The sequence below is a fragment of the Acinonyx jubatus genome, chromosome B1 (assembly GCF_027475565.1).
Source record: "Acinonyx jubatus isolate Ajub_Pintada_27869175 chromosome B1, VMU_Ajub_asm_v1.0, whole genome shotgun sequence".
NCBI classification, from domain to species: Eukaryota; Metazoa; Chordata; class Mammalia; order Carnivora; family Felidae; genus Acinonyx; species Acinonyx jubatus.
Genome location: NC_069382.1, coordinates 35,091,489 through 35,163,393, shown reverse-complemented (window position 1 = coordinate 35,163,393; position 71,905 = coordinate 35,091,489). Strand labels below are relative to the sequence as shown.

At 46.1% G+C, this 71,905-nt stretch overlaps 1 protein-coding gene across 2 annotated transcripts; it reads right to left on the bottom strand.

The window, feature by feature from the left end:
• Positions 1–42,523: 42,523 nt before the first annotated feature.
• Positions 42,524–47,777, bottom strand: DOK2 (docking protein 2). Of its 2 annotated transcripts, XM_015079258.3 has the most exons (5): positions 46,854–47,777; positions 45,595–45,876; positions 45,260–45,347; positions 44,167–44,351; positions 42,524–43,667 (listed from the first exon to the last, which is right to left on the bottom strand). In XM_015079258.3, exons 1-5 carry the CDS (start codon positions 46,914–46,916, stop codon positions 43,047–43,049), a joined length of 1,239 nt encoding a protein of 412 aa, XP_014934744.2. In that variant the 5' UTR covers positions 46,917–47,777; the 3' UTR covers positions 42,524–43,046. The 2 variants fall into 2 exon arrangements, with proteins under 2 accessions (XP_014934744.2, XP_026933273.1); XM_027077472.2 differs by lacking the exons at positions 45,260–45,347; positions 46,854–47,777 and having other exon boundaries at positions 45,595–45,734.
• Between the last annotated feature and the right edge of the window lie 24,128 nt (positions 47,778–71,905).

The following is a 71,905-nucleotide window of genomic DNA, read 5'->3' as shown; positions in this document are numbered from 1 at the left end:
AACCTGTCCCTGCCTCTCTAGCATCCCCCAAACATTTTACCTGGGTGATGTCACATAAAATTCATATCAAACTCTGTTTTAAAGCCAAAGAGAAGATGCATAAAGATAACCAGAGATGGAAGCAAAAGAACAGAGGGGTCAAAGTGAACGTGTATATCACATGTGTGTGTGTGTGTGTGCACGTGCATGTGCACACACGCACATACACACAGACAAATATACTCTGTGCCTTTTATGTTCACATGGGCAGGTAGAGCCACCCCCTCTTCCTATGCCAGCCCCCTCCCCCTAAAAACATATATACTGGCCCCAGTTCAGGCTTGCCATTTCCCTGGTTGGGCCCTGGAGACTGCTCTGCAGAGGGGAAATCAAGTACCAGGGGAATAGCCTACAGCCAGGATTGCAGAGGCCTATCCAGCCTAAGAGCCCCTCTGGGGCCAGGAGAGCAGAAGAAAGGCTCTACGGGCCAGAAAAGAGATAGAGCTGAAGCTGGCAGGACCAGTCTAGAGGGAAATCACCAAGGATGCACCTGGATAATGAGATGCAAATTGCCAGGACTGGGGGCGGAGGAGATGCTTATATGCAAATGAACAGACCAGACCTCCATTCGGATTAAGCTCAGTTATATTTTTTAACCCTTTTTTGGCAGAATTAGTCCCCAAACTGAGGGGGCAGGGAGAAGCCCTCTCCATTCTGCAGAGGGAAAAACTGAGACCCAGCCATGGAGAGTGTCTGAGTGGGCAGTGCCCCACCTCAGGGAGAGTCCAGAGCCCTGTCCCAGACTCTCTCCCTCACCACCCCCCAGGAATCTGCTCGTAATCTAAGCTGCAGTGTGCGAACCAACCAGCACCTGTCTAAGGGGCCAGGCCTGCATCAGGCGACCGGAGTATGGGGCCTGAAGGATAAAAGGACAGAAAGAAGGACCAGAGGTGCCAGGAATAACTTGGCCATAGATATGGAAGAGGAGGAGGAAGAAAGCAGGCAGGAGGAAGGTAGGGGTCTGGGGCAGTGTTTGCCTGGCACTCCCAGAGAGGGGCAAAGCAGAAGAGGCTAGAGAAGCAGCTGCCAAGCCAGGTTCTCCAGGAGTTTTAAGCGGGGGTTCTAATTCCTCTTCTACAGTACATGTGTGACTTTGGGCACTTTATCCAACCTCTTGAACCTTGGTTTCATTATCTATAGAGTGGCAACCATTAGTGCTAGCCCTGCCCACTTACAGTGTAACACAAGGATCAAATGAGGTAATAGAAGTGAAAGACTTTTTTTTATATAAAGTGCTGTGCAAATGGGAGCATCATCATTATTTCCAACCAGGGCATCAACCAGGCAGTGGGGGTCAGGAGATAAGTGTCTTCCCTGCCATTGAAAGAGATTAGGTGTGCTGGCATGTGCTGGGATTCTTTCCTAATGTTTTCTACCTGTTGAGTTTCCCTACCCAGTGATTTGGGGTGAGGTCAACCCAAATGGCCCCAGAATTGAGGGACTTGGCTTCTGGTCCCAGCTCTGGCACAAGTCACCTGGGTGGCTTTGGGCAAGTCACTTCCCCTCTCTGGGCTTCAGCTTTCCCATGTGCAGAATGAGGATTTTGAACTTGATGATCTCTGAGGCAGCACAGAAGCCCGCTTTTAATGCAGAAGAGAGAATGCTGGGGCACCTGGGTGGTTCAGTTAGTTAAGCAACCAACTTCAGCTCAGGTCATGATCTCACAGTTCATGAGTTCGAGCCCCCTCTGTCAACACAGAGCCCCCGTTGGATCCTCCGTCCCTCTCTCTCTCTCTCTGTCTCTCTCTCAAAAATAAATAAACATTTTTTTAAAGTTAAAAAGAAAAAGAATGGAGAATACTGCTGAACACTTGGTGGTCAGGTAACCCAAGAGAAGTCAATTTGTGTTTGGTTTTAGCTTTTGCTTCTTTAGCAAGAAATTCTTCTCTCATTCCATGGAGAAATGGAAAGCATTTTCACTTTCCCCTCAAAGAGAGGAGGATGGCCTTTATGTTTCTAAGAACTGGGGCTTTCTTAGCCTAAAGAGTGAGTCAACAGCTCTTTTTTAGTGACAAGAGGGCAGGATCCTTTTTGTCTGGCTCTCAAATCCAATTGTGGGAGGAAAAAGGGAGAATCCAGGCCATTGTTGGATGGGCTTAAAAGAAAGGTAGTCAAGACAGTGAGGAGGAAGATGAGGGTAGGTGTTGGGAGAAGGGGCCCTGACCATGGGTTTGGACTATGGATCCCATCCCCATAAGTGTTCCAGAATGGGTCTGTGACCCAGAAAACTGTTAGGCCCAACTGCTGGAGGGACAGCATATAAAGATCTTGGCATAGTGTGATAACAGACCAGAAGCGAGCACACCACCACATGACTCACAAGGGCCAGCCTGGACAGGCAGACCCATAGGGAGCCAGAGCCCATTGGCCTATAACCACACACCTTACCCACTAAGCCTCTGGTTGTTGCTTGAGAACACGTAGGGCACTTATAAGTTCTGAGGATCACTGGAAGCCCGGGACACCAGGAGAGAGAAGGTCCTGCTAACCTGAAGTTAGGGCCAGACTAAGACTAACTAGGAGCTAGAAATGGGGGTATTGGGCAGCTCACGACACACATTCATTTGTATTCCTTTACAATATGGGATGAACTTTGCCTGGCCACCACAAACCAGGTTCAACATCATCTGGAAATGAATGTGGGCACCATCAAAGACAAGGCCAGATGACAGCAGACAGGTAAGTCCACACTGGTGCCAGTAATCACCCAGGAAACAGAGACCCTCTGCCTCAGATGAAGACACTGAGGTATGAAGAAGGTTTTTATGTCTGTCTGACAACTTCCCGGGATCTACAAGTCCGCGGATTCACTTCCTGGATCTGCTGTAACAAATTACCACAAATTGGATGACTTAAGAGAACAGAATTTATTCTGGAAGCCAGAAGTCTGAAATCAAGGCATCAGCAGGGAAGGCATCTCCAAATACTTGAGGGGAGAATCTTCCCATGCCCCTTCCTAGCTTCCAGTGGTTTCAGCCGGCCTTGGCACCCTTGGCTCACAGATTCATCACTCCAATTTCGACACGTGTCTTCACATAGCCGTCTTCTCTGTGTGTGCATCTCCATGTCCAAGTTTCCCTCTTTGTATCAGGGCACAGTCTCTGGGTTTGGGCCTACTCTAATCCAGTATGACCTCATCTTAACCTGATTACACTGCAAAGACCCTATTTCCAACTAAAGTCACAATCACGGGTTCCGGGTGAAGATGAACTGGGGGTGGCGGCACACTGTTCAACCCAGGATAATCAGTAAGCTTTCATTTTATCCTTAAGCAGACAAAATGGAGTATCACTCCCCCAAAGGATAGACCTCCACTAAGGTCTGTTTGACTGTCCAACAAACATATTTACTCTAGGTTAAGGGACAAGGATGAATGAGACATGCCCACACATCCAGGCTGGAAGTGCGTAGTTTGGGTAGAGGCAGTGAGTGAAGGACAAAGGTGGGTTGAAAACAAGGTACCACAAACCAGAACAAGAGGGGACACCTCTGCACACAAATGGCCCAGATTCACACTGGCCCCTGGCCTCAAGCATAGACATTCCACCGACACTGGAAGAAACACCTCTACTTCGGCACTACCAATGTTTTAGATAGGATAACTCTTTGTTTTAAGGCGCTGTCCTGTGCATAGTAGGATGTTTAACAATATCCCTGGCCTCTACCCAGTAGATGCCAATGCAAGTCCCCAGCTGTGATACCAAAAATGTCTCTAGATATTGCTAACTCTCTCCTTGGAAGCAAAATCTCACCCAGTTAAGAACACAGTCTTAAATGTTCAGAAATAACAGTGTCCAGAAAAGATGTAGGCTGTACCCCTGACCACTAGAAAGGCCCAGACATTTGCTGCTTACAGGTTTTCTCTCCCATCGCCCTCCCAGCCCCATCTTACCTAAGACCAGGACATTTAATGAACTTTTGGAGGCATGATTAAAACCATGCTTATCGTGGGTAACATCATTCACTGTGTAGAAGCTTGGACCTTATGATAGAATCAATTGGCAGAATCCATGAGCCTCAGATGCAAGACGTGTTAGGATTTTATCAGTGGGCAGGAAAACAATTATGGATCCAAGGAAAGAGACCCAGTGGTGAGCTGGCCCCACCCTACCCCCTGGGCCCCAATCACAGAGCCCAACTTGAGTCCAGTCAGCTACTATTGATGTCCATGTCTCCAATGGACATGCTTTCCTAGCAGGAGTCCTCACTAATTTCAGAGAGGTCTGTCTAGGTTTAAGCAGAAACGTAACCAGTGCTTGGAGGTGCAGTAAACATCTCCTATCTATAGTCTCAGCTAGAAGAGCTGGTAAAAGTTACCCAGAGAGACAGAGCCCCAGTCAACAAGGCTAGTTTTCAGGTGGGTTCCATCCCACCGAAAAGCTGAACTGCCAGGGCCACACTGCTGGACCAGTTATACCCAGCTGAGCTTGGTGGAAAGCCAGAGCTCATGGGCACCTGGGGACACCCGGGACCCACCCAGGACACACATGCTGGCAGTGGACTTGCCACTGAAGTTGTTGGTTGCCAATGACTCAGCGGCTGGATCCTGTCAGAGGGAAAGTGTCTAGCGCCTGGTTAGGGCTGCAGCACTCGACTCAAAACCAGGCCTTCCTTCACGCTGCAGTCTGGGGGATTTCTCAGTTGATAAGTTTGCCCGACTCCCTGCAATGCAGAATTCACAGTAAAGTCCTCCATTGTCACCTTTTAACTAAGTCAACCTTGACATTTATGGGGTCTAAGGAAAGCCTCCAGTCGCAGACTGCAGGATGTGGCCTGACACGGGCAGCCAAAGGAGCTGGGCTTTGGACTAGCATGAGCCTGCCATCCATCCCAGCTCAGCCATGTGCAGACTGTTTTGTCTACAGTAGCATCTTAACCTCTCTGAGCCTCAAGGTTCTCCTCTATAAAATGGAAGGAAGAAGATGTACCTATATCAGAGGGCTTTAGGATTAAATGAGATGACTTAGCACAGTGCACTTAGCCTTGGCACAGTGCGTGACACACAGAAAGCTCTCAGCAGATGTACCTTCTTGTTATGACAACCCCATCTTGCAGATGTTCCAGGAGTGAGCTGCACTGTAAAAGTGGACCCTGACGCACAGAGCACAGAAACACCTGCTGGCTCAGGGAGTACGCATCCAGATATCTGCCTCTGTGTCCTGAAACAGTAGCCCCAGCACTGTCCTTGCAGCTTCAAGGGCTGGGAGAGCAAAGCCCTACAGAAAACAGAAGACTCTGAAAGTCTCCACTGTTCGGGCCCCAGTAAGGATGTACAGGGTTTGCGTACAGGGTTCCCATTACTTAGCATTCAGGGGTCTTTATTTTCACTTGTCAGGGAGCCACAAGCTGTGCACATGAGAAGCTTGTGCTTGTGCAGCATTTCCAGGTGTGCTTATTAGCGGTGTGGCTCCCAAGTGGCCAGCAGCTAGGCTTAGGGCCCCTCCGGTATCAGCAAGCATGCCCTCCTGGCTTGCCCCACCACCTTTTGGCACAACCATTGAGATCCAGAGTGCTCATTCCACAATGCAATGACGAAAGTGCACCTGTCCAGAAGCCAGGCACTGTCAGTGTGACCCTCTGGGAACAGATGAGTGGGCAGGGCCAAAGCTTCTTAGAAAGGAATCAGAGGCCCCAGTTTGCATTAGAACAGCCCCATCAGAGGCTAGAGCCAACAAACTTCCTCAGATGGCCTCAGAGAAGTGGGCCTTTGTGAGGAAAGTCAGGGCCAAGGCTACTTTGCAACAGATACCCATTGTTTTCCTTCTTCTCCTCTCCTAGCCCTCATCACGCTTTATTGTTAAAATCTGTCTCCACTGTTCAACTACAAGCTCCATGACAGCAGGGGCCATGGCTGATTTGCTGTATCCCTAGCACCTGAATAAATAAAATACCTCTAAAATACAGAACGTTAAAGTCTCTGTGAAAAGACAAAGCATGGGATATCATCAAATCAGTGACCTGGAAACATTTCATGAACCCAATGAGTATTGCTGCTGCTAATGCCCAATGGTTTGCTAAGACTATGGAGACCACAGTGCTCCGTGACTGAGGCCTTTAACACAGTAGGACATGTACAGACTGGCACAGCAGTGACTTGGTTCCTCCCTCTTCCTGGACCCTGCCCAAGCCCATGGAGAGGAAATCCATAGAGACCCGCAAATAATCGTCACTCACTGAATAACACCCAGAGTTAAGTACCTGAAAATGTAGGGCATGAGCTGCCCCTAGAATTTCCCCATGCATCAACAACTCCAGGTGGAGAACCATATTTGGATAGTGCCGTGGTCTTGAAATCAGCAGAAATAAACTCATGAGAGGTTTTCATGAAAGCCCACACTGTCTACACATATCAGTGTCCTAAGTGAAAGCAAGAGAAATGTGACATCGGACCTCACTGTCACCTTCTCAGACTGCACCATCATTGCTGCCACAGATAGCCCCCCCTCCGCCTCCCCCACCACAAAGCAGCGTCTTTCTACGTGATCCGTGACGTGTTTGCTCTCGAAAGGAAATAATAGCTTCCAGCCTTCATGAGGCGACTCCATTTCTAGGCTTTCCTTTCCTTCCTTAAGAAGCAACAATTGCAAAACCAATTTAACTCCTACTACGAAAATGTCCCATGGTACTGGGCTTGCCATCCCAAGGACACTTCCAGGAATGTCAAGCAATTACAGACCTCTAAGTCTGCACTGGGATATTATAATAAACACAATCCACCACTTCTGACCAGTGGCGCTTCACCTAACCCTATCTGGGCTATGCTCAGCCACAAGATGCCAGAGAGACTGATAAGCCAATTGCTTATGACTTGAGAACAACATCATCTGGGTACAAATTGATAAAGAAGCCCTAGAGATTATCACAAAAGTCAAGAAGCCTTAAAACTAATTCTCTGTCCTTGCAATTATAAACCCTTTTTGCAAATCTTTTCCAAGGACGAGCCTTCCCTCTTAATTATGCCACAATGTATGCATCCCTGAAATGAGAGGCTCTGCTCGGCATTTATGACTATATGCTTATCTTTCAGCCTGAAGATGCACTTCCACATGCTGATGTGCTGAACCAGCTACTATGCCAGCTTCCAGAAAACTGCCCCTGACATCAGCCTACTGAGGAGGGAGATGACCGCAAAGATGGAGGCACAGATGAGACGTGGTAAAGAGTGCAGGAACATGACATGCTATGGAGAAGAACCATAACAAAGAACCTGCTCCCCTAACAGAGAATGGACCCCTCCCCCAACCCAAGCAGCAGAACAGATTGGGGGACTTTTAGTTCAGGGACAGGTTGGAAGAACTGAGGCAAAGAAGTGTGAAACACTTCCTATTTTTAAGGGCCTTGCAAGTTAATGGGGGGAGGCAATGCCTACAAAGGTTACAAGTTAAATACCCAAGTCAACAATGCAGGACCAGTGCTGTAGGAACTCAGAGGAGAGTTGACATATGCCTTGGTGGCCAACAGGGGACTTTCGTAGAGCAGGATTTGAACAGAAGGCTGGTCTCCCTATCAGTATATTTTCCCAGTGGGCTATGGAAGAGGTGACGTTAAGGCTCTAAGGTGGCTGGAAAAAGGCCCCAAAGCCCTCTAGGGCAATAGGAAGAGGGGAGGCACAGAGGTGGGTAAAGACTGGCAGAAACCAGCAAAGGGAGACTGAGTGTAAGAACTAGAATGCAAACTCCAGAAAATGGGTGACCTTCCATCCTGTGGCCTGAGACAGTCCCAGTTTACTTCCACTGTCCCACTGTAATTAGTAATAGTGTCCCCTTATAATCACAAAGGTGTCCCAGTTTAAATGAAAAATTATATGGTCATCCTAGTTAGAAGGATCTTCGGGCCATCACCTCCCAAACCCACAGGCCTCCAACAAACCCAGTGGTCTGAGAATCATGCAGCCCCTAACCCCCACCCTGAAGAAGGCTTGCCAGCCCGGACCTACACACATCCTCATTCCTGCCAGGAGCCTCCAGTCCCCACGCACCCAGGTCCCTTCTCTCCCCCATCACTGTCACTGAGAGGTCCTTGCTTCTCCCAGAAAAAGGAAAGGGGTAAATTTAAATTAAGAAAGGGGGCATCTGGGTGGCTCAGTCAGTTAAGCATCCGATTTGGGCCCAGGTCATGATCTCACCATTTGTGGGTTTGAACCCCTGTGCTGACAGCTCAGAGCCTAGAGCCTGCTTCAGATTCTGTATCCCCCTCTGTCTCTGCCCCTCCCCTGCTCATGCTCTCTCTCTCTCTCTCTCTCTCTCTCCCTGTCTCTCTCTTTCAAAAATAAATAAACATTAAAAATTTTTTAATTAAAAAAAGTTAAAGACCTATGCAGAACAGGAAACTCCATGAACAAATGAAGATTCGCCACAGGGTGGGAGCAGATAGCTGTAATGTATGCAATCAAGAATAGATTTGTAGTCAGAATATGCAGGAAATCCCTACATACCAATAAGAAAAATACAAACAACCCAATGAAAAAATGGGCACAGAAAATGGGTAGGCAATTCACAGAAGAAACCCAAATGTGAATAATCGTAAAAAGATGTTAAACCTCACTCGTAATTTTTGAAACATACATTGAAACACAGGGAGATACTTTCATACTCACCAAATTAAAAAAAAAAACATTTTTTCAGTCTGAAATGTCAAGTGGTGGTGGACAAACAGCTACCTTTACACAGTTTGATGGGACATCACTTGGAAGAACAACTTAGTTCTACTTGGTAAAATAGATGTATGCCCTCCACAACCCAGAAATTTAAGTCTTTGGTGTATGTCCTAGAAAAACTCTCTCACCCACAGCATAAGGAGATCATGTTTCCCGGACAAGTGAATACTTAGGTGCTCAAGAGTAGCAATGAAAAAGATTGGAAAGAAATCTAAACATTCCTTGACAGAAGAATGGACAAATCAGTTTGGTATAGTCACATGATGAATATTATACATCACTTAAAATGACTAAACCAGAGTTATAAGAATCACACAGATAAGCCTTAATAATGTTGAGGGGGAAAGCAAATTGCAGATTTACACAGTATAATACTGCCTGTATACACTTTCAGTTATGCAAAACTTTATATGTACGTATGTGTGTGTAGTTTATGGAAACACACATATGTAGCAAAAGTCGAAAATCATGAGTGGGATGACAAACTCCAAATTCTGAACTCTAAATTCTTCCTCTGGGGAAGAAGGTCAGACATGGGATCAGAAGGAGGGTTCAGGGGGCTTCTCTTGAATCTGTAATATTTTATTTAAAAATAATGAAGCAACTATGGCAACTGTTAAAATTTCACAAAACTGAGTGATGGGTAAATGGATGTTCCTTACGTTAACAGCCTCTCTATTGTTTGTATTCTTGAAGTACAAAGAGGGTGGGTGCATGAGGATTGTATGGGCATGCTGAGAGGCCACAGCGGAGACAAGCTAGCGTGTGCCTCCCCAAGTCTCCCTCATGGCCAGCACCTACGCTACCAGCCTGGTGGGGTCGGCTGTGGGGCAAGGATGACACCCAAGCCTCTCTGAATGGCAACAGAGCTAGCAGGTGGAAGTGAGGTTCCCCTCAGTCCCCTTTTCCCTTCTTTGTCTCTGGCTGGCCCTTGTTGATCCTTTGCCCGTTTCTTCAGCCCCACACAATGTCTGCTTGGACAAGCTTCCTCTCTGCTTGGCCATGTCAGAGAAGAACAGTTTTCACACACCAGATTGACAAAAATTACCTTTGATACCCCCCAGCACAACAGGTACAGGTTCATTCCACAACACTCTGCTACAAGAAATGTCACATTACTCCTTTGTCTAAATCCAACTAAACTTGGCCACAAGAACTCACTCTCCAGAATTGACAAAAAATTCAGTCTTAGTCATGATTTGGAAGGTGCCTTCCCTTTTGAAGATCATATTAAAGCCCTTGGGAGGGTTATAAGTTCCAAAAATAACTTTCTTTCTTTGTTCATTTAAACCAGTTGTGGTACTTACGATACCCCTTACAAACTAATACAATGCCTAAGGAGGTGTGCGAACTAAGAGCTGCAACCCTGGAATCCAGGCAAGGGACATCCCTGCAGCCTGTGAAGTGGCTTTCCACAGGCACTCTGCTTGGCTTTTAGGTCAGGTTGACTCTTTTAGTCTGAGCAAACCCCCCAGGGACAGGAGGAGGGGGAGGCCCAGGGCGGAGATACTGGGTTCACTAATGCAGGAGGAAGGTTGACATGAGCACATTTGTTCCCAAGCTGGAATTACCAGTGATTAACTCTAGCCAATGGGATTAGAAAGGAAGTGTACTTTCTTTGATTTGTCTGTGTTTCCTCAATGTTCTAAACGAGCACATACTGCTTTTATAATAATGAAAATAGTAAGTTATTAACTTTTAAAATTTCTACCATCCTCTGGGCCCAAATCCAAAGCTGCTTCTCTACACACTGCTCCCCTAGAGCTGAATGCATGAGCTTTTTCTTCTCTGAAAGCCCATGAGAGTCGGGCTTCCCCCGTGCTTCCTGTCTGGGCTGCAGTTATTTATGTGCGTGATTATGCTCTGCTACTAGCCGCCTGCCTCAAATAGCTCCCTGCCTGTTCAGCCCGGCCCTGTCTCCTACTAACATTAAACACTTTTTCAATCGTGACTCTTTTGACTTTTACAACAGACAATACCTACGATCTTCCTTATTTTGCAGATTTGGAAAGTAAACTCAAAGGCTGACAAGCCATGAGTCTCAGGGCAGAAGGAGACCAGAGGCCAGGCTCCAGGTGGAACCCTGAGCTGGAGAGACCCTGAATCGTCAACTCTCCCTAGGCCTTTATATATTCATCTCGTCTGGGCTGGCTGTTCTGGCTGCCATTTCAGGCAAAGAAGGGTTTCTTGGCAAGGGGAGAGGGTCTGGGTGAGCACAGTGCAGTGGGGTGAGCGCCCTCCTTCTCTCTCTGCCATGCCAGGCCCTGTACAGAGGTCTATGTTGTCAAGCGAGATGAATGAATTCAACTCAGGAGTGTAGAATTATCAATCTCCCTCAGATAACAGACTAAGACACCAGCCTCCGGCAGTCTTCTCGGTGATAAAAGAAGTATTTTGATCTCCTTCTGCCTGGTTCATGGTCCAGAACTGGGACAAGGAAGAGAAGATGTCCTACAATGACCCCCTCAAATGCCACAAGAGTCCAACTGACCCTGCTGTCCTTCCTTCTGTTAAATGTGTTGGGCTAACTGTAGGGCAGCATTTCTCAACCTTGCCATTATTGGTATTTTGGGTGGGATCGTTCTTCATTATAGGGGCTGTCCTGTGCATTGTAAGATGTTCAGCAACATCCCTGGCATGCCACTGGGTACCAGAAGTATCCCCTGGGAGACAAAATTGCCTCCAGTTGAAAAGCATTGCTCTAGACTTTTGTGCTCCCAGACTTGGCCCCCAGCATAGTGTCAGTACACAGGCAGAAGTAACGAACTGGGTCCATCATTCCCAGACACCAGGGAGCACAAGCAATGCAACAGAAAGAGGGACTTCAGCACCAACTCACAGGTACATTCCTATCAGAGAAGGTGGAAAGCAATGAAGGACCCTCATACCATCAGGCAATCAACCAGATTGTATCTATTTATTGGGCGATTATTATACACTGGGTGCTGTGCCAGATGTTAGAGACACAAAAATCAAGAAGATAAGCAGAGTCCCTGCCCTCACATAGCTTTCTGTCTTGCAGGCAAGCAGACATTACACATTCTATTGGAGTCAGGTGTGTTAAGGTGTATGTTGGAGAAGCACGGGGGGCTCTGAATGAATTTACAAAAGATGAACTCAAGGGACTAGAAGAGGATCCTTTGCATCTTCTGGAACTATAAAATATTGGTCTGTCAAGGTGTCCTTTCCCCCCGCCCCACCAGATTCCTAAGTCCCCCCTCAGATCTGGAAGCACAGTCGTGAGGTACTGAGGGTGTGTCAGGATCCAGTTGACTTTGCTCCCAGGTGTAACTTCTGATTCCATTTTGAGCCAGCTGAGGCCGTGGAGTAATCGAATTAGGCAAATATTATGGGGAAGAAAATGGGCCTGTAAGTAGCTTAAAGTGATGGAAATGACCTGAAGGTGGCCATGCAAATGGTCTGTATAATATCCTGTAATAACCCTGTCCAGGCAGCCCGAGGAGGCAGGCTTCCAATAATGAGGTGTCTGATTAGAATAATGTTCAGTGGGAGAATGTGTGAGTGTCCGCATAAATCAGGCCTGGAGAGCCTCCCCAATTAGCCGGGAAGGAGACAGGCAAGGTGGGTGCCAACGCTACACTGGGAGGCCGCTGGGCAGGCTGTAGACGTCGGGGAGGAAAACTAATCATCCTCATAGCAATGCTGACATTTTATAGCACTCTACAGTTTATAAACCTTTTTCCCGAGTGAGTACTCACCTAGTGTTCACACAGCTGTTCTGAAGATTAAATGAGATAATGGCCTCTTGTGAGATAATTAATGGCCAGTTTGGGCTGTGATTTTAGCCCCTGCACCCAGCATGGTGCCTGGCACATAGTAGCTGTTCAATAAACAGAAGCTATTAAGGACCATGTAGCAGAGAGATGACGGTTTTCTCCTTTTTGGCATTGGGGACACTAGCAAGCTCGAGTGCATCCTCGGAGAGCTTCCTTTCCTGTCCTTTGGTTCCCAATGGGGGGAGATGTGCTTTGTCCCCAGTGGTCAGCTACTTGAGAGATGTTAGTTCCCATCTGTATCCCCCCATCTCTGACCCAGCTGACAAGATCCTAGGTAGAATGTTTCAGTGGGCCCACAAGACACCTCATTCATTCAGTAATTGGGCACTGAGTGTCTACAATGTGCCGCTCATTCATTTATATATTCAGAAATAATTGTTGAATACCCAGTACGAGCCAGGCAAAGGCACATGGGGGAGGAATGAAAAATGGAGAATGGCAACAGCCCCGGGACCCTAGGCCCGGCAGGAGACAGCCAGCCTGTGCGCACACCTCCTCTCTGGGGTAAGAGAAGCAACCAGCCACAGGGCGCCAGCAGAGAGCCTCTGGGGAGAAGAGCAGCTCCCTGGCTTGCAGGGGTTTCCTCACTCCTGCGCTTTGGTCCTCGCCCCCTCACCTCTGAGAAACAGTCCCATTCTGTTTCACAGAAGAAGAGACTATCTCGCCTAAGATTGTGAAGCTGATAAGCAAAATTTTAGTTTCAACCCAGATTCCAGACCCCAAATCTAGCCTTTTATATGTAAACAAATATATGTGGGAACCAAACTCATGGGCACACCGCGGCCTTGTTTTGTAGATCTCTATGAGATGGCTTATACATAATTAAAAACTTGGTGTCGTCACAAGCAATTCCACACACGAATGCGGCCGCATGTCCATGTGCACACTCAAGCAACACCACGGAATGGCACCTGAATTCTTGGGCTTTTATGTTTTGGTGCCAAACAGTAGTAACTTGGGGGGAACAGTTAAAGGGCCTGCATCTTGTGCCCTCAAATGCTGGTGTGGATGTGAGGCTTCTGGGAAAGTGTGCACCAAGATGGAAAAAACTTGACCCACAGTGACTTTGTGGTGATCACCTGAAGCTCAAACAAATTTGATTCCTTATAGATAATCCATTATGTATAAATGCACTACCTGCTTGAATGGATGAAGGAATAAGTATTCCTTCACGTCTTAGCTTAGACTACTATCACAAAATACCAGAGACTGGGTGGCTTAAACAACAGGCATTTATTTTGTCCCAGTTCTTGAGGCTAGAATTCTGAGATCAATGCGTCAGCAAGGTCAGTTTCTGGTGAGACCTCCCTTCCTTCGCTTACAGACACCCACATTCTCACTGTGTCCTCATACGGGGGGAGGGAGAGAGGGAGAGAGAGAGAGAGAGAGAGCGAGCATGTGCTCTTTTTATAAGGACACTAGTCCTGTTGGATTAGGGCTCCACCCTTATGATGTCATTTAACCTTAATTACCTCCCTAAAGGCCTTATCTCCAAATACAGTCACATTGAAGGTTAGCGGTTCAATATACACTTGGGGGAGACACAATCAGTCCATAACACTTCCATCCCATGAGCTGAAGGAAAACTCTGGACCACTGGAACGTAGACGCACATAAAGAGCTCCATGTCACATTCACACCAGGAGCAGCCCCTGCAGATCTCGGCTGCCATACGTCTCAGACACAGCTTCTTTCTGCACCAGAGACCTGTAGCATATGCTCCCAGAGTAGAAAGGCTATCAGCGTGCAGAAAGGCTAAGAAGCAGACTCTTCCCTGGTCCTCAGGAGCCTCACCTCTTGGCCCTTCCCCAGCATCTGTAGACAGAATTGCCGATACACCTGGTATAGGAGCAGCAGGAAGTAACCCTCTGAGCCCCTAGGTGGCCAGCTGAAGTCACACAAACCTTCTGACAGGCATGTCTGAGAGGAGAAACAAATCTCCACAACTGGAGAATCCTCCCACCCAATCAGCAGGGACATCAGATTCCAGCTCACAAAGCTGGAAGAGCACCTAGACTCGAGCCCACCCACCCTCATTTTACAGATAGGGAAACTGAGGGAAGTGTTGCCCAAACTCTAATCTCCATACTATGTCCTACTGACTTTCATGAACCTGTTTCTCAAAATGCAGGCTAGGGACCCCCATGCCAGGATCATCTATGGGTACAGATCCCTAAGCCCCAGACCCCGAGAATCTGTTCCATAATGTCTGAGATGGACCTTAGTGTATTAACAAGCTCCCCAGGTGGAAATAGTGTTCTCTGAAACTTCAACTCAGAAGCTGCTGAGTGACACAGGGATGGGGACAGGAAGCATCTAATGGTGACGTTGTTAAGAGAAGGCAGTCCCCCAACCTGTGACCAGCACAGAGTTTGTGCTCAGCCCCGCCTGGAACAGTGAGGGGAAAGGAAACCCCACTCCATCAGCAAGGTCAGCCAAGTCCACCCTAATGATCAAGAGAGTGCCAGTACCACGGTCCAATTGTCCTTACATCAGAAATATAGGCACATTTTTTCCCTTTGGGAACCCAGGATTTGGCTCAGAGAATAGTAATAGCCAACCAAGCATGGAAATCCTGATTCTTAACTTGGAAACCTCATGTACGTTGAAGTATATGGAACGTTGGCACACTGCCTCTCCCTGCCATCAAGTTCCCTCAGACAACAACCTAGCTGTGCTGGGCTGCAAGGCCGCCTGGTGGCCACAGGAGAAACTATCTGACCTGACCTCCCTTCCCCTGCCTTTTTGGCTTTCGGTGATGATGCAAGACTCACCTCCCCTTTTCTCTTTCCATCTTTTCTTACTTCCCTTAGTTGACTCCCTCTCAGAGCATCTCTTCCATGCATAATCACACTTACATTCTTTTTAATCCCTTTCTTCTTTTTAAATTATATCACTTGGGATTTTCTAACTCAAACGCCTACAGGAGCCAACAAGAATATGTCTTCATTAAATGAAGAGGACCTGGTTGGGTAAGTATCAGCCTACCATCACTCTGTGGAAGTTCAGTGCCATGGCCCAGGTTGCCAGGCGTCCCATAGTCAGAAATCTGGATGCTTTTTAATGGCATTTTAACATCCTGGCAGGTAAGTTTTCCTTTAAAATGCTGTGTGGGTACTATATTGTATGCAGATGGTCCTTGACTTACAACACTTGGACTTAATGATTTTTGAACTTTACAATGGAGCAAAAGCAATACTCATTCAGTAGCAACCATACTTCAAACTTTGAATTTGGATCTTTTCCTGGGCCAGCAATAAGCTAGAATACTTTCTTGCAGCCAGCCATGAGGGTCAACAACCAATACACTGACAGCCATTCTGTACACACACAACCATTCTGTTTTCACTTGAAGTACAGTATGAAATTAATGACATGAGATAGTCAACACTTTATTATAAAATAGGCTTTGTGTCACATGATTTTGCCCAACTGAGGGCTGATGTAAGTGTTCTGAGCCTGTTTAAGTTTGGTTCAGCTAAGCTACAATGTTCTGTAGGTTAGATGCATTAGTGCATTTTCAACTTAAGAATGGATTTATTAGGATGTAAAACCATCATCGTAAGTCAAGGAAGATCTGTACTTGAAATCTGCTAAGAGGGCAAATATTAAATGTTCTCTCTCTCTCTCTGTGTGTACTCCCATACACACACACACACACACACACACAACTATGAAAGGTGTTAGGTATGTTAATTAGCTTGATTGTGGTGATTATTTCATAACATGTACTATTTCAAAACATCAAGTCATACACCTTACATATATTCAATTTTTATTTGTCACTTACACCTCAGTAAAGATGGAAAAATAAAATAAAAAATTTAAAACTATAAAAATCATTGCTATGTGGGCCAACACGGCAGAGGCCCAGTAAAACACGCTGGAGGGTCACACTGGTGATGCTGGGATGATTCCTGCCTCTTGTCTCCTGTTTCCCTTCTTGTCTCTGCCTCGCCGCTTTCCGATGGTAAGTCCAAACCGTTAGACACGAGAGGAGGATTTAGGTCACTGTTATCTCAAGGAAAAGATAAAGTTGTATAGAAGGAAACTTTGGACTTTTAACCAAAATCAGACATTTAAAGAACCCAAGCCATCAGCCTTAGTCTAAATCCCTTGAGAGAGCCCAGACTCTCCCCAACATATTTCCATAGATCTCCTCCTGTCCTAAATTAACCTGCTTCCCTCAAGCACCAGGATTCTAGGTAAATAAAAAATGAGTTCTTACCAATGGAATTATTTTCCTGTTTTGTAAATTACTAGTATTGTGAACATTTTATTTTCCACCACTTCCAATGTAAATGCAGTGTTCCTCCTTCACTGTGGATTAAGCTGGGCTTTATAAGCTAGCCCTGGAAGCCAACCACCACCTAAAAACTACTCCCGTGGGAAAATACGTGCAAATTCCTAAGATCCGACTTTTACAGATGGGCTCTGGGAAATCCAATCTGGCAGGACAGTGAGGGCTGCCTGGAGAAACGCTGAGTGTTGACAGGTGCTTCTCCTCTCACAGCCCTCTGACTAGGATCCCAGACTATGAGAGGGGAAGATCATTAGAAACCAGTTAGGTCATCCTCTCATTTCATAGATGAGCAGAGGGTTTACATGTAAGAGTACAGCAAGGTGAAGTGGCATGTCCCAGTTCACACAGCTAGACAGCGAACTGGGTCCCATATGCCAATTGCAGGGACTACAGCCTTCTCAGATGGTGGGAAATACAATAGCCATAAGGCAACCAAGAAAGAAAAGTAAAACAATTAGCAGCCAACATTTATAGAAAACTGGTGTGTGCCAGGCACGATGCTAGGAGATTAAGCGTGTTTGATCTTCCAAAAGCGCTATTGGGCAGTACAACTATTCCTTCCACTGGGCAGAAGAGACTACTGAGGTTAAACTGACAGCCCAAAGTCACACAGCAAGTTCAGAGTTCACTGTCACAGTTAATAAGGGACGGGGAATTCAGCCAACTACATCCTTATTCAAAGATCTGCTCTGGGTTGTCCAATTACTGCCTTACTGCTCCATACTCCCGCCCCAGAATACTACTGCCCATCCAGACGCCTGTGCCAGCATGCCCCTGCCCCGCCATACCCTGCCCCACAGTACCCCTGCCCCGAGGTACCCCTTCCCTGTCCATACCCCTGCCTGTCCATACCCCTGCCTTGCAGTACCCCTACCCTGCCAGACCCCTGTCCCACAATACCCCTGCGCGTCCATACCCTCACCCCTCCGGACCCCTGCCCCTCCATATCCCTGCCCCGCCAGACCCCTAAAGCAAGAGCTTCTCCACCCAGCCATCTGCTGGAGGTAGTGCTTCACAAATCTCAGATTTGCATCCTTCTTTGCCTGTTGTAAGAGCGCTGGCCCTTGTGGTGTAAGATTTCTCTGCTGAGAAGTACTCAGTAGGACCTTTCACTTCAGGTGATACAACAGTCTAGCTATGCAGAAAATTCTCTTGGTAAAGAACAAAAATATGATGAATAAAAATTAATTAACTTCATCAATGTATAGCTGAGCTGGGGGAAAGAAAATTCCTGAAAGGCCAAAAATCATCAGAAAGCCCAATCTTAGGACGTATGTGCCCACTAAAGTCTGAGGTGAGGGGCGATCAGGTGATTCTGTTAGCCAGGAGCTTGGGTTTTAATGATCAACATGGAAGGAAGGAGCTTGAGAGAGGAAGGAGGAGCCCAGGTCTGGGCTTAAGAAGAATGGGAGGCACATGAGAGACCCCATCACAAAGCCGGGACACCTCTACCTTCTAAACAAATCCACCCCACCCCTGCCTATCTCTGCTCTGGGTAGAATATCCCTGATAATTACTTTTTTTTTAATATATGAAATTTATTGTCAAATTGGTTTCCATACAACACCCAGTGCTCATCCCAACAGGTGCCCTCCTCAATACCCATCACCCTCCCCTCCCGCCCACCCCTCATCAGCCCTTAGTTTGTTCTCAGTTTTTAAGAGTCTCGTATGCTTTGGCTCTCTCCCACTCTATCCCTGATAATTCCTAATCAAAAACTGGCTCTCAGGTGGATTGGGGGCTGAAATTTGTACCAGCTGGGAGACGCCAGAACAAAAAAAAATTATTTTAAAGTGGTTTTGCTTGAAAAACACAAACACACAGACCCTCTCTGAAGGAACATAATTCAAACTTAGACATCAAAGAATTCATACAGATAAAGCACTAAAGAAATGCTCTCAGATCTCTGTATTTTTGTGTCTATTGCAGAATCATTCACAATAACCAAGGTATGGAAACAAGCTAAGTCTCCACTGACAGGTGACTGGATAAAGAAAATGTGGTATAAATATACAATGGAATATTATTCAGCCTTCAAAAAATAAAGAAATTCTGCAATTTGCAACAACATGGATGAACCTGAAGGGCATTCTGCTAAATGAAATATGTCAGAGGCAGAGAAAGGCAAATACCATATGATGTCACTTCTTTGTGAAATAAAAAGATAATAGTTGAACTCATAGAAACAGTGTACAATGATGGTTTTCAGGAACTGGGGGATAGGGAGAGATAAGGAAATGGGGAGAGGTTGGTAAAAGTTATAAGATGAATAAGTTCTGAGTATCTAATGTATAGCATGGTGGTTATAGTTAATACTCTATCATATAGTTCAAATTAGCTAAGAGAGTAGATCTTAAACATTCAGAAAGAAAGAGACAGAGAAAGGGAAAGAAAAAAGTAAGAAAAAGTATGTGAAATGAAGAATGTGTTGATTCACTTGATTATGGAAATCTTTTTGCAATATATATATATATATATACACACACACATATATATATATCAGATCATCACATTGTATACTTTAAGTATATTAGAATTTTATTTGTAAAGTATACCTCAGTAAAGCTGGGGTGTGGAGAGAAATAATCTCATAATCATAAATTAAAGAACACAAGATGGTCAACATCACTAATCATCAGGGAAATGGAAATCAAAACCATAATGAGATGTCACTTTACACCTGTCAGAATGGCCAAAATCAAAAAGACAAGAAATAACAAGTGTTGGCAAGGATGAGGAGAAAAGGGAACCCTCATGCACTGTTAGTGGGAATGCAAATTGGTATAGCCACCGTGGAAAACATTACGGAGGTTCCTCAGAAAATTAAAAATAGAACTTCCATATGATCCAGTAATTCCACTACTAGGTATTTACCCAAAGGAAATGAAACACTAATTTGAAAAGTTATATGCCTCCCTATATTTGTTGCAGCATTATTTACGATAGCCACAATATGGAAGCAACCTAAGTGTTCACTGATGAATGGATAAAGAAAATTGGTGTGTACATACAATGGAATATTACTTGGCCATAAAAAGGATGAGATCTTGCCATTTGCAACAACATGGATGGAACTAGAAGGTATATGCTAATGAAATAAGTCAGACAAAGAAAGGCAACTACCGTATGATTTCACTTGCATGTGGAATCTAAAAAACAAAACAAACAAAAAGCGGAATCAGACCTATAAACACAGAAAAGAAACTGATGGTTTCCAGAGGCAGGGGTGGGTGGGAAGTGGGAAAAATGGATGAAGGACTGGGAGATACACACTTCTAGTTATGAAATAAATAAGTCATGGGGGTAAAAGGTCTAGCATAGTGAATATAGTCAATGGTATTGTAGTAGCGTTGTTGGTGACAGATGGCAGCTGCACTTATGGTGAGCACATTATAATGTATAGACTTGTTGAATCACTATGTTATACACTTGAAACTAATATACTATGGTATGTCAACTATACTCAAATAAAATTAAAAAATTACAGGACGCAGGAAAAGAGTACCTATCGGGAAAAGCTAAAGAGGGAGAAGTGAAGTGGGCTCCAAGGTGCTGAAGCCAATCCAGGTAGTGAGAGTAAAAGTAATAACAGACAGGGGTGCCTGGGGGGCTCAGTCAGTTAAGCGTCCAACCCTTGATTTCAGCTGAGGTCATGGTCTTGTGGTCCGTGAGTTTGGAGCCCTGCATCAGCGCTGACAGTGCGGAGCTTGCTTGGGATTCTCTCTCTACCTCTACCCGCTTCTCTCCCTCTCAAAATAAATAAACATTAAAAAAAAGTAACAACAGACAGTCACAGGGCACTTACTATAAGCTGTACCCTGTACTAATAGCTCTGCATGGACATATCCCTACAGCCTTTAACTGCATATTCAACCCAAAGACTGCCTTAGGAATAAGCTTAAAATAGCAGAATTAGAAAGGACATTATCAACCATCTACTCCCAGGTATTTTAAACTGCAAGTATTGTAATCTTTGTCCAGCTAGTTAGCTGTATGATAGATAGATGATATACATAGAGAGAGAAGTAGAAAGATGATAGAGAAATGTGCACACAAATATGTATATACACAAATGTGTATGTGAGGGTTCTCCAGAGAAACAGAACAATAAGATATACAAGCATGCATACATACATACATACACACACACAAGTTTGGGGGGAGGGAAGGGAGAGAGAGAAATATTTATTATGAAAAACTAACACACAGTAAAGAAGGCTGCATGCTGAAGACCCAGGACAGCTGGTGGCACAATTCAGTCCTGGCCCAAAGGCCTCAGAACCAGGGGAACCAATGGTGTAAATACCAGTCTGAGGTCAGGAGATGAGATGAGATGACTCGGCTCAAGCAGTGAGAAGGAAAAAGGGGTCAGTTCCTTTTGTTCTATTCAGCCCCTCAATGCATTGGATGGTGTCAACCCACATTGGGGAGGGCAATTTACTTTACTGAGTCCACTGATTCAAATGCTAATCTCATACACAAACATCCTCACAGACACACCTAGAAACACTCTCACAGATATACCTAGAAATAATGTTTCATTTGGACACCCATGACCTGTCAATTTGACACCATATGTATATGTGTGTGTGTGTGTGTGTATTATGTATGTATCCACACACATTATGAATACATACACTAGGTCTTAATGTAAAATGCATTTCTTATGGCAGATCAAGGTAAAAAATAAAAGTCTAGAAAACACTGATACAGCCCTAAGCCACCATTTTCTTTCATGGGAAACTGAGGCCCAGAGAGGGAGCAACCAAAGTTGCTGACCTGGCTAAAGCAGAGTTCAGATGAGGGCCAGGTCTTTCTGTTGTTCGCCATGGCAGCAGGTATCACTGAGTGCCTTCATCATTTATAGCCATGGGCTGGGAAGCTCCTTTATGTGCCCCTTGAGGACAGAAGCACAGAGCAAGTCTGGGTCTGCACAAAACGAAACATTAGGTACTTTGCCTTTGGTGTCTCTAATTTCCCGGTGACTCCTCCTCTTTCCCTTCCCCTTTTGCAGAAACACCTGTGGCCCTTCCACTGTCTCTACGCTCGCATTGTCAAGAGCTGGTCTCAGGAAAGGAGTTAGTAACCCTCTTCACACAAAGCTGTAAGTTATCCCCACGCTATCTTCTTCCTGATTATTTGCTCTTGTACTGAAGGATTCAAAGTTTAAGCCAAAGACAAGAATTTCTCATCCTAGAGCTTTTCCCTGTATCAGCAAACCAGCAGAAAAGCATTGAGGGCAGCAGTGGGGAAGGGAGAGGACACGTTTGGTCTCTTTGGTACCTGGTGACCCACTATGTCTAGTGCTGGATAACTAAGAACCACCAGGAGACATGGGTGGTCCTAAGGGGTGCCTAAAGGGTTGGCATTATTCTTCTCCCCCATGATCTCCTCCAGCTGATCTTTTCTCTGATATGGAGCTTTTTATCCCCCTCCTTGCAAGGTTGATAAAGATGAACAGATACGATTATAAAGTTATAAATCTGCTTTTCGAAGAGACTTAGCAAAATTCGTCACTCTAGATAAAGTCTGTCCCTTCAAAGCCATCACCTTGGGGAACAAATCATTTACTTCAATGATGCTTCCATTCATTTCAGGTTCACTGTTTTAGGAATATTAATAATTACCAATTATGAAATGCCTGCCATGGATCAAAAACTACACCAGGCACTTCACAAACTATACCTGATTAAATCCCTTAAAAGAAGTATTGTCCCCTTTAAACAAGACAAGACTAGTTTTAGTCTATCTGTATCAGACCTCATCAGTGGCCAAAAGAAATCTAATCCCCAATTTTAGTCATCACACTTGGCTCTAAATGACTTTAGGCTGTTCCAGAAATCAAATCTACCCTTGGAATGCAAAGACTGACCCCCACAGAGAACAGTCAGAGAGCGTGTCACATGCTCAGTTGGATTTTCCAAAAAGGAGTTCCAGTAGTATTTTCTGCCATGGCAACATCTTTGCAATAAGTTCACGGCCCACAATGACTACTTTGATGTTTGAAGTTGTGTGTGTGTGTGTGTGTGTGTGTGTGTGTGTGTGTGTGTAATTAGCTAAGGTACTTTGAAGATGCAGGCTCTGCTCTTAGAAAAATCTGCTGAAATGTCTGACCTGGTACTTTGAAAGGGGAGAGTAAGAAGAAGGTGTCACAAGAGTTTCTTTTCTGACAGATGAGGTGATGTGGCCCCATGTCACCTGGTGTGCTCCCACCTAGTCTTGTACTTTCCTTTTCACCCACTACCACACTCGTGTGACTGCACACAGCTTGTGTAGAGGGGACGGCTTAGTTCTCAGCTATAGGGGTCACCCCACCTAGAAGGCTCCTTCTCCCATGCTTATGGAAGACCTCTAAGGAATTTGCCTTAGTTTTCGACCCCTTCAGCTCCTCTTCTCTTTGATGTGGATGACTGTTTCTCAGCCTTATGTGGTACCTCACAGGTTCACCATCAAGCTCCCTTCCTGACCAGATCTGCGTTACCCCTTCAAATACAGAAATTCTGGTGTCGCCACCTGTCAAGCAGGCACTTAGTGCCACTCAGAAATCCCACATTTCCTGAGTCCCCTTTCTCTCCTCTGTGCTCCCTTCAAACTTCCAACGTTTCATTCCTACTGTTCATCCTCAGCCTATGACTCTCACTTCACTGAGAAGACAGAAGCAACCAGAACACAGAGACTCTCACCACGGGATCTGTACTCATGCCTCTCTCTGTCTTCCCTCCCATAACAGTGATCCAATCACAACATTAATTAACAGGCTGAACACCCCTTCCTCTTCAAAACACTTCCCCCCCCCCCCCCGCAGCTTCCAGGACAGCCAGTCTCTCCTGGTTCTTGTCTCACATCACCAGCAGCCCCTCCCTGTCGTCTTTGCTCCTCCGTCCTCCTAGCCTTACTGATTGCAGTGCCCCAGGGATCAATCCTTTAACTGCTTATCTTTTTTACAAACCCTAGCTTTCACTTTCACAGTGAGCTCATTCTGCCTCATGGCTTTAAAATACCATCTAAACTCTACTAACTCATAAATGTGTATCTTCCGTCCAGACTCCCCGCTAAGTTCCAGCCTGGTATATGCAACTGCCCACCCACCATGTTCACCTGAAAGTCATGACGAACCTTAAGGACTCCACTCAGAGCGCTTGATCTTCCCTCCAGGCCTGTACTTCCTGCAGGCTTCCCCATCTCAGTAAATGGCAACTCCATCCTCCTAGCTGCTCAGGCCCCAAATCTTAGAGTCAACCTTAACACCTGTCTCTCACAGCTGATCTAATCAGTAAATCTCATTGGATCTACTCTCAAAGAATATTCAGAATCCGGTCATTTCTCACTACCATTCATTACTTTCCCCACTGTCACCTGGTCTAAAACACCCTAGCTTGTCTGGATCACCATAAGACCCTCCCTCTGCTTCCACACATGCCTCTCAAAGTCTATTCTCAGCACAGCAGTAGGGTGATCTATTTAAAATTAGGTCAGATTACTAACTGCTCAAAATCCTGCATTGCCACTTTGGAGAAAATACAACATCCTTACCCATGTGGAATTACCAGCCCCGCCCCACAACCTGGCAACCCACAGTCTCCCTACCTTCCCTTCCTGCCTCTTTCTTCCCACTCACTCTGCTCCAACCCCACTGGCCTCTACTGTCCCACCCCTACCTTCGTGCTTGCTGCTCCTCTGCTGGGAATATTCTTCCCTGTCCTCTTAGACTGCTCTAGTTTTCTCCTTAGCCCTTCACCTGGTGTATCAACTATCTATCTCCCCTTCCCCCCAACTTCAGAAGAGCTTCAGGAAAGCAGGGACTTTGTCCACTTCCCTTCCTAGTGGTGCTCAATAAAATCCTCCTACCTGTGCCTCCAAGAAACTCCCCTTGGAGCTGCAGTGGCCTCTCTGTCCTAGAAGCCACAACATCTGCTACTCTGCCCCACCCCCACCCACCTAGCCCACCTGTTTGGATCTTTCCCCTTGTCCTGCTGCCCCATGGTGGGCCCATGAGACCAGACAGTGCATAGTGACAGTCAGGGGACCTGCAGTGCTTTGCATCCAAGAGAATCTCAGTAAATGTTGGCTGCTTACAAAGAGGTCTCTATGATGCTGATTTTGTGACCCAAGAGCGGCTGAGTGTCCTTAGTGAGTATACTCACCCCAACTGTGGGGGCACCTATTGGGCCCAGGGCTGATGTAGGAAAAATCCATTCAGGCATCAAGAACACCACCTGCTCCTGAGAGCTTCTTAGACCTCCACACTCCTTAGCCCAGAAGGCCAGGGGAACTTCACAGCTTTCCCAGCCCCATAAGTCCCCCTTGAGTCTCGATACTGGCCCTTGGACAGGCATTCAATAGCATTGACCACATGATGAAAAGTTCTCCCTTTTCAATTCTCTCTCAAAGACCCTATCATGGAATATGAATCGCACCCTCCTGCCCCACCCCCCACAAAAGATATGTGGAAGTCCCAACCCTCAGTGCCTCATTTTTCGGAAATAAAGTTGTTGCAGATACAATTAGTTAAGATGAGGTCACACTGGAGTAGGGTGGGCCCCTGATCCAACAAGGCTATCATCCTTATAAGAAGATGGCCTTGTGAGGTAGACACAGGGAGAAGCCATGTGACAATGAAGGCACAGACTGGAATGACAGGGCCACAAACCAAGGAGCAGCAAGGATTGCCAGCCAACCACCCACAGCTATCAGCAACAAGGAAGGACTCTCCCCTGCAGTTCTCAGAAAGCATGGTCCTACTGAACTCAGTTCCGGACCTCCAGGGCTCCAGAACTGTAAGACAAGTTTCTGTTGCTTTAAGCCACCCTGTTTGTGGAAGCCTGACGAAGTTAAAGTTAACACGGATCCTGGTTACCTCCAGAGGCTGTCATCTGGGGCTAGCAGGTTTTTAATGCCTTTCCAACACTTGCTAATTTTCCTTTTTACAAAGCAAAAACAGTCCTCAGGCTAAGAGCTTTTGGCAGGAAAGGCACCTAACTAAATTTTAATAACCTTGTTTTGATCTCATTATATTTATTTTTATGATTACAATCTATTTCTAGCAAGTGATAACTGGTTTTCCTTACACAATAGTAAGACAAAGTTTTGTTTTTAAATAGATAAAGTTTAAAGTGAGTTCATCTGAAGAAAATATCATCATATTAACAAAAGTGGCATAAAAATATGGCAAAAACAGCAAAGGTAGGATGGTGATTGAAGTTTGGCATATATCGTCTCAGAGAAAGCCGAGACCGGCTAGCTGCTACACGGCTATCTTTGAGGTCCTCAATCACAAATGCAAAATAGATAAAATGAAAATGGCAACACATATGATTAGAAAAAAGTATGACATAGGCAAAATTGTCTTCACATCAGTCTTGGTTTTCTACACCTTTTCTCCATCACACCCCACCCCCTCCCACCTTGTTGGCCTTCCCTCATTTGGGGGTCAGGGGCTACATATGGCCAGGCTCCCTCTTGTCCTCAAAGAAAACTGATGTGATAAACCAGGTCCCACTGAGCTTGGAGTCAGGGCATCTGGGTGATGGCCACATCACTGTCACTGACATGCTGAGTGACCTTGGGCGAATCCCCCAGTTTCCCCGCAGACTTCAGCTTCCTCTCTCTGAGAGAACATGAGACCATCTTTAAAATCTCTTTCAGCTCTGAACTCTGTGCTTCTGGGATGTTAGTGACTCTCTTGGGGAATTTCACTTTGAAAGAGACCCCAGGAAAGGGATGAATAAATTCATAGAAATTTGAATTGATGCCCCAATAGAGGAATTCCAGGTTCATTGGCATGTGGAGGAGAGATATTTTCAGGGTGGTGGTGTGGGAAACCTCTAAAGTCACACTGTGGGCTCTTTCCATCTCCGTATGAGTCTGACTTCTCTCCCAGATGACAGGCTTAGCATTATCTCAGACCTCTTCACCCCTCTGTGGAGACCCCTGCTCCCGGGGTAGCTGCCATCCACTCTATCAGGAATCAAGTAGCTGAATCTCTGATAGGCCTAAATACCACATTTTTAATTTTTAAAAAGCAAAACATAGGTATTTATTTACATGCATGTTCATACACACACACACACACACACAGAGTTGGGGGCAGGAAAGGGCCAGGAAGAAAAATCAGCTTTGACAACCTAATAAATGTCAATTTCTGAGGGGGACTGAGTTGGAAGATGAATCCTCACAACTTTAATTGGAGACATGATGCTCTCACTTTGCCAGGCAGCCCCGCCTCTCCCCCAGATCCCTCCACAGATAGCAAGGCCCTTGCCTTACACTAATTGACAAGAGGCCTCTGTCTTCTAGGATTTGTTTCTGGGATGTCAGAGATGTAAGGGGGGTGGTTTCTCTAATGCCTCCCATCCTCACCCTCATGCCCCTCCGAGAGGAGAGGAAGAAGCAGCAGGACATGGGGCTCAGCAGCCCCACGATGGTGCCCACAGTATCTGGTAGGAATGAAGAGGCCCCCTCTAGGACGTTCCTTGTCCCCTCACAGATATGAAGGGTCTCTTTTCTGACCCAGGAACGATGTTCTAATCCAGGCACAGCAGGAGAAAGCACCAAGATCTGGAGACATGGTACTGAGGAGGACACAAGGAAGCCGCGGACCTTCCCCCCACAGGCAGCGTCCCACAGCAGTTGGGAGGACGATGGCACCAGAGCCAGGCTGCCTGCAACCAGGGGCAAGCTCCACCACCGCTGCCCCTTGGATAAAGTGCCTGGCCTTTCTGTGCCTCAGTTTCATCATCTATAAAACGGAGATAATCACTGGGCCACCTTGAAGCACTGTGAAAGGATTAGGCAGCCAAATACCAGCAGAGCACTCACACCCGTCCCCTGGCACACGGTAAGAACTCAACAAGTAAGAGCCCTTTCCCAGCCTAGCATGCCTCTCTTTGCCGGAGCGCTCCAGCCAGAATGCCTGAGCAAACTGTGGAGGCTCAGCGCCGTTACCCAAACAGACTACACGTCATGCATGAGGCAGCTTGGCTGTGACAGACTGCCACCAATCTGACCAATCTGGGCAGAAGCTGCAGCCCTCATCACAACCCTGGGCCCCTGCGTCACACTGACTGGACACTTCCCATGCAACATGAAGGAACACTTTTCCCTCAGGACTCCCCACTGCCACTGCCCGCCCTTCTCCAAAACCCCCAAACATTCTCCTTTTGCCTTCCTGCAGACTCTGGTCCTGGTCACTCAATTTAGCTCATTTTTACATTAGCAATGGCCCAAGTAACTAGCAACTGCATGGTGCTTTACAGTTTACAAGGCTATGTTTTATTTGCATGTCTGAATTGTTAATGCACCCACATGGTTCAAAAAATTAAAACTATATGTGAGAAGGCAAACAGTGAGGACTCTCCCTAACACTCCATATCTTATCCTTCCAGATTCCAACCTCATCCCCCATAAGTAGCCACCTGTTATTAGCTCCTCAGGGATCCTTCCAGAATTTCACAATGTGGGCACAAATATTCCTATATCCTCCTTTTTTAAACACAAAATGCAGCATGCTGTACATACTGCTCTATAGCTTGCTTTTCTGCACTTGACAGTATCTCTTATATATCATACAAAACTTTCTATTTCCTGGTTTTTTTTATTTTTTTAATGTTTATTTTTGAGACAGAGCGCGTGAGTGGGGGAGGGGCAGAGAGCAAGGGGGACAGAGGATCCACAGCAGGCTCTGCACTGACATCAGCGAGCTTGATGCGGGACTCAAACCCATGAACCGTGAGATCATGACCTTACCTGAAATCGGACGCTCAACTGATTGAGCCACCCAGGCGCCCCTCTGTTTCCTGTTTATAGCTGCGTAATACTCCTCACATGAGTGAACCACAGTCTCTTAAAAAGACCCCTCTCGATGGACATTTACATTGTTGTAAATCTTTTCCCTTTGCAAACAAGGCTGCAACAAATAGCCATAAACATAGACCCTTTGCACTTAGGCAAATATATTTGTAGGATAAATTCCCAGAAGTGGAATTGCTGGGTCAGAAGATATGTGTATTTATAATGTTGATGGCTATTGCCAAATTGCCCTCCATAGAAGTTATACACATTTCTCTTCCCATGAGAAATACGAGAGTGCCTGTTTCTTCACAACTTCACCATTAGAGCGTGTTATTAAATTTCTGGCCTCTTGCCAATCCGAGAGGTGAAAAAATTATTTATCAATGTAATTTTAATCTGTATTTCTCTTATTCTGAATGAGATTGAACATCATCGTATATGTTTAAGAGCCATTTATATTTCCTTCCCTTAGATGTACTTTGCTACCTATTCATCTCCTTTGGTGTTCACAACGCCCCCGTGAGATACAGAAGGCAAGTATTAATAAGATCGGCATTTTAAAATGATAAAGCTAAGACTCAAAGCATTTAAGATACTGGCTCAAAGCCACAGGCTGGTATGTGGCAAAGCCAAATTTCATCCTGCATTTATCTTTCGTCTGCCGTGGATCTCTCCCTACTGAACCCAGAATAGTGCTGAGATGCGGCAGAAGAAAGAGCCAGGGGACCAGGAGCCTGACCTGGCTTCTCACCGTGGCTCCTGAGTTACAGGCTGTGTGCCTTTGGGCCAGTCCCTCCACTCTCGGGGCAGACTTTCCATATCTATAAAACCAAGATTTGAACTAAATCACTAAGGTCCCTTCCAGGAAATGATTACAGTGGGAAGCGCTCCATGAATCTTTTATCATTATTTCTTTTTGAGCAGAGGAAATAAAACCGTTTTCAAACCTCCTAAGATGAGAACTTTCAAATCATACCCGTTTATGTGAACCTAGTCTAATCAGAGGCCATGTGTGAGGAGGCAGGCGAAGGGACAGAGGGGGGCTTGAGGTCGGGGGTTGTGTGGGGGGGCAGGGTCGGGAAGGAAGGTGGGGGCTGTTGCTGCACTGCTCTGGGGTTGCTCCACATTGAGAGCCGATGGCAAGATTTTCAGGAGGTTTGCAAGCCACTTGACGTCAAACTGACAGCTGAGGAATGGCCACACAAGGAATATTTACACCATGGAAATCAGTGAATGCTACAGATAATGGTCTCTGCATCCCCCCCACCCCACCCCACCCCCACCCAGCATCTGCTGCCCGTCTCTGCTGGAGGGTCTGCAAAAATCATAAGCAACAGGGGGACTGGAGTGTTGAGAGGATTTTCAGGGAGTGTGGGGGTCCCAGAACTGTGACAAGACCACCAATGCTCAGGCAGGGGCGGTTGCACCACCTCTCCACGTCCCCTCCAGGGGGACAGTATGAACCCTGCTCCCTCATGCTAGCAGTGCGGCCTTGAGCAAGCTGCTTCCCTGCTCTTCCTCAGGTTCCCACCCACCTCAAGGGGGTTTTGTGAAGACACAGGAAGCCTTTAGAACAGTGCCTGCCACCGTGAAGTTTCAGTTAGCGCTGTTGTTGTCCTTTGACAACAGCCTCGAAGGAGGCACCCTCAGGAGAGCCCTGGGATGGAAGCCTCCCTGTCTGTTACTCTGGGACCTTGGGCAGCTCTCTTGGCCCCTTCAGCCTGTTTCCAGTCCAAAGGACTGGACTGCACTGAATTGGACTGAACTGTCCCTCCCCTTCAGAACACATGCCTGTGTTCCATGATCCTGCTGGGTCTGCCCATGAGGAGCACAGCTCCCCGAGGCATGCACACTCCAGACTTGCTCCCTGCCCTGCCCACTGGACCTGCTATGCCCTTCTTCAAATTTCCTTCTTGACAGGGGTGGTCCGTTAGGTTCCAAGCCGGCCTTCTACCCAGTGATCGAACCCGTGGGCTTCTCAGCCTGGAGTACCCTTTTCTAGTCTCCCAGTTTGGGAACACAGCTACTGTATCACCTCCCCCGGGAAGCCTTCCTTGATGCCCAAGTAGAGTCAGGCCTCCTTCCATGAGTCAGGCATCTATACTCTGGTGCTATGTCTGTAGACACCTGAGCACTTAAACACACCACACTTTGAGTATCTCCCCCTTGAAGCAAGAATCTGTTGCTTCTTTTTCCTGCCCCCTCACCTAGTGAGAGATGACCTCAATGATGGAATGAAGGAGGAAGGGAAAAATGAATGGAGAAATGGACAGAAGGATGGAGGGAAGGAAGAAGGGTAGGAAGGAAACCAGGTATTTTCTAAAACAAGCCCTGCCCACCTATCCTGTGCCCTCCCCATTCCACCCCCCCACCACAATGCTATCCCAAGCCTTGACGTTCTGCTGTAGAGTGACCCCTATAACTCCACATAGCTGCACTGCTCCCCCCAAATATTGGTATGAAAAAAGAGAGAAATAGCCCAGATTAAGGCTGGGTAATGAGCCATGCGAGGTGAGCAAGCACCACATTTCTCACTCACCTTGGCTGGTCCAGAGCTAGCAAACTCCACTCACTCCTTCTTCCTGCCAGCCCAGGGAACATTTCCAGCTGGTAGTCTGCCAGGGGGCTGGCTCCCTACAGTCTTCTCTGCTGGGACCCAAAAGCTCTATGGATCTTGGGGCTTTGAGTGAAGGAGGAGGTGGGCAGGGACAGAGGGCAGGTCCCTTTGCCCTTGCACACCTGAAAATGAGTGCCTCCTTTCCAGTCTCAATGCAGACAAAGTGAAGAGGCTAGCCCTTCCTCATAGCCAAACCCCCTACCAATAATTTGCTCCTTCCTCCAGTCGTCATCCTATCCCCTTCCCTGCTTGACTCTTCCCCATAGCACAAACTGACTCCCCATAAATTTTATTTGTTTTTTATTTGTTTATTGTCCCCCTCTCCCAAAAGAATGTAAACTCTACAAGGGCACATTTTCATATCTTCTGTTCCCTCTGCATCCCCAGGACCAAGTACACTGTTTGGCACTTCCCCTGTGCTTGATCAATACTTGTTGAATGAGTGGAAAACATATGTCCTGTCCTCAACTCAAACATACACACACACACACACACACACACACACACACACATATGCACACGCACACTGATTGATACCTCTATCCAGACCAAATTTCTGGCTGTTATCTATGTCCTGCTAAAATGATAATAATTAAGATGTTGGCCAATAATGACTTAAGGCATGACTACTTTATAGAGGTGTTTGCATTTTATAAGGGAGTCCTTTAGAAATGATAAAACCTTTCATGAGCAAATGGAGTGAAGCTATAATGGGTGGACTATATGGGGGAGATATTTGGGGACCCCTCCTGCCCTGCTCAGAGTGCCTAAAAGCAGATGAACACAAAGTGGAGAGTAAGACCCCTGAAGTATACAACCAACAGCTAGGCCTTCTCTAAAGTCCAGTTCAGCTCTCCCTGATTCCTGAGAAAGGTGTATTAGCTATCCAGCTCTCTCCCCTTCCCCAGCCTGGCCCCACACAGAAGGCCTCATTTTGTCTTTGTCTACGCAGCCAGGGCCAGTAGTGAGTTCAGGAGATTATGGCTGTCTAGAGCAGTGGCTCCCAAGCAGAGGAGGAGTGGCCCAGTCCAAAGCTTCCAGAGGTTCCCTGGCATTTCAGTTGGGTTAGGCTCAAAACCTCAGGTGCCCAGAAGAGCTGGCATGCTGGCATTCTGGGCTTCAGAGCCTACAGTAAAGGCCAGAATGTTTATGGATGAAACGGGAAACTGCACAAAGCAAAGGGGATTCATGAGTCAATCAATGAAGCCCTCCTTACCAAACATCCTATGTGTGCAAAGCACATTGTTGGGCCCCAGGGAGAGGAATCCTGTGCCCCAGGTCATTGTCTCCTACCTCCAGGACATCCAACAGCTCTGATCAAGCCATGCTTGGGCTGCTTCAGGGGATCCAGCCCAGAGCCTGTCCTTGGGAGGACCTCTGAAAGCAGAAAGAGCCCTTCAGATTGTTTCTCTGACTCAGGAAGATCCCCCGTGTGGGTGATGTCTGAGCCTGTCCATCAGGGACCCTAGCCTGCTGAGACAATTCTGTTACCCCTCTTGAGGGTGCTGTGAATTGATGAGGGTTGTCTTATGTTTAGACCTCCTGGAGAAGGAGATGATGGTGTAATAGGGCTGCCGCTCCTGCAGTCCCACCTTCTAGGGACAGGGGGAGGCCCTGAAGGCCCAAACCAGCAGTGACAAGCCATGCCATGACAAGTGCCAGCCATGACAAGCCTGGGACATTCAGAAGGTGACTGCATCCAGATGCTGCAATAGAAATACACACTCACACTCCTATGTGTTCAGCATCATCAGGTGCACACCTTGAACTGCCAGTCTGCTCTCTCAGATGGAGACCACAGAGCAGAGCCTGGGACAGGGTAGTAGAGAAGGCATCTGGGCTATCCTAGAATGGGGGTAGGGTGGGAAATGGCACCAGGACTCCAGCCAGAAGTGTTCTCTTCTCTGAGAGCAGGGCAGCATACACAAGGCTCTGGAGAGCCCAGCCACTCGCCACCAGGCCCCTAAGTGCAGCCCCTCCATTCAGATGGTCTCCATTGATCTCCCGGAGATTTTGCCACCTGGTCAGTTTTCCATCTCAGTTCTTCTTGTGGCTCCAATCCCCTCCTCTTCAGGCCATGCATCATCTGTCCCCTTGTCTAGATCAGCAGGAAGGGGCAGCCTCTTAAGGAGCCAGGCTCAAGCCTCTGGTGCCCTGTCAGCCTCCCACAGGCACCAAAGGTTCCTTCTTGCCCTGATATCTTTATGCTGCATCTGGCTGTTTGTGCTGCCTCTTCCAAGCTCCAAAGGGAACCAACTGGCCAAGCAGAGGACAGGTGGATCTGAGAGTTCCTAGCCTCCACCACCACCCATGGAGCCATCCTGTGTCCCATCCACACTGCTCTCAGCCTCATGCCTCCCAGAATCTTGAGTGGCCCCGGAGATAGGAGCTGGTAAGAGGTCAGGCACTTGTTTGCCACAGGGGACTCTGGAAGATGATAATGATCTGTGATTGAAGAGCGGCACACAATTTCCACTCGCTTTCCCGTGATCTTATTTAAGCCACACGGCAACCCCATGAGGCTGATGGGTGTGACTAAGCCAACCTTACAGATGAGAAAACCAAGGCTCAGAGAAGTGAAGTGACTTGCCCAAGGTAGCACAAGAGCGAGTCCCAGGGCCAGTTCTCTTCCCACCCTGCCACACTGCCTCTCAGAAGTCTTCAAGTCACAAATGGGGGACTCTCCCATAGAGACTGAGTACTGCTCCAAGGCTGCCTCACGTGGGTGTTCTGGGCATGCTGGGAAGGGCTGGGCTGTTTGCAAATAGCCACTTAGGAGCCTCATGACCTTGGGCAAGTCATCAAGTCTCAAGTCTGAACTTCAGTTTCCTCATCTGTAAAATACAGTAACACTCACTGTTCTGGAAAAAAGAAACAAACAGAGGAGAATGTGGAATGCTCTGGATTCTAGGAAGCCCTGTGCCCAGGAGAGGGGCCATGGTCACCACAGCCCCAGCTGGCACCCACCCACCCAAGTGCTCGAGATGATATGATACATTATGACAAAGGGCCTCTGAGGCTGATTATGACTTCCACAAACAAAAGATTTTATCTCCTCCTCATGACTCCCTTTGTGACAGGAACAAAGAGGACCAGACCCACGGCTGAGAGAAGCATGGAAGGAAGCTACATGGAGCAGAGAAGTAATCAGGTCAGGGATGATTTGAACTTGGAGAGAGACATTCCGGGTAGCTAAAAGAGGGTGTACCCAGGTGGCACCATGGGAGGGAAAAAAGGCAGCTGGATGGAGGGAGAGCTCTAAGACCACCTTCCAAGGAAGGTGATACAGGATTTTACAGCCCTTTGCAGGCAGTTGCTAATGAAGGACTGCAGTCCACGAAAAGTGCCTCTCAGGTGTTTATGGCTAGCCCAGATACTGGCTCCCTGTCTTCCAGCACTGATGCCACCTCCACCGAGGCCACCATGCGTATGTCTTCTACTCCTGCACTTGTGTGTCTGCTGGGCACCAGAAACTCCTAAGACACTAACTAGACCCTTGGATCTGTTGACAGTACTTGGCATCCTAGAGCAAAGAAAGGAAACTCTCCCTTTCCCTTTCCTGTCTCAACCCCAACTGCAGGAAATACACAAAGGTACAGCCAGTGCTCCAAGGAAAAGAGGGGATACTGAAAGACAAGACCGAGAGATATATACCCAAGCACAGCTCCACTGTGGTCTATGTGAATGGCACCCCTAGACTTGTGCAGTGCACAGGCTGTGGCACTGTGCATGGTGGCCATGTAGATGTTATACAGTCCTCAAAACACCCCATCTCCTGAAAACTTGTGCTTTATTCCTTGGCCAAGCTTGTCGTGCTCACCTGAGCCTTGATTATGAATGGTACCCTCTGGCATTGTTCATTGCCCAACCTGTACAACCATGCACAGAGATGCTGCAATGCTATCTCCTTCCATTATGGTAAGTTCTCTTCCAGGAAGTTCCTCTGTCTCTCATTCTAGGGAACCCACCCTACCACTTCTCCAAACATGTCTGAGCCCCAGCAGTGGGCCCACTATATGTTTAAATTAAGATTTTGAACCCATATTGTCAAAGTCATTTCTGCTGACTTGCTGTCCTGGGCAATTTCCCTAAAACAAAGGACTATAGAGTTAATGGGAACTTTAAAGGTCTTCTAATCCAGCCCTATCATTTTGCAGATAAACAAGGCCCAGAGAGTGGAAAGTGACCTGCCTAGCATCCCGTAGCCAGTTAGTGGCAGAGTAGGGATCAGGGCTCCTAGTTCAGTGTTCTGTCTAGTATCCCGCATTGTCCCCCCTCATGAACATACAAGGTTAAGAGCACAGAATTGCTGGACAGGCAGAGATGCCCCAAGCACAGAGCCCTCTGTATTGTTGCTGGCCTCACTGCCATCACCATCAAAGGAATCAAAAGGTTTTTTGTTTGCTTGCTTGCTTGCTTATTTTTTTAAGGAGGTAACTCTATTTTGTCTACTGGGGAGCAGGACCTTGTGCTGGGCCAGCCAAGCAAGAAAGAAGTACCAGGGGAACACAGGTTGTCTATCAGGACCTGACAAAGCCCGAAGGTCCAGATGCTAGCAGGCAGGTGGCCCAGCCTCTGCCTAAGGTTCGGGCTGGGCTTGGCTGGTCAGTTCTTTAGCTGGCACTGCAGACCCCAGACACTGGATGCCTGGCTCGGAATGCCAGTTCTTACTTCCTGCAGGCTCATCTCCAGCCTCCCAGGGGACCTGCTGAGTGCTCTATTACTCTACTCCATGCTCAACCAGGCCCAGATGAACCCACCTGGCTGCCTATGCTCCCCTGACCCCCTAAAGCCCTCCCCTAGCACCACCTCGAACACCCACACCCACCAGGTTCCCACTCCAACTCAGCCAACAGTCCTTGAGAACCAGGATTTTTCTCATTGGTTCTCAGGCATATTCCCAGGCTGGGACAAACCAGCCTCCCAAGCACCTGGTAGAACTGGAACCTGGCTTTGGTAACCACTCTGCTTTTCACAAACCACCACTTCTTGAGGCTTCTCCTTCCTTCGTGACCAGCAGAGTGGTCTCATCCCAATGGCTCTCCTCGAAGCTCCCTAAGGATCTCCCCTCCTCATCTTGCTGGAACCTCCTGTTCCTTGCCTGGTCACCATCTCTGTTTGCTCCTTCTTATGTCCCCACCTTCCCATCCAGCCAGGTCCATCCCATCTACCTCTCCAGCCTCCATCTCCTCCCCTGCTTCCATCTCCAACCCTCCAATCCATGCTATCCTTGCTCATGGAACAAGTCGTTCCTGTCTGCAGGTGGAAACAGGAACCGGGGATCCCAGAGCTGGCTGCTACCTGGCTGAGGAAAGCTGCCGCTGGAGATCAGGGTCCAGGATAACACAGGCAAGGAACGTGGCGGGGGGGGGGGGTTGTTATTGGAGGAAAATAGAAGGAGAATAGGACCGCATAGCGTTCCTGTATGGATCAGTGAGGTAACCAGCAGAAAATGAACAGCCTTGGTCTAAGCTGCCCTTAATTAACCTGGGCCTCTGGCTCATACCCCTGGACATTTGCTCAGGGACTTGTAGGGGTGACATTGGAGAAGCAAAACAGCTTTGCTCAGAGATAGTAGAGAAGAGGAACCAGGAATTCCTGCCACTATGTCCCTCCCCTATGCACCTAAAAGACTAGGTGGGTCTCCCTGTGGGTGTCACACGACTCAGCATCAGCAATCTGTTCCTTAGCATTAAGCACAACTATAAACAAATTCTAATAAAATGTAAATACCTCTGGGAGGGATAAAAAGTTAACTTGACCTCAGTTTCCTTAAGTGAAAGGCAAGGACTCAGGCGAGAAGGTTGCTAACGCTCCTTCTGGCTCAGATATTCTGTTCCTTGAAATGTCAGAGGAGAGGGGTTTCTCAGCTCCCAGGGCACTCAGAGGGCCTGGCTGTGGAAGAATGGGGCTGAGGTGCCAAGATGAGCACAAGAAGACAGGTGGGCATCAACAGAGGAAACCTGCCAGTTCACTATTCTAGTCAGGGTTTCTGCAGGGTTTCTAGCAGGGTTCCTGCTAAAAAGCACGGCCTGAGCCCAGGGCGCTATCTGTGCCCCCTGCATCTGTACACCTGGCTACAGTCTTTCTAGGAAGCATCAGAGATGCAGCACCCACCAACCCCTTACTCTAGACCGAGTCGGACCATTCTCACCTTCAGCCCTTCCTTCCTGCCTCCAGCAGTAGGGGCCTGAGTCTCTCACCCAACTGTACTTTGCATTTTATTTATTTTTTTAAGTTTATTTATTTTATGAGAGGGAGAGCGCACAAACGTGCAATAGAGGGGGGCACATGGAAAGAGAGAGAGAGGGAGAGAGAGAGAGAGAGAATGAATCTCAGGCAGGCTCCGCACTGTCAGTGCTAACTCAGGAATCATGAGATCTTGACCTGAGCCACCCAGGCACCCCTTCACTTTGCATCTTAAAAGAGGCCTGCTAGGAGAGGAAGGGGGGACCCAAAAGGCTAGTGATGAGATATTCCTGAAGTCAGTCGGGGAAAATATTTCTTGGTGGGGAGTCCCACAGTTCCACAAATCATTCACACTGGAGACCCCTGTATCCTCCCAAGTAAAATGGGCTTCATTCTTTCCATCAAGAAATAGTTATCTGTGCCTACTTTATTGCCAGGCTTTGCCATAGGTGCTGGGGGTACAACAATACATTACATAAAGAATGAATCTGCCCTTTGGACAGATTCATTGGACATCTGCAGCCCAGTATGAAAGATGACAAACTCCTTCAGAGTCTCTGTCCTTTCTGCCACGTTGTCCTCAGCCTCCCCCTCCCAGAGCCCCTCTGCTGGCTGCCGGGCAGCAGCCCTACAACTGTGTTTTGATCACACCAGTCGGCAGGCCATGCCAGCCAGGCCACCAGGTGCCCCTACCCAGCAAGGAGTCTGCCCCTGTCCCAGCTGCCAGGCCATGAGTGGGTGCAGGGCTCAGATGAAAGGGGGAGACATCCTTGCAGCTTCTGCCCTCCAGCTGTGCCTCAAGCCAGAGCCTTCTAGTCTATGAAGCAGCTCTCTTCCAAGCTCTCCCATTTCTGGGCATCATAGGACCAGCAAGTGCGGCTCTGCCCATGTGGGCCAAGTCCCCCCAGGAGGAGCCACCTACCCTGGGCAGAAAGGTCCTGAAAGACCTTGACATTGTTCCCCTCCCCTCTCCTTGAATATTCTTCCTTCCTATCAGAGTCCTAGCTCTCCTCCCCCAACCAGGTCCTCCCTCATCCACAAAGCCCAGGTTCATTCCCCCAGAGATAGGGGGCTCTGCTTCTCTGTGCTTCTGTTACCTTGCGTATGAAATGGGCACATTTTACCCGACCGTCCTTGCCGTGCCATTGGAAGTAAAATGAGATTGTGGATAACACAGGAGCTCTGTGTGTGTCAGGCGCTGCTCTAGGAGCTCTGTGTCTGTCCCCTCACTTAGTCTTCACAACAAACCTCTGAGAAACATATTATTATATCTCCATTTTACAGATGCGCACACAGGTGGTCAGAGCAGATGCCCAAAGACACATAGCTAGCAAGCAGCAGAGCCAGAATTTGAATGCAAGGAGTCAGGCTGCAGTCTGCGGGCCTAACCAACTACCCCAAACTGCCCCCAAAGTAGTTTGTAAATGCTGTGCAAACTCAAGAACATTATTATTATCCCAATGGCTGTCGCCCCTTCAGGCACACCTTCACACCAACCTCCCCCGCTCTCTCTGAAAGCAGAAGGCTGACCCTGTCCCAGGGTGCAGGTCCCAGAATTACTTAACTCAGCTCTGAGACACCAGCTCCCGACCAGGTCCCTCAGAACCTGCTGCTCCACCACCCACAACCCCTCCCGAACTCACCAGCTACCTGTGTCTCGCCCAGGGATCCAGGAGCTGGTGTCAAGAAGAGGGCTGCAGAGGTAAGAGAGAGGCAGGGAAGAGAGACATGGCTGGCCAGGGCAGGGAGATGGATGGGCCCTGTTTTGTGCTGGCCAGCATTGGATTGGCCTGGGAGCCGAGGATCGGAGCAGGGCAGTGATGTGCAGCTGCTGGCCAGGGGAAGCCAGCCTGATGCCTAATCAGATCAGATGCCCCTGCCCAGAACCCCCCTCCATTCCTCTACCTCCCTCTTTCAGCTCACTTACCTCCTCCCTTGCTTCTCAGCCCTGCCCTCCCTGAGGTCTCCAGCTGTCCCAGCTGATTTTATAAATGGCCTTTGCAGAAGGTGGGCACCTTGGCTAATTGAATCAGTGCCTAGGAGGCAGGAGGCAGGAGGCTGGTTAGCATCACGGCTGAAAGGTGGTGGCAGCAACAGCTTGAGTATAGCCATTAGGGAGGAATCTGAGCGAGCAGAGAGGCCCAGGCAATCTGGACCTTGGTATATTCTGAAGCTGCAAGGTGGGAACTCACCAGGGGCCCTGGATACCCCCACCATGAGCCTGAGAGCAGGCTTACAGTGTAGACCACAGACACACACACACACACACACACACACACACACACACACACCACTCATGCTCTCAAAAAAAGAGAATACAAAGGGAGGCAAGAGAGAGAAGAAAAGAAACAGGAAGAATTATATACTATGCTTGTGTGGGTACATGCACAGTTATATGAATCTGTGTACACATCTCTATGCTGGGCACCACTCATGATGCCATTCTCATCTGCCCTGATGTCACCTCTGCATAATGATGAGCAAATATAAGCAGTTTCTAAGTGTCCTGGTCACAGCAGAGCATCTCCTGGTATCATAACGTCTGCCAGGTAGCAGACCCTGGAGCCAAGAGAACCTTTCTTATAGAACTGTCACTTGGTCTTACATGGCCCTGTCCCCTGGAGACCTGTTTCCTCACCTATGAATTTGCCTCTGACAGCCAGGCTGGCATAGAAACACTTCAAGGAGGGCTTTACCTCTGTGCTTCTATTGAGATGGATTCCTAAGGCTCACCTGGCCATTAATCCCCTTATTAACCATCTCCTGCATAACTATTCTGTGCGTGGGCTCTGCAAGGGGGGGGATGAGTCTGTCATTCCCCCCAGCCTCCAGCTCTAGGTGGGGCCAGTATGTGGTGTGGACTAAGGGATGATGCACATGTCACAGGCGACAGTACGGTTGACGCTGGCTGCGCTGGCATTGACACAGTTCTCTGTAGGAGGACCCACCCACCTGGTCATGCCTTCTGAGAGGGACGCAGATAGCATGGTCTTTGTCCTTAACAACTGCCTCAAGGACTTTCATTACCCCTGCCAACTTCCCCAAATGCTCCACTTGCCCCGCCCTCCCAGCCCTCACACCTCCTTTCCCTAGGGCCCCAATCTACCACTTCCCTTTCGAGCAAAGCTAGCATCAGAACAAAACTCACAAGTCCCTGGATCTCCAAGGAGAGGAAAGAGGCGGGAGGGGGCAATTTTCAGCTTAGTGTGCCACACTTCTAGGAGGCATGGTCCACAGGGCTCCAGGTGGGATTTGAGCATCTGAAGGGGCAAGCTCCGACATGACAATTCCTCAAGCTATCCTCCAATCTTCTGGGTAGCAAACATGTAAGTTCCCTCCTTCGGGACCAAGCCCCCACACCTGGCAGCAGCTAAGCCCCCAGTGGCCTTTTCCACAGGGTAACACTGCCCCCTGGTGGGCTGAGCTGGGACGTCCACCTCAAGGGCTACCTGAAGCAAATTACAAATATGGCATCCTTGCCTAAGGGCCCCCCAACTCCTGCCCCTGGCCTGGAGAGGGGTGCGACCGAATCCCTTAAAGGCCTTAAGCATTCCTGCCTGCCTCAAATTTATTCTGAGGCTGGTATTGGATGGTGGCAATAGGGACAGCCCTTTGGCACAGACAAAAGAGGCAGGGCTCCAGGAAGCCCACCTGCCACTCTGTCTCTAGCCTGCTCACCCACTGGCTCAACTTCCTTTAACAAGGGGCAAAGGCATGGTTTGAGATAAGACTTAGATCACAATGCAACTGAGAAGTTCTATCTCATTTCCCTCCTGAGCCTTGGAGCTCCCTTCCAACTGCTTTCAGGACTCTTCTAGCTGGGTGCAGTAAAGCCATCTTAACCTCTACATGTGAGAAATGAAGCTCGCCTTCTTCCCCAAACCTGAATCTTTCCAGAAACCCTATTTCTCTGAGTTCCATACCCAATATGACTCCAAGGTCTGTAGGCCCTACCTCAACATCTTTTGAATCCAATCTTTTCTGAATTTCTCCTTCCAACTCAGCCCCAAACCATCCTATCCCCAATCCATTTCCCACAGGGCTGGTGGGGTTATTGCCCTAATGCACAGCTTTTATGGGACTCTCTGCTCAAAAGTCTTGTCGTTCCCCCTCCCTCTGTCACGCCCCCCCCCCACACACCCACAACATGGTTGGAACCTGCCCTCCCAGCTAGATGACCACATGTTCCCTATACTCTGAATGTGGAACTCTTTTCTGAGCACATCCATACCTTCCCCCACACTTTCACTCATGCTCATTGATCTACCCACGATGCTCTACACACACTCCTTAATCTTCATCAAATTCCACCTTTGAAGATCCACATTCCAGATGAAATCTTTCTTTAGATGTCTCTAGCGAACAGCTGTCCTCTCTGGCCCCCAGGACCCTGATTCACCTCTTGCAGCACTAATGTAATGCAATGTCTTGTAACAGACATCTGTGCTTTTGTCTCAGCCTGCTCTGGGATGTCGGCATGCTGAGGCCAGGGCAGTCTAGAGCCTTGCAATGCTCTATAACATTGGCTGAACTGGCTGGTAGCAGAAATGTATTGACATGACATGACATGATATAGACATGGACCAAAAGCAGGTGTTCATGGCGGGGGGGGGGGGTGAGGGCACAGGGCATAGAAGCTGACCTGTAGAGAAGTGATAGACCTGATACTGAGGGTCTATGGAAAATTACAGAGCAGGAAGCCTTCTCAGAATGCTACATGGTGAACAAGAAGGCAAGTCTTAGGAAGGCAAGGGATCAATCCAAGGCCACACAGCTGGTTAGTCCCACTTGTAGTGCATAAGAGGTTCAGTAAGTGCCTACTCTTCCCATCCTCCAGTCCAGCTCTTCACACATACATTCTGCTTCCCCACTACTTTCCTGGTGTTGACTCGAAGCTGGCAAAGGGTTAGAGATGCTTGAACTTTCACAAACCAAAGTGCCCTGACTTTCACAGACCACCCCCCCACACACACACACACACACTCTGTGGACAGATGCTTGGGACCCAGCTTAGGCCCAGAGAAGATCTTGCTGCTAGGACAGAAGGTGTCTATGGTGGTCAACTGAAGCATATGTACCCAAGAGGGCTGTGGCTCTCCCAACCCCATCCCACAGCACTTATGCCACACAGAAATATTCCAGATGTGTTTAATGCCACAGAGAAGCCTAAAACCTACATAAAGCTGCAGCCATCGTCCCAGTGCCTGGAGCCAGGGTGGTCCCCTGAAGGGACGTCAGCAGGGAAGATGCCTGTATAAGGCAAGAAACCAGGGCAATTTGCTGACATCCTTTTGTCCTCTGCCCTAAATGCCCAAGCTTCCTTTAGGAAAGACAGAAGAGGAAGTGGAAAAGGGGTAGGAGGAGGGTGTGTCTCTTTAGGGCCCCCTTCCTGCTTTGGGAGGATGACTCACACAGCAGGCCCTGGGAGGGACAATTCCTCAGACCAGACTAGGGCAGGCCAAGGCAAGTGTTCCGGAAGGAGCAGAGGGAAGTTCCTGGAGTGCAGTGGCCAGGAGAAGTAACCTGAAGAAACTAGAAGGGAGGCCTGTGGTCGTCCTCCCACTCCTTCACACTGGCCTCTGACTGGTGCCCCAGCGAGCACAGGATAGTTTCAGCACCGGCATTCGATAAGGTCAACATCTCCTCTGCCCCCCATCACTTAGCGCCTTTCTTAAGTACAACATTGTCATACTCTGTTCCCTGTGGCCAGCCAGATGCAGAAAAGTCCTGCCCTGCTGGGTAGACGTGCTGGAGGCTGCTGGTGTCCCTGTGAGCTGAGGCCTGCCTCCTCCAGGCTTCACCCTGGGGCTCCTGTGGGCTGTCATACAGGGATAGGGCAGCCACTCCCTCGGGCTCATCGTATATGTGGTCGGGCTGTGGGGCCGGGTGCTCCTCAATGCTGTCATACAGAGGGTCCACTGGGGACTGGGGAGGAACCGCCACGATACCCCTGAAGCTTTTCCCCAGGTTACGAGCTACTGCATCGAAGGGCACCGCATATTCCCCCTCTGGGCCCCGCGGCCGGGTGGTGGGGACTGGAGTGGTCGGTGACGGAGGTGGCAGTGAGTCGTGGGGCCGGGAGTAGGGGCTCTCTGGCCGGGGCAGCACTGCAGGGACTGTGGCTGGCTGGGTTTGGGGCCCAGGTGGGGCACTGTTCTTCTGGGCAGAGATGGCCTCTTCCAGAGCCAAGAAGATCTCATTGCCTTGCCGAGTTTCAAACTCAAAATTGCCCTCTCCAGAGACACAACGCCGGCCTGCCTCAAAGGAAAAGGTTACCTGGGTGGAAGGGAAAGGGAGATTATTGGCCAGTCCACACAGTAGAGTCCCTTCTCCCAGACCCAGCTCCCAACCACAAACCTGTCACTTCCGACTTCCTTCCACAAGAACCATGAGAGCTTCTCCCCAAGTTGTTAAGGAAAAAACCCAGAGGGGGGTGAACCATCCCTCTGGGTTTTTTTCTTAACAAGCAAAGCCCTCTCTCCTGTCCCTTCCTTCTCCCTGCCATCCATTCAAGTGTGGAGGTTGGTATATATTCATTCTCAATAACACCAGCCCCTGTTTACTCCTCTGACCTCCCTACCTCTTCCTGTTCTCTGGTTCTTCTAGTCCCCACCCACTCCCCCTTCCCTCTCCTTCCCCTGGCTCTCTCTCCACTGGCTGTTTTCTTCTGCTGGTTTTTATCTGTCTTCCCTTCCTCCTCCCATGCTCTCTTCCTTCGAGGGCCCCTTTGTCCTCTCCCTGACAATCTCCTCTCTCACAGGCAGCCCCTGCTCACCTTGTCCCGCCCAAAGCGCCTCAGGAACCTGTAAGGCCACTCATACAACTTGGTGCCCAGCTCAGGGCCACCCCACAGCTCCAGTGCACTCTCTCCAGCCCGCAGGGTATAGGATCCCCGGAGCCGGCACCTCTCGCTGGCTTCTGTGGGTCTCATGGTCACAGAGAACTCCTTGCGGGGGGCCGCTGTGAGGGGCAGAGAGGGGAGGTGGATCAGGCAGTTCATGGGAAACAGATGGCCTGCCTCAACTCTGCTCTAAATAAGCATGCCAGAAGCCTCCAGAAAACACATTATCCACGTGCCTCCTGACCCTGCAGCCTGCATCTTGGAGGCTGAGCTGCCCTGTGACAGGTCATATTCCCCAAAATGCAGGTACCTCCACCTCCTACCCTAGTCAGCATCGTGCCCTGGCCACATGCACCCCGACCTTGTGCCCACATCCTTCCTGTCCCTGTTGCCAGAGTCACAGCCTTGTCTTCCCCATCTAATCTCCTGCCCTTACCCAGCCTCCTCCCCAAGTCCTGCTATCACAGCTGCAGGTGCAGCCGACCTTACCCTCCCAGCTTGCAGCCAACCCACCCACTGCTGACGCCATCCAGTGCCCTCTGTGAGGTGGAGCTTGAATGTCACCCTGTGCCCATCTGCTCCCCGCACACGCCCAAGTCAGTGGGCTAGACACATCACAAAAAGGGACTGCTTCGTCAGCAGAAAGTTCCACTGCCACAGGATACTTTAAATCCATAAAACTAAAACCTTCTCAGACACTCTCTCAGGTCCCCAGGACAGAGAGTTCAAAAGCAGCACCTTCACTGGATCCCCCAGCCTTGCCCTCTCCCACCATCAGGGCCTGGGCAAGAGGGAATGAGCCACAGGGGGATGGGGAGGGGGTGGGGGAGGCCTGACGCTGGAGGCAGTCCAGGCTCCCCCACCTCAGGCCACTCCCGGAAACGATGCAGAGAAGCCGATAAGGGGACTAGCCGGGGCTGGGGGCAACCACAGGGCAGGAAGACTCAGAGGCGGCCAGCCGCCGGCCCACAGCTCCTCCCCACCACACCCTGGGGAGGGCGCCCCAGGAGGGGAGGCAGCCCCTCACCTGCAGTCGTGCTGCTGTATAGTTCATTCTCCTCCATGCAGGGCCAGCTGCCCTTCCTCGTCGGCCCCAGCAGCTCCTTCCTCTGGCCCTGAGGAGGAGGCCAAGGTCTCACCACTGTCACCAATGCCAAGCCCCACCTGTGGCCCAGGACTTCCTCCAGAGCACACTCAGCCTGCTGTCCCTATCTGCATTCTGGATTGGGGCCCCCCCGCCCCGCCAGGAACCACCCCCAACATCCTGACCTTGGCTCTTAGAACACCTGCCCACAGCAAGTACCGAGTGCCCCCACTCCCACCTGCATGCCCCTGCCTTTTCTGCATCACTGGATGACTCACAGGGAAGGCCAAGAGGCAGATGGCCTGCATCCAGTCACTGCGCTCTGCAGCGGGGGCTGCCAGCAGGTACAGGCGTTCCTTGGTCTCCAGGAAGAAGGCGCTGGTGTCCCGGGGGCTGCTGGCCTCCCCGCCAGCCTCAGCCACCCGTAGGCAGTCACTGAGGCGGATCACCCTCCTGGCGGCCTCTCCCCGGCGTGGCTTCTCAGGGCCCTCCTGGAGCTCCAACCGGGCCAAGGCGCAGCCTGACTCTCCATACAGCATAGCCCCAAACCGGCGCCATTTCTGAACCCAGACACATGGCAGGTGAGGTGCGGGGAGGGAGCCACCCAGAGATGGAGAGATGGTGATCAATGGGGAGACGAGGAACCAAGGGAGAGGGCGTGGGGCAGCACTCGGGTCAGAGAGAGGGGTGAAGATCACAATAGATCCAAGGAGTCAGAGGGGATAACAGGAGCCTTAGGAATTAGCAAGCATTGGAGACCCACCCCACACAGCCGAGAAAGAGGCCTGCAGTGACAGCGAGTGGAAAAGCAGAGGCAGAAGGGAGCCCCGTGGGGACAGACTGCAAGGCAGGCCCAACCAAGATCCGAGTTGAGAGGCAAAACGCCTGTGAGTCCCTGAAGCCCAGAGGAGAGATGAGAGGGTGGCATGAGGGCCGAGACCAGAGCTCATCATTCTCTCTGTGTGAGGCCCCACAGAAAACCCTGTGCCAGGAACTTCAGTCAACCCTATGGAACATTCCTGCTTCACCCCTTGACAGGTTGGGTCATGAGAGAGACAGAGAAGCCCTTGTGCAGGTCAGCCGAGGGACAGAGGACTTCCTCATTCGAGGAGGCCAAGGAAGGAAAAGGAGGCTGGCCACAGAGACCCCGGCTCAAGCTTGACACCAGCCAAACTCATCCCACTGGGGCAGGAAAGGGAGAAGGAACTTCCACAGCAATGTCAAATTATCCCCCCACCTTGCCCTCCATTCCCTCCCAAAGCATCCCCGTGTTACCACAGAGCCTCAGAGGCAAGAAATGGAGTCAGAGCCCTCATGTACCCTCCTCCCCACTGGCGAACAGCCATTTGCAAAGAACTCAGCTTGGGGCCTGTTTGGGGAAGCCAGTGGCTGCCAAGGGTCTAACGTGGGGAGTGGCACAGTCCCCACCTTCCCATACAGGTTTTGGAACGTTCAGGGGCTCCCTCTCATCCCCGGGAATTTCTAGCAGCAACCCCCCCAGCCCCTCTACACAGTCCCAGCCTAGCCTTGCCCTTACCTTTCCAAAAGTCTGCTGCTGCAGAAGATACAGGGGGCCCTGCTTCACTGCCACTTCTTCCATCCTCTCACCATGACGGTGCCCCAGCACTTCAGTTGTCTCCTTCCACGCCCGCCCTCTTTCCCTCCTCCCTGCCGTGGGTTCCCCCTAGTTCATTTCCTCTCTGCCTAGAGTTTTCTGCAATGTTCTTGTCTGCTCGATGATGACAAACCCAAACCAATAGGCCCTGTGGTTTCTTGCTGTGTGTGTGTGTGTGTGTGTGTGTGTGTGTGTGTGTGTTTGCCGAGTGAGTTTCATGCACAAGCTTCCTGCATTTTCATTGAGTAAGATAATTTCCAAAAAGCCAATTTCCAGCTTTTCAGCCAGCAACAACTCAGGTACAGAAGCTGGCCGGGGAGTCAAACCAAACAAGGAAGGGCTGACCTATAGCAACAAAGAGACCCAGAACCAAGTTCAACAGTAAAACCAGTAGCAAAAGGCCCTCACACACAAACTGGATGTTCAGCATGACATAGCTGGAAGAGAACTTAGAAATCAACCAGGCTAAGTCCCTAATTTAAAAATGACTGGATGGAGGCTCAGGAAGATCTGAGGAAGGTGTTCAAGGCCACCAACCGGAACCCAGGTCTCTCCGCTCAGTAAGAAAGAGCTTAGCCACACATACACCCACCCAGCACACAGGACACATCAGACAGATCTCACCACTTTCACACACAGCTGCAACTGTGTTTCACTCTGAGGGGAGCACTCCCTGCCCCAGTCAACACCACACACAACACCTTCTTGGGATTCTAGAAACATGAACATCCCCACCCTGAAGCATGCTATGTTCCCAGAGCCCATCCAACTGGTTGGATTTCACCTTCTTTCCAGCCTTTGTGAACATTATAAAGGCACTAGAGTTTCATCTGGAGATTATCTGATTGTGTTTTTAAGTTACAATAGCAATCTCTTATATTTAAAAAAAAAAAAAAAAAGCTTTATAGTTGCCAAAACAAAAATGCTCCTTAGTTACTAAAGCTTCCAGGCATACAATGGTCACCAGCCATAATATCTACCCCTGGAAAAGGGAATGCAGGTATGAACCCACCTGTTTGAGACTCTTCTGAAGTCACAGGACTGGTGGGGACAGGAGAAGTACCAGGGCTCCTGATTTTTATTCTGATGGTCTTTTTATTGCTGGCACCTAAATGGAATCCAGACTCCATGCAAGAAGATACACTGCTTTGGGGAAATCTAAGGTTCCCAGAGAATATTTAACTTAGAACCAGATGGTTTAGAGAAGCAATCTGATGGGGCATGGTGCAGAAATGTTGGGGAACCAGAGAATTAGACCAGCACTCTTGGGGTAACCCCATAATGGGTGCTTATATAATTGGGCCATTTTCTCTACCACAGGGGTTTGTTTGCCTTGGGAAGGAGAACAGAGCAATGCACTGCTTAGGCCATCTGCTGTAAATGCCGTGCACTTTTCCAAAACAGCTTTGAAAGATGAATGTTATGAGCTCTGGGAGGAGAGGGCTGAGTCACGTAAAGCTCACGGCACTCAGCCCTGTTGCCTGGATTTGAACAGGTTGATCCAGAGATCAAGGGAAAACCAAGGATGCTGGTGTATGAAAAGCTCCTTGGGAAGTGGTTAGGAGTATGGAAATGGGGCAGGGTCTACTCCATCTCTCCAGTTCCTAAGGAAAGGCAGTGTTTCCTAGGAGCCATTTGGTCTTTGGCCATCAGCATCTCCTCATGAGATGAGAAAAGGAGAGTGTTCAGGGCCATCCTGGAGGCTGCCAGAGCCATGCCTTTCCAACATTAATGTGCAGATCCTGTTAAAAGTGCAGATTCTGATACAGCAAGTCTGGAGTGAGACCAGAGATGCTGATACAGCTGGCGGGTGGGCCAGATCTCAGTTTGAGAAACAGGGTAACAGGATATCCTTCCCCTGCCTTACTCTGATCAGCTTTCCCTAAGGCAAATTGGACACATTCTACTCAGAACCACAGGGGGGCACCCGAGCTTACCAGATTACTTGAAAGCTTTTTAAACCTGGAGGCCTGAGCCCCAGGTATTCCAGACAACCACATGCCATCCCTTGCCTCTGGTAGATGCAAAAATTCTATGGCTGTTGTCTGCAGAAGATGGAACAGCTGGAACCGCAGGAGTGTACTATGAGTGACACACTTTAAGGGCCTTCCACTTTTCCTGGTGGACTTGTGGGGTCCCTGCAGTGGAAGTATGAACCCCATTACTTTCTGCTGGCCACAGGCGAACACTGTGAGCAGAGACCCAGAAGACATAGCTCCAGACACAGCAGAGGGGCAGAAAATTAGAGGCCCTTAGGTTACCAGGCACCAATGATGGGAAGAGAAACCACCATAAGGGGGAGAGTCTCAGTGGTTTATGCTGAGGCACAAGTGGGGTTTGGAATGCTCCTTGGCTCCTCTTTGCTTTTATTGGAAATGAAGGGACACCACACCTCACCTGTGCCTCAGTATAAGCCAGGGAATCCTTTCCTTTACACTGGGAACAGGGGTTAGGAACCATGCAGGTCAGAGAACACAGTTCCAAGAACTTTGCCACTTTTGGTTATCATTCTCACCAGTGATTAGCAACTAAATCCTTAACACAAAAGGGCTTGGGAGCTTGTCTTTGGGGGCAAAAAAAAAAAAAAAAAAAAAAAAGGAAGGAAGAAGCAGAGACTGTGTATGATTCCTTGGGCAGGCTTGCAGATTAGATGAGTCCCAAGCAATGGACAGGTGGGGCAGCTACCCGAGTAGTGCTGGGCACAAAGCAGGAAAGAAGTAGTGTACAATGGGCATGGAGCTGGCACAAGCCTGAGAGGCATGGAGAACTGAGGAAAGAAATAAGTGACCTGGGGTCATGAAAGATCTGACCCCTGTGGTTCCTGAGTGTGGAGAAGGGAGCACAAGACCAGTCTCTCAAGTTTTGTTCCTAGTCCTTCCCTTTCTCCATTAAGTAGGATTTCACTTCTCCCGGTACAAGTAAAGAGAGACCCAATGCTGGAAACTCTCTGAGAAGGGCTTATAATAGAATACAATCATGTTACTTAACATTGACATAACATTTCAAATGCTGTGTGTTCTGATATGAACCCACACACACCACAGAATGAGACAGAGACATAAATAAATTAATTAACTCAGATTATTTATTGAGCATCTATTATGTACAGAGAGATACTAGGGACACAGCATAAACAAGACAGAATCCCTGTTTCATGTTTTGTTTGTTTGTTTGTTTGTTTGTTTAGAGAGAGAAAGCGCACACAAGTGGATGCTTGTGAGAAAGAATCTTAAGCAGGCTCCATGCTGAGGGGCTCAATCTCACAGCCATGGGATCATGACCTGAGCCAAAATCAAAAGTTGGATGCTCAACTGACTGAGCCACCCAGGCACACCCATTGTGGTTACTTTCTAATTGGAGACCCTGACGGTGAAAATAGTATGCAAGTAAATAGCTTTGAACAGTGATCAATGCTACAAGTATGACAGGGATCGGGGCAGAGAACAACTTTCAGTGGAGTAGTAAGAAAAGCCTCTCTGAGGAGATAACAACAGAACTAAGAAGTCAATGAAAGCAGGGAACTAGCCACTTAAAAGATTTGGAAAAATATTCCAGGCAGAAGTTACATCAAATGCAAAGGCCCTGAGACAGGAACACCCTAAATGTGAGGAGCCTCAAGAAGGCCAGAATGACCAGAGCATTGTTAACAAGAGGGAACATGGTAGAGATAAGATCAGATCATGCGGCTTCTTGGGCCACAGCAAAGATTTGGAATGCAGTCTAAATGCAACGGAGACTACTTAAGGAGTTTTAAGCATGGGAATAATGATCTAAATGTATTATTTTATTTTTATTTTAAACTTTTTTTAATGTTTATTTATTTTTGAGAGAGAGAGAGAGAGAGCGCGCGCGCGTGCGCGCGCGCGCGCGCATGAGTCGGGGAGGGGCAGAGAGAGAAGACAGAATCTGAAGCAAGCTCCAGGCTCTGAGCTGTCAGCAAAGAGCGCAATGCAGGGCTTGAACTTACAAATGGTGAGATCATGACCCGAGCCAAAGTCAGATGCTTAACCCACTGAGCCACCCAGGTAGCCCTAATTTATTATTTTAAAATAATGTTCTGCATGGGGCACCTGGGTGGCTCAGTCAGTTAAGCGTTGGACTTCAGCTCAGGTCATGATCTCACTATTCATGGGTTCGAGCCCCATGTCAGGTTCTGTGCTGACAGCTCAAAGCCTGGAGCCTGCTTTGGATTCTGTGTCTCCATCTCTCTGCCCCTCCCCTGCTCACATTCTCTCGCTCGCTCGCTCGCTCGCTCTCTCGCGCGCGCGCTCTCTTCTGTCTCAAAAATAAATGAACATTAAAAAATAAAATAAAATAACATTCTGCCACTGTATGGAAAATAGGCTATCACAGGGCAAGACAGGAAGCAAGGAAACTAGTTCGGAATCTATTACCGGACCTCAAGAAAAATGTGATGTAGCTTGGACCGGAGTGTTAGCAGTAGAGATGAAAAGAAGTGGCCAGATTTGGGCATGTGTTAAATGTAGATTAAATGGGACTTGCAAGTGGATTGGATGTGGGGGACTGTTGAGACGCTAGGAATCAAGATAATTCCTGGGTTTTTAGCTGAGCAACTGGGTAAAGGGTGGTACCATTTATTGACAAAAGGAGGAGAGAGGGAGAACTAAGTGTGGGAAGGAGGACTGGTGGGGGAGTGGATGGGGGCCTGGCCCACAGAAAGCTGTTACTCCCACCCAATCAGGCAAGTAAGGACTTGGAAGACTGCCCCTGCAATTGTGACTCCAAGAATATACCACTGCAGCTGCTATGCCAAGGTCAGGAAGCCCCTGACTCACCATCCCTGTTCAGTACATTCAGGAGGCTTATGATTGGACACTGGAACACAGCACAACACAAAACATTCCAGGGGTTAGGCTTGCCAGAAGCAACAGTCAAAAGCTTCTGCCTCACTTCTGCCTCCAAAATCTTCTCCCAGTGAATCTAATTGGCAGAGGCAGTCTTGCATACAGAACCCTGGCTGCAAGGAAGTCTGGGTAATGTAGTTTTTAGGTGTCCTACCTCTGCAAACCAGGATACACCAGGAGGACCCAGTCTACTCTATCCACGACAGAAAGTAATTCACTACCATTTTCATTCTGATTTCAGGTGTTAGCTCCCAGTCAATATAAACTTCAAACAACCAGTACTCTCAGAATCCAGTGAAAATCTAATCTGGGGGCCTTGATTGGAAGCCAGAGTGAACTCCAATGGAAAACAGAAACTCGCATTATCTAACACTGATAATTCCTTGTGGAAAAGAATGAAATTGGCCTCAGCAGGCAGAGAATGACCTGATCTGACCCAAGGAGATGGCTATCTCAGTCAGACTGAGCCCTCGGGTCCTAAAGCCCCTTTATCTCTCCCCACCACCTCCACCTTTCCCAGCATCTGACCCCTCTCAGGAGGCAGCCTAGAGTACCGGTTAACATAATAATCTATTTGTGAAGATTGGAACTGTGCCTTCTGCACGTTTCCATTGTCACCACCATTTGGCGGTTATCTCCATGAATGTTTATGGAGGAGAAAAGGACAGACAAGAAAACAAGGAGGTCACTATTTGAGTTGCTGGTAACCCAGGATCAGAGAGCAATGTCCCTCGCCCACTGGAGCAGAAAGCTAGAAAGACACAGACATAAATTCGGTCGAGTTTGGCAGTTCACTGGAAAGTAAAGAATAATGTAGACACCCTAAGTGGGGGGATACCGGCTGTGGGAGCACGGAAGACCCCTCCAGGGCGTGTTGTCAGAGCAGCTGCGCGGTGGCGGGGGATGGGGGCGTCCAGGGGCAAATCACAAGAACACTGGAGATGAGAGGACTCCACCAGGTGGTAGGTTCTGGGCGGGGACTGGTCCCAGCCCCCCTCCCGGAGCCCTCACCAAGCCGCCAAGCAGCAGGCACCCCCAACTCCCGCTCCAGCGCCCGACCGCCCGCCCACCCGCCGGAGCAAGCGCGGCCCCTTTAAAAACCATGTAAACAAAGCTTTGTTCCCCCGGCTCCCCCTCCCTTCGCGCTCCCCCAGCCCGCTCCTTCTTCCCACCCCCAGCGTCTCCGGGCCGCTGACGTTGCCCGCGCCTTTACGCCGTCCCAACGGCGCTGCGCATTCTCCAACCGCGGCCCCGGCCGCCGGGGCCTGCGCAGCCGAGCAGCACTACGCCGCGAGCGTAGCGCGACGAGCCCCCAGCGCGCAGGCGCAGCGGCGACGGCGGCGGCGGCGGCAGCGGCCCCGGCCGAGGTGCGCGCTGGGGGGGAGGGGGGGCCGGAGAGGAGCATGAATGGAGCAAAATGGCGGATCATGTGCAGGTGAGAGGAGCCGCGGGGGGGAGGCGGCGGCCGCGGAGAGTGGGGAGTGGGGGGTGCACGCGGCCCAAAGGGCTCGAGCCGGCTCGGGGCTCGCCAGGCCCGCGCCACCGCCACTCGGGGTTCCGGAGCCGCCGCCCGTCCCGGAGCTCCGGGGCCTTTCCCGCCTCCTGGGCCGGGGGCCTCCTCCATCCCCTCCCACCCGGTCCCACGCCTCTCGCGCGGGGCTGGAGGTGCAGGAATCCGTGCCCCGGCGCGCACAGCTTACATCGCTTATCAGTCACTGTCTTCCCGCTGGGAGGAGGCCTTCCTCAAGTCCTCTTGCCCCCCAAGACGGGGAAGGGAGGGAGACCCCCTTGTCGGCTGTGGCCTGAGGGGTCTTCCCCATTACATCCGCCAGCCCTAAACAAATAACAAAAAGAAAACCTCATATTGACAAACCTGGCTCTCCCGAGTATTTCCCGCCGCCTTCCTCTTCACGCCCCCGAATATAAGAGACCCCCCCCCCCGACCTTCTTCCCTCTCTCACGGATACGCCCTTCGCTCCCACACTCCTAATCGTACAGCCTATGGGACCGAGCGCCCCGGTCCTCCAAAATGGGTGCTCAGGCCTGGGCCCGCCCGCCCTCCTGTCCCCCTATCCATAGTGAAGGAGTTGAGTGCCCACACCTCCTATGAAACGCGGGGTGGAGGGGGGTGTGTCTGAAATGAGAGATGTAATGTTGGGTGCAGACTTTGCTGTGGAGGGTCTTGATCAGGCTCAAGAGCTGGCCCGGGCTTGCTTTGGGCCCAAGCCACTTTTCTTCAAAGACAGGGCACAGGCCCTAGGAAAGGACAGCCCACACCAAACCTAATAGTAGCTGGAGGAGGGCAGGGTTATTTCTTGCAAACTCGATAAAGTTTTTCCTCTCTATGCTTTAGATCTGATATTTTTATGACAGTTATTGATATAAGTCTGTTGTCAGAAGCCTTCGGATTTTCTAGGTAACTGCACAGATTTTGTGTTGTGGGAAGTATAGAGAGCATAAGAAGTGTCGCCCTGTTTTGCATACTATAAAGTATCATTTCTCAAGTACAAAGAATGATCTTATTCCTGATATAATGTCTACAAGAAGCTAGAGTGGTGTGATATCTGTCTAATTAGAGAAGGCACTAATTTTCAAGTCCAGGGGTCAGTGGAGTAGGTCTTTGGTCTATGAGGGGCAAGTTATCAGGACAGAATTATTAAAAATTGCAACCACAGATGGAGGACCACAAGATTTATGTTTTAAAGCCAGTATCATGACCTAATTCAGAAATAGCAGTAAAACTTGATACAAGGTGATAATGGTAGTAATAGTGTAGCATCTTGAATTTTATAGCAACCATTGCTAAGAAACAATAAGAATTTTATGTGATTTAAAAAAAAAATTTTTTTTTCCATCCTAAAAGAGTAGGTAGGTAAGAAGTATTTATCTTGTTAAATAAAGGCAAACCAAACTATAGAACTGATAAGAGATTTACTTAAAGTTAAGTTGACCAAAGGCATTTGACTTTGAGTCTAGTGTTCTTATCTTCTGGGGGATAAAATAGTGTCCAGAACATTCCAAAACATGGTTTGAATGGATAGCCTGTCTGAATGATGCTTTGGATGCTTCCTTTGGAAAGCAAAGGAAGTCAGTTTACTTTTATGAATATACATCTGGTCTGTCTCCTGTAAGAAGGATCTCTTAATATGATCTGGCCCACATCTTGAACCGGAAAGGCTGGCATTTCTCACAAGAGTAAAGTCAAGGTGCATCAAAGTAATCTTCCTAGTATTTTTGGCTCAAAGGAGGGTCTACCCTATTTTTAGTAAGGTGATATTTTTCTCCCATCCACCGAAGAATAAGAATCTGTCTAAATAAAATTTATTAACTTTTCAAAACAAAGAGGGGTATGCCAGCCAGTGTTTTCTTTTACTTTTAAGACTTGTAGTGTGTTGTTCTCTGAATTAGTGATCTTTATTGCAACAGAATAAGTTTGTGAGAGATTTTTTTTCTCTTTCTGGAATGGGGCACTTTGCTTTTCTTTGTTAGACCACTAAATTAGTTTTAGTGTTGGAAACTCACAGATTTTAGCCTGATACTTTATTGTAGTAGAAAACTTTCCCAAGAAAAAGATGCTCTTTCCCTGGTATGGAATGAAAGGATGAAAGACAGTTCTGAAATTCATTGAGGGGTACTTCTCTCCTAACACTCCTGGAACATGAAGTTTAAAAAGGAGTCTATTACAGGTTCAAGACAGTGATTATATGAAAGTTTCCTATGTACTACTAAATAGTTGAGTCATTTTATGTCTAGTACTTTTCTGAACCACCAGGGTGAGCAGTTTTGTAGTTTTTGTTGTTGTTTTTGTTATTGTTTTTGTTTTTACTGACACTAAGCAAGTGTCATATGATTCTCAGGCTGGAGTCCTGAGCATCTCTTCTGATTGGTGTTTTATGGAAGATTTAAGTGTCACAAAACATTAGAAATGAGAAAATTAGGGGCGCCTGGGTGGCGCAGTCGGTTAAGCGTCCGACTTCAGCCAGGTCACGATCTCGCGGTCCGTGAGTTCGAGCCCCACGTCGGGCTCTGGGCTGATGGCTCAGAGCCTGGAGCCTGTTTCCGATTCTGTGTCTCCCTCTCTCTCTGCCCCTCGCCCGTTCATGCTCTGTCTCTCTCTGTCCCAAAAATAAATAAACGTTGAAAAAAAAAATTTTTTTAATAAAAAAAAAAGAAAAAAGAAATGAGAAAATTATAATATTCGATCTGTCTTTTAACTCTGTCAATGTCATAGTCAAGCCTTTTTAGAAGAGTAGCTATAAGCAATCAACTTACTGTGATGGATTCCTTTTTCTTTGATGATCTTATCTAATGCCATGCAAGCAGTGATTACAGAAAATTGTTAACAAAAAAAAAAAAGTGAACTCATTTGTATTTATCTTCAGTTGCTCCCTTCCCTTTTTTTAAAAATAATGTTAGATGAAATTAATGAGGATTCAGTATCTTCAGTTACTAGCTAGTTAATGCAAAAAGAAGACAGCTCTTAGTGTACAGGGGTGATAATGAAAAAGACTAAGAAGAATCAGATGTTAGCTTTGATAGTGCTCGCTGGTGTTCAGGATCTTGAAGGAAAAGGAAAGAGTATATAATATATACTATATATGCTCTCAAGTATGTAAGTATATTAAATATATAATAATTATTATAAGATAGTATAAATGAAGAATAGTTCTGGGGTTTTGTTGGATTTATTATATTGTTATGCTGGGCCTCACACACAGTCTTAAAGTTAACTCTGCATTATGACTATGTAATAACAAGATACACTGTTTTCAAATAGTCATTTTATTTTATTTTTTTTTTAATGTTTATTTATTTTTGAGACAGACAGAGACAGAGACAGAGCATGTGTGGGGGAGGAGCAAAGAGAGAGGGAGGCACAGAATCGGAAGCAGGCTCCAGGCTCTGAGCTGTCAGCACAGAGCCCCACGCACAGCTTCAACTCACAAACCACGAGATCATGACCTGAGCTGAAGTCAGACTCTTAATCTGACTGAGCCCCCTAGGTGCCCCTCAGATAGTCATTTTATTTTAAATTTAAGGCTGAGTAATTAAATATTGACAACTGGTGTAACTTTAGGGAGTCACGTAACAGAATTGTTAGAACTGGTAGGTTAAAACTTTAACAGTGCAAAAGTTTATTTGGCCTGATTATAGCAAAGTTAATAGTTGTATTTTCAGCTTTTAAAAATATGCAAGGAAATGGAGCTATGGGTAGTCCATTTTGAGAAGGTAGTTCATACACTTCAAGAATTTTAAATGGAAAAACTCAGTAACTTCTGCAACTTTTTTTCAGTGATACCCTAAAGCTTAATGTGTACAAGGCCCTTTGCTGTATTGTGCACTGCAGAGAATTCAGAGCTGAGAAAGACACAGGACTGCTGAAATGTCAAATTCTGATGCTCTCTTTGGGCAGGCTTCAAAAGTACAGATATAAGAACTAATACACTGATTTCAAAATATGCTACATTTGTGTTGGATTATAGTGGAATAGCTACATTCCCTCTTTCACTGCATCTCCCTCTTTTGTGGATTTATACAAATAATATGTGTATATTTTAGAACATATTTATAGTTACTTGATAATTCTGACCTCAGTGTATTTTCTCTTATGAGAAAAGCCTTCAGAAAATTTAAGATATGCATGTGTTATTATTCAAACACTTGTGCAGTAAAACACAAAACATATTATTGTAATGGAATCTCTAATTTAGGTGGAGGTAGAAGAAAGAAGCATTGAGAAGATCCCTGTTCTGTATCTTAAAGACAGATTAACTTCCATTTGATGCAAAAATTGATGTTCATAATCACCAGCTGTATTTTCTTTTTTCTTGCTTGGGTTTTGAAAGCAATATTGTACCACAGCTTTTCAAGAAGGAAATATTGCCAATTTAAACCAATAAGCTAATGTCCCAGTAGGTGCAACCACTGAGACTACTTTGTTCACTTCAATGTATATAAGGAAGGTAGTGTTTAGAAACTGCATCATCTTTTTTTTAAACACCAAACATATCCCACAGGTTTTCTCAGAGTCAGGAATCAGGAAGTGGTTTACCTAGACCCTTCTAGCTTAGGGTCCTTCACAGTGGGGCTGTCAACTGGGGCTGCAGTTAATCTCAAGGCTTGACTGAGGATGGAAAATCTGCTTTCAAGCTTACTCCTGTGATCACTGACAGGGCCCAGTTAGTTTCTTGCAGGCTGTTGGACTAAGGGCCACTGTGCTCCTCACTGGCTGTTTTCTAGAGGTTTCACAGGGGCCTCTCCTGGCACATTATTTTTAAGGACTTCACTTTTTATGATATGTAATGTCTGCTTTGTATAAATAACCCATCTTTGTTACTGTGGTGTTTTTTTTTTTAACCTGTAGTGAAATATGCCTTTTGACAGGTAGAAAAATCATGTGTTTTCAGAAAGCGAATACTCGTGTAGCCAGCATCCACATCCATAATATTCAGTGCCTGAGAAGTCCCTCTGATGCCCCCTCAAAACCACCCACACATCCATCTTCCAGAGGGTAACTACTACCCTGTCACTTGATTTTTTAATATGATTTTAGAACTCAAGTTAGTAAGGCCTATCTATGATAGCTTGAACTTTAAAGCCAGGGAAAACAGTAGAGAGCAGTGGTTCTTTAGCTTTCGGGGGGAGTTTGGTTTTTGGGTTGTTTTTTTGGTTTTGTTTTTGTTTATTAAGAATGATGGAAGCTGTGTGCTCTACAGGGAGGAAAAGCATACCTACACAAAAATTTGCCTGCAGTTTCAGGCCATTCATGAACCTTAGAACTAGAATTTAAAGATAAATTTGTTTTTAAATAAAAATGCTTACCACATTTTTTTGAGAAACTAATTTATAAGTGTTTCTCTTTTGACCCATATGAAAGGATAGTTCAGGGTCACAGTATGTGTTCCTGGAGTGTTACATACAGATCGAATTTTTAAATATTGCATTCTTGAGGCTGATTAGTAGTGACTATTAAGCATCTGCTAATGTCCTGTTCTTAATACTATGTAGATACATGGAAGGAAGTACAAGGTGTGGTATCTTATTTTCAGGGGCCTTGCATTTTAATTGGGGAAGTAATATCAAGTTCAGGGTATTGAGTTGTGAATTTGTAATGAAACCATGGTTTTCTCAACATGTCCTTGAATGTGGGGACTACCACTCCCCTTACTTTTTCCCCCATTCCAGTACATCTGAGTTCACCCCTCCGTTTATAGTGACTAAAGCAGGGAATTCGCAATGGAATGAGATTGGTACCCAGGGAGCATATAAAAATCCTGGGGAAAGGAGGAGAATTGTCAAAAACTGGGTCTTAAAGTATGTCATGTTTGCATCCCTGGCCTTTCACCCCTTCCTAAATATTCATGCACACTTGCACTCACACTCACACATTTACTACCATACATGGAAAGGATGTGTTTGAGAGAAGGCAGACATGGAACCTTTATGCTAGCATTTATTGGACTCAGCTGCTTGCCACTTTACATGATCTCATGTAATGCTTACAGTAACTCTATAAGATGGATATTGTAGAGATGGCAGTAATGGAATTTTCCTTGATAGAGGCTGACGAAAGGCCCTGGTGTCTGTGAAGACTGGAGAACTGTTGGAAGATTTAGGTGATTATTGCAACGGTAGTTATTGTGAAACTTAAGTGGTGTGGGATCTTGGTTGGGGGAGGGTAGAGGGAGGTGCCAACGTTGATTGAGCATCTCTTAGCCAGGCATCCTGCTAAGTCCTTTTATGTGCCATTTAATTGAGCAACTCATTTAGTCTCTTTGAGCCTGGATTAGGTGATCTGTTCAGTCTTTTATACTTCCCAGCATTCTGGCTAGAATTTCCAGTTATCATCCTTACCAGTCTCTCCCAAATAAACCACCATGTTCCTAATTCATATTTACAGTATTGTGAGTTTTCCTAAAACATTTATGTTCATACTAACATTTCCATTTCATCTGTCTTAAATATGTCTTCCTCTACCCTTACCCCCCATTTTTTAAACTCCTAGAGTATTTCTTAGGAACTGAAGAACTCTGACACTTTTCACAAACTGAGCTCTATTATGCCTCAAATAGTAAGTAAAGAGGTCTTTTAGTTGGACAATAAGTGAAAAAACATTTATTTTGGGACAAGAAATTGACATTTATTAGTTAGATGTTGATGCTAGTAGACTAAAAATTCATTCTCACTTACAAGTCCCTGGATTTAGGGGCGCCTGAGTGACTTCGTTGGTTAAGCATCCGATTTCAGCTCAGGTCGTGATCTCACGGTTCATGAGTTTGAGCCCCGCGTGGGCTCTGTGCTGACAGCTCAGAGCCTGGAGCCTGCTTCGGATTCTGTGTCTCCCTCTCTCTCTCTCTGCCCCTCCTCCGCTAGTACTCTGTCTCTCTCTCAAAAATAAATAAAACATTAAAATTTTTTTTAAGTCCCTTGATTTAAACCTCTCAGATAAAAATTAGATGAAAAACAATTCGAATGCTTTCCTATAAATACCTCTGAAACCAGTTAGATTAATGAAATATCCCTCGTGCTACTTCAGGAAGTTGTAATCTTCTAGCTATGGTGGCCTTTTAACTTTTAAGCGTAGGAACTTGTTTTGGACAAAAATACTGATCTCCTTGATACTTTGTATGGTAAGTCATAGTACTTGAAGTATGTAGTCTCTGAATTGAGAGAGTTAATGCTAGACATTTTTCCCTAATGCTTGAGTCAGCTGTACAGTTAAAAGGGTTGTGTTTAAGTCCAGGAAAGAGAAAAACAGGGTTTTTAAAAGGATATATTTCAGTTCTCTTTGGAATTCTTTGCAGAGTTTTGAAAGTATGTGTCTTAAGTTTGGCAGAAATCATTTCAGGGCTCAGGTTTTTAACCTCATTCACCTCCACTGGCTTCTGAATTTTGGTGTTTTATTTCTCCCAAAAGGACATGGTCTAAAGTCAAGCATGAAATTAATTTGACTTTAGGAAGCTAACAGAATAGTTTTCTCTGAAAAGAATCTGGGAAGCCAGATGTATATTTCACATGTCTGTACTTGGCTGAAAAAAATTCATCCAAATTTTGCCCAAGGTGTGGCCACAAATTATTTAAAACATTATTTGTTACGGGGCGCCTGGGTGGCTCAGTCGGTTGAGCGTCCGACTTCGGCTCAGGTCATGATCTCACAGTCCGTGAGTTCGAGCCCTGCGTCAGGCTCTGTGCTGACAGCTCAGAGCCTGGAGCCTGTTTCAGATTCTGTGTCTCCCTCTCTCTCTGAACCTCTCCCCGTTCATGCTCTCTCTCTCTCTCTCTCTCTGTCTCAAAGATCAATAAAGGTTAAAAAATTTTTTAAAAATTAAAAAAAAATAAAACATTATTTGTTTTGTGTTAGTAGATGATTTTTTTTTTTAATCATCAGCTTATCATTGACCCATCTGAGGAATCCCTGTAAGGTCATGGTCTTGTCAACAACTGGTCTGAGGAGGGGCACCTGGTGTCTCAGTGGGTTAGGCATCTGACTTCAGCTCAGGTCATGATCTCAAGGTTAATGGGTTGGAGCCCCGTGTCGGGCTCTGTGTGACAGCTTAGAGCCTGGAGCCTGCTTTGGATTCTATGTCTCCCTCTCTCTCTCTTCCCCTCCCCCGCTCTCATTCTCTCTCCTTTCCTCCCTCCCTCCCTCCCTCTCTCTCAAAAATAAATAAATAAACTTAAAAAAAAGAAAAACTAGTCTGAGGAATACCCAAGCATTTGAAAGAATAAAGAAAACTTACTGGGAAATGGGACCTTTTTTTCTTTATTCTTAATATTTTAAACTGATAACGTTGTAGAGATGAGCAAGTTTCATCCAGCTTTCAAAAGACCTGTAATGAAGTGTTTTTAAACAAATTGAATCTGAGCAACAGGGTGTATTTAAAATAAAGACATTATCCCAAAGGTGTTACAAATGAAAAACTGTTGTAAGGTAAAAGATTATTTACTAATTCTTGGAATTCTGCATTGTAGTCTAACTTAAAATCTGTGTTCCAAACAGGGAGAACAGAGTGTTGTAAACAGGAAAGGTTTCGGCTCACAGAATTCCTAAAACCTTTCCTCAAAGTTTTTTGATTTGGGTTACTATTAATGTGCTTTGGAGGTACAAGAGGCACATTTCCCATAAGAAATGATGATAGTGTGAGACTTCAAACTAACTTTGTATCTATCCCTTGCTTACTCAACTCCTCAAATTTAAACAATTATTTAAAAATTTATTATTTAAAAATAATTATTCAAAAAATTATTAAAAATAAAATTATTTAAATTATTTAAAAAATTATTTTAAATTATTTTTAAAAATAAAAAGTGAATATATCAATTCATAAAGATTGCTATGTGTAAATCTGATGCCAGTAGAATCAGATTTTCCTTTAAATCATCTTTATGTGTTCAGTAAATTGCATGCATCTAAGGTGTACAAACACATACCTATGACTCCTTCACCAAGATCAGAATACACAACATTTCCTCCTAACTCTGCCATCTATCCTTTCCCCAACCCTCACTCAGCCCCAAGCAACCCTGATCTGCTTTCTGTTCCACAAATTAGTTTGCATTTAATGGAGTTTTATGTAGTAGACTTACTGTGTACTCTTGTTTCTTTTTTTTTTTATTTTTTTTTAACGTTTATTTATTTTTGAGACAGAGAGAGACAGAGCATGAACGGGGGAGGGCCAGAGAGAGGGAGACACAGAATCTGAAACAGGCTCCAGGCTCTGAGCTGCCAGCACACAGCCCGACGCGGGGCTCGAACTCACGGACCGCAAGATCATGACCTGAGCCGAAGTCGGCCGCTTAACCAACTGACCCACCCAGGCGCCCCTGTACTCTAGTTTCTTAAGTCTTTCACTCAGCATGTGATTTTGAGATTCATTCGGGTTATTGGGTAGTATCAGTAGCTGGCTACTTTTTGTTGCTGAATAGTATTCCATTGTATGAATGTATCACATTTTATATATCCATTCACACCTGGGGGGAGATATTTGGGTTGTTTCCAGTTTAAGTCCCTCTGAATAAAAGGGCTATAAATATTCACATACAAGTTTTTATGTAGACATAAGTTTTCATTTCTCTTGAGTTCAGTACCTAGGAAAGGAATGGCTAGGTCCTATGGTATATTTAACTTCTTAAAGAAACTGTCAGTGTTCTCAGGTGACTCCCATTTTACTTTCTCACTGCAGTGCCTAAGAATTCCAAATGTTACATGTCTTCAACCTTTGATATTGCCATTCTATAGTGAGATCTTACTGTGGTTTCAGCTAGCATTTCCTCAGTAACTAAGGGGGTTGAGTATCTCTTCATTGCACTCCCTGACTCTTCAGGTATTTCAGAGGTTTGCAAACCAGGCTGGTAGTTTGGCCCCACACAGCCTGTTTTTGTATGGCCTGAGAGCTAAGCAAAGTTTTTAACGTTTTTTTGATGCTTGAAAAAAATCTAAGAGAGTAATATTTCATGGCACACAATACAATTAGATGAAATTTGAATTTCAGTGTTCTTAAATAAAAGTTTTATTGGAACATAGCTGTGCAAGTTCTTTAACAAATTGACTATGGCTATTTAAAAAAATACTCTTTATAATGTTTGTTTATTTTTGAAGGAGAGAGAGACAGTGTGAGTGGGGGAGGGGCAGAGAGAGAGGGAGACAGAATCTGAAGCAGGCTCCAGGTTCTGAGCTGTCAGCACAGAGCCCAACGCGGGGCTGGAACCCACAAACCACAAGATCATGACCTGAGCCAAAGTCGGACACTCAACCGACTGAGCCACCCAGGCGCCCCGACTATGGCTATTTTTATGCTACAGTGGCAGAGCTGAATAGTTGCGACAGAGACCTTTTGACTTACTGGACCACAAAGCCTAAAATACTATTTGGCCCTTTACCGAAAAGGTTTGCAGACTGTTGGGGTATTTGTCCCTTCATATCTATTGCCTGACTTTTGGGAAGTGGAGGGAATGGCCCAGCATGGTTTTAACCCAAGGCCACTTTGATAGGGACCAGATCAGACTATACTTTTTGTTGACAGTGGCATTCTGATATCTCTACTACACTGACTAAAATGATAACTGCTACCCACATGTTGCTATTTAAATTTAATTAATTTAAAAATTTAGTTCTTCATTCACGTTGACCACATTTCTAGTACCCACTAGCCTCATGTGGCTAGTGACTACCATATTGCACAGTGCAGGTAAAATATTTCTTTTATCACAGAAACTTTTATTTGATAGTACTATTCTAAGAAAAACTTGCTGGGGCGCCTATGTCACCCTACCTCTCTGCTCCCTCCCCCCCACCCTGTCCCCATTCACACTCTCTCTCTCTGTCTCTCAAAAATAAATGAACATTAAAAAAAAAAAAAACTAAGAAAAACTTGCTACTGAACCAAAGGGAATGGAAGCAGAAGTGGAATGAATACAGGTTATAGAATATCTTTACTGGGTGCCTATAAAAATAAGCTAGATCCTCATTCTCCTAGGTATGTAAATGCAAATGGATATTTTGTAAGGTATTTAAGATTACTTACTGTTTATACTATGAGCCTAAGATATGTCCTGTTCTCTTAGCTGAGTGAGGAGAAGAAACAGTCAACTCATATTTTGAAATTCAGAATTTTACTGATAGAAAGTCGTATTTTTAGGACCTTAACAAAAAACACTCTAAGCATGTATTCTTCCCCAAAGCACTTGTCAAAAACAAACTTTATAAAATTCCTGTGTGTTTTTTTTTTTAACATTTATTATTTATCTTTGAGAGAGAGTGTGAGAGGGGAGGGTCAGAGAGAGAGGAAGAGACAGAATCTGAAGCAGGCTCCAGGCTCTGAGCTGTCAGCACAGAGCCCACTGTGGGACTGGAACCCAAGAACTAGGAGATCATGACCTCAGCCGAAGTCAGACGCTCAACCTACTGAGCCACTGAGGCACCCCTAAAATTCCCATGTATTTTGAAACCATTCACGATAAGGTGGGGAATATTGAGGAAGGTATTAAACCATGAAATCAGTGATTCATTGTGCTAAGTCTGAAATACTAGCAATTCTGATTCCATTCAGCTAGTGATTTTAAAATATTATTGTCCTTTAAGTTTTTCGTAATGATAGCATTAGCTCTGAAAATAACCTAAAAATATTTTAAGTTAAAATGGCTAAGGTGTCCTATATTAAGATTGAATTTAAAGGCTTTCTTTCACATCACTGGGAACTGTTCTGTGTGATTCTGCTCTTGGGGGCAGGCAAGACTGATTATAGTGAAGTGGAGGTCAATAAATATATTAACAAATGGTCATTCTCTGGCCAAAAAAAGAAAATTATGTAATTATTATACCTTTAGATATCTTATTCTTTTTTTTTTTTCAACGTTTATTTATTTTTGGGACAGAGAGAAACAGAGCATGAACAGGGAAGGGGCAGAGAGAGAGGGAGACACAGAATCGGAAACAGGCTCCAGGCTCTGAGCCATCAGCCCAGAGCCTGACGCGGGGCTCGAACTCACGGACCGTGAGATCGTGACCTGGCTGAAGTTGGACGCTTAACCGACTGCGCCACCCAGGCGCCCCCTTAGATATCTTATTCTTAACGTAGAGATGTTTATAAGTTTTTGTGATTGATTAGTCATGTCATTACGATCTATCCTAGAAATAAATGTTATGCTGAAGTAAAAATCTAAATGCACAGATAACACTGAGAAAGTAGCATATGGGTGTTCTATTGATGTTCCTGTATATAGACATAAGGAAATGTGTAACAGGTGTTTTAGAGGCTTCCAGAAAGATACATTTTTAAACAACTTTTGTCATTTCTGGTTTCATAGTTCTTGTCACATCCTGGAACTGACCTGATGTGTCTCATATGTGCCCTAAATGTGTCCCCTATTTGCTATTTGACAAATGTTGTTTAGAATAGTATCATCGTCTTGGTGAATTGGTAAGATAGGAGAAATGACAACTAAGATACACAGATCAGTAATCATTACTTCATTGGGCTGATAGTTTTTGATTGTGTGCTGTGTGCCAAGCAATGGAAATATAAAGATGAATAAGATCCAACAACTATGCTCCAGGACCATAATAGCTAGAAATGTATGCCAATAAGGGATATAAAATGATAATGGGTGATATGATACATGTATGCATAGAACATAATGAGACACTAATGTCAGTTGGAGAGTAGGAAAGTTTTCTCTTTTTTTGAAGTTTGTTTATTTATTAGGCCGGGGGGGCGGGGGGGGGAGGCAGAGAGAGAAGGAGACAGAATTTGAGGCAGGCTCCAGGCACAGAGCCCAACATGGGACTTGAACTTATGAACCGCTCAGGCATGACCTGAGCCAAAGTTGGACACTTAACCACCCAGGTGCCCCAGAGTAGGAAAGTTTTCTTAAAGTGGTGAGTGCTTAAGCCAGATCTAAAAAGATGTTAAAATAAAATTGGGGTGCCTGGGTGGCTCAGTCAGTTAAGTGTCTTATTCTTTACTTCAGGTCAGGTCATGATCTTATGGTTTGTGGGTTTGAGCCTCGTGTTGGGCTCTGTGCTGACAGTGCAGAGCCTGCTTGGGGTTCTCCCTCTCTCCCTCTCTTTTCCCCCCCTGCTCGCACGTGCTTTCTTTCTCTCAAATAAATAAACTTTTAAAAAATTAAATTATAAAATTAAATAAAAATAAAAAGTTCTCCAGGTCCTTAAGAGCATACCAGGCAGAGAGAAGACCATAAGGAAAGCTGTATTTGTTCATGGAGCATTCCAGAAAATGAAAGCAATTAAATATCGCTGCTTTATAGGAAATAAAGAAGAGCAAGGTGAGAAATGAGACTTTAATGGTAGGAAGAAACCAGAACCTGAAGAACCTGTTAATGTCATAATAAGGAATTTGTAGATGTGTAGTTGAAGGTTTTTAAGTAGAAGTGATGGAATAATTCCATCACTGCATTGATGGTATAGAAAACTGAGTGGATGTGGACAAATTAGGAGATAAAGCAGTAGCCTATGCAAGAAGCAGTTGGGACTTGAATTAAGGTCATGGCTTTGAGGATAGGAGATGGGAGATTAATATTATGGAGTTTTACCCTTGGTGGGATTTGAAAGTTTGAAAGAATAAAGTGAGAAGGAAAGCTTCTACATTTCTGGGCAGCTAAGCAGACAGTGAATGAACAGTATGTTGAAGAAGTAGTAAGGTCAGTCTTGAACACACAGATTTTGAGGTGTTGGTGTACATTTGAGTAAAGATACCCAGTAGACAATTGTTTACCTTTATCAACTTCGCTTGGAACTCACATAATCATAGTGAAAGCCCATTTCAGTAGCCTTCAGATGTTAGCTATTCACAATATACACCTGTCCTATTTCTTAGTAAGTCTTATAGCAAACTGTAAAACTTAAGTGAAACCCTGATGTTTTATTCTCATTTATATTTTGGAACAGCCTCAAAATTTGTTACCCTCAGCAGGAGTAAAATACTTTTGACAAACAGCAGTGAAATTGGCATGTGTTTAATGCAAAAAAAGAAGAGAGTGCTATTCTCAGGAGTTTCCCTAAACCTTAACGATGTTAACTCTCTAACCATCAGTCTCATGAGTCTTTAAGAGTCTCATGCTCTCCGGACTGAGCTAACCCGCCAGTTGGGCCATCAATACCTCTTAAAGATGTCATTGTTAAGTCATTTAAAACTTAAGTCTCCTTGATCTGCCCTTGGTCTGTTTTGTCTCCCCATCCCATTTTAACTTTTGGAAAAGATTAGTTTTTCTTTATTTCTCCATCATAACTAGTGTTTGAGGGGTACCCAGAAAAGACTTCTTTTTTTAAAACCTCCTGTTCATTCTATTAAAAGATTGTTCTGAATCTTTTGTTTTGCAATTAGCCTGGTCCTCCTTATTTGCTAACTTGATAAGTTCCTGGAAAGCATTTTTCATAGATCATATAATAGTGTTGAAGCAAATTGATTATTTTACAAGACTTTAAGGGAAAAATTATTTAGAATTCCAGAGAATCAAAAAGCCAGCATGTATGGGGTGTGCATGCCAAAACTTCTTTAAAAACATTTACTTAATACTCTTTTTTACATTTTTTTGTCAGAGGGTAAATACAGAACTCTGAATTCTTTCCTTCTCTGAATCAAAGTTCAGGGTTCCAAGATTAAGTATATGTGGTTGCTTTTATCTTTTTTCCTTTAATGTTCTGTTTTGAGTTTCTTATGCTTCTTTTTTGTTGAATCTTCTAAAGGAGTGTGTTCGGTGTTTGGAGTTTTCTCATGGGAAAAGAGCTGAGAAGCTATCTCCTGAATTTTTAGGCCGGTGAAAACCCTGTCTTCTGTACACCTTTATTTCTGAAATCTTTCATTCTTACTAGCAAACTTTTAAACGTTTATTATCAGTAGTTAGACTGCAAGTCTCAACAGATTAGAGGACATGCTGTCTTAATATCTCAGAATATTACATCTCAGCTAGGCTAAGAAACTACAGGCTATGCATTCTTGATACCTGTGATATACGAGCATATACAAGATATAAAGAAATAGCATTAAAAAATAGGACATTAAAGAAAAGTTAGCTGTAATGTGTATTTAATGTACACATTGACTTTTAGAGAATCAAGGATATATTCTATAGGGGAAAAAAGTATTGGCCTCTTGTATATTGTAGTATTTTACTGAGGTTTGAGAAAACAACTGAAATATCTTCCTCTTTTCCTAGATTTTATAAAGTTAATATTGTTACTGGTGTTTAATCGGTGATGTGGCTACCATTTGAAAATTCCTCCAATTCAAGCCTTCAAATCATTAGTTCCCCAATCACATTTACAAATTTGTTTACAATGGAATATTGCCTTGACCCCTGTTTTCAAGCAGACTATTGTAATGACGTATAACAGTAGCTCGCCTTCTGTTTAATATTATATTTTATTTATGTGGGTGTATTAAGAAAGCATTTTAAAGCCAGTTAACATTTCTCCACCAAGTGTACTGTTTTTGTTTACACACAACTGAATATTTAGAATGTTTCATTTATGACTGCAATAATTGTGTTACATGTCCATGGTAATCAGAATGATACCATTAACAGGTTAATGAAATGGGATTAGAATCACATAATTTTTAAGCTAGAAGGAATCTTAGAGTATGATGATACAATTTAAAAAATTCATATGACCTCTAAAAGAGCTAGGATAGCTAGCTTTATATTATTGTTTCTTAGAGGTAATGTAAGAATTTAAACTTCTCAAACCATAACAATCTTAATTTTGTTATACAATTAGCACAATTAAAGAAAAAGTACAAGTAATCATGCCTAGGAAGGTTTAGACAAAAATGGGTTTAGAAAATGTTTTAATTGTATATTTCACTTCTGTGGGTCAGACACTGCTAAATACCAGAGATAAAGCAAAGAACAAAATCGGCATGGTCCTTGCTTACAGATAGATACTCCTGAAATTGTACCAATAAATATAAATTTACAAATTGTGATGAGTGATAGAAAGGAAAAGGTGTACTGAAATCTTTTGAGAGTACTGATTTCTTTTTTTTTTTTTTTTTTTATTGGGTGGGGATATGAAGAGAAGGAAGGGAACAGTGTTGCAGGAAAAAGAAATGACATATTTAAGGCCCTGAGGGAGGAAACCTCTACTCAGAACTGGAAGAGGCCACACTAACAGAAACTTAGTGCACCAGAGGTGGGGGAGACAAGGCTACAGAGATAAGCAAGCAAGTGTTAGAATGTGATGGGTTGCTATGCAGGCATTCAAACCAGGTTTTCAGAGATTTGAATGATTTATTAAAGTATTCATTCTATAAATTAAATGGAAAAAGCAAGGAGTGAAAGTTGGTATAGTATCTTGATTCTAATTTTCAGTTGTGGGGGCTGTAATAGCAAAAGGTGGAAGTGCACCGTAAAGTAGATCGTGATTATTTGTGATTTTTTTTCTTCCTGTGTTTTCAGTTTAGCTGTTTGTTAGAATTAGTCATGAGAAATTAAATGACCAAAATAAGGATATTTGCATTAATAAATGGAGACTGTCTTTTGAATAGAACACCCTTTTCCCCAAGATAATTTGTTATCCCTAAGGAGTGTACTGGTTATGTACATACACATTTAAAGTTGTGTTTTGGTGTATCGTGTATATGTGTGCATATGCCTTATTATAGTTTCACCTAGCTGGGACATTTATTCTCGTATTCGTAGGAAATCAAACTATTTTTTCAAAGAAAATTTAATGTCCTTTGGTTAAATCATTCTATTCTGGATATATTGCTATTTATGTGAAAAAGTAAAACCTTATATTTTTATCATACTTTCAATTTTATCTACTGAAAATTCATTTTTGGAAAGAGATATAATTTGACTTTTTCCCACATGGAATTTCTCAATCTTGTTTATTGTGTAGTTCACTCACCCTTTCTCTACTGATCTGTATTGCCACATATGTGGTGTAAGTCTCCTTTCAGGTGGTCTGGCTTTTCCATTGGTCTATTTCTCCATCCCTGTGCTCGTAATCATACTGCCTCAATTTTTTTTTTAAGTTTTATTTATTTAAGTAATCTCTACACCCAACGTGGGGCTGATGCTCACAACTCCAAGATCAAGAGTCACTTGCTCTCCCAACTGAGCCAGCCAGGCACCCCTCATACTGTCCTGATGGAGCTTTATAAGTTTTAAGGTGCTCCCAAACTTCTTGTTCTTCAAAATGCTCTCCATTATTCTTGGCCCTTTTCTCTTCCATATGAATTTTAGGATCAGCTTGTCAAATTTATCGTACTGGATTTGGGTTACTAATATTTTACTTAGGGTTTTTGTAACTGTTCATAAATGAAAATGGGCCTATAATTTTCCTTTGTATGCTCTCCCTTTGTCTTTTTCTGATATCAAGATTATACTAGCCTCAGATTCCCGATGAGGAGGTTGCCTGTTTTTCTTTTCCCTCCTTCCCTCCCTCCCTTTTTTCCTTGCTTTTCTGGAACAGTTTAAATAAGATTGGTGTTAGTACCAAAATGATTGGTACTATTCACCATAAAACCATCTAGCATGGGTTTTAGAGGTGGGGCAGTACCTCTATTCAGATTTGCTTTTCTTTCTTGAGTCATTTATGGTGAGTTGTAATTTTCTAAATTCTCATTCTGTCACCGTTTTCTAATTAATTGATAACAATTTTCATAGAATTTTTTTTTCAACTCTGTGCTATCCTTCTGGAATGAATTTCCTTCTTTCTCATATCATCCATTGTTTTTGTTTCAACAATCTGAACAAGAAACTGAGTCCATTTTTGTCTGAAATGTTTTTATTTAGCCCTCACTTGTGAAAGACTGTATAGCCGATGTAGAAATAAAGAGAAACAATACTGCTGTTCTCACCCATTGAAAAGGTTATTTCATTGTCTTCTGTCTTTTGCTGTCAGGAATTCTGCTGTTGGTCTCCTTGTGTCTCTAATAAAAACTATGCATTTCGGCTGGGACTTATAGACTAGAACGGTGTCAATGTTTCCCTCCTTTTGTCTTGGGGTCCCATCTGGTTTAACATTTGTCTCTGACAAGTGTCCCAGTGTACAGAATAAACTGTGTGGTCATTCTAAGATTTTCTCTGTGTTTTACATGCTTTGCTACAAAACAGGTGGTTTGTTGTTGTTGTTTTTTTAATGTTTATTTTTGAGAGGTGGGGAGGGGAGGGCAGAGTGAGAGAGAGACCAAGGATCTGAAGCGGGCTCTGTGCTGACAGCAGAGAGCCCAATGCAGTGCTTGAACTCATGAACGGTGAGATCATGACCTGAGCCGAAGTCGGATGCTTAACCGATGAGCCACCCAGGCGCTGGTGGGTTGGTTTTTAATGAATCTGTTTGATACGTGTTGCATTTTTCTGAAATTGGGGATTTGTAGTTTTTATCAGTTCTGGAAAATTCTCTGAATGTTGCCTTTTGCATTTGCTGTCTTCCCTTCTGGAAGCCTTTTTAGACATATGTTGGATCTTCTCATTCTGTTTCCTGTATGTCTTCACCAGTCTCATATTTCATGTCTTTATTTCTTTTCTCTTATGTATAGTTTCTACAGATTTCTCTTTTAGTTCACTAACTCATTCTTCAGCTGTGAATACTCAGGTGTTTAACCTGTCGAAGCTTTTGATTTAATTGGCTTATATTTTCTA

Coding starts and splice junctions, on each gene's coding strand:
- DOK2 (XM_015079258.3), bottom strand. CDS start 46,916: ATGGAAGAAGTGGCAGTGAAGCAGGGCCCCCTGTATCTTCTGCAGCAG. Junction 44,352..45,259: donor ATACAGCAGCACGACTGCAG/GTGAGGGGCTGC, acceptor TGCCCCTCACAG/CGGCCCCCCGCAAGGAGTTC. Junction 43,668..44,166: donor GGCGCTTTGGGCGGGACAAG/GTGAGCAGGGGC, acceptor CCTTCCACCCAG/GTAACCTTTTCCTTTGAGGC.